This window comes from Malania oleifera, chromosome 1 (genome assembly GCF_029873635.1).
Source record: "Malania oleifera isolate guangnan ecotype guangnan chromosome 1, ASM2987363v1, whole genome shotgun sequence".
NCBI classification, from domain to species: domain Eukaryota; kingdom Viridiplantae; phylum Streptophyta; class Magnoliopsida; order Santalales; family Ximeniaceae; genus Malania; species Malania oleifera.
This window is the reverse complement of record NC_080417.1, coordinates 100,194,903-100,266,991: the sequence shown is the minus strand read 5'-3', so window position 1 is coordinate 100,266,991 and position 72,089 is coordinate 100,194,903. Positions and strand designations below refer to the sequence as shown.

At 34.6% G+C, this 72,089-nt stretch overlaps 1 protein-coding gene across 4 annotated transcripts; it reads right to left on the bottom strand.

The window, feature by feature from the left end:
* Positions 1–33,151: 33,151 nt before the first annotated feature.
* LOC131157514 (phosphatidylinositol 3,4,5-trisphosphate 3-phosphatase and protein-tyrosine-phosphatase PTEN1) lies at positions 33,152–51,855 on the bottom strand. 4 transcript variants are annotated; one of them, XM_058111751.1, is made up of 9 exons: positions 51,309–51,798; positions 49,885–50,211; positions 49,580–49,756; positions 48,631–48,744; positions 47,542–47,730; positions 36,508–36,738; positions 35,974–36,075; positions 35,785–35,895; positions 33,619–33,738 (listed from the first exon to the last, which is right to left on the bottom strand). In XM_058111751.1, the coding sequence occupies exons 2-8, from the start codon at positions 50,170–50,172 to the stop codon at positions 35,800–35,802; spliced, it is 1,197 nt and encodes a 398-aa protein (XP_057967734.1). In that variant the 5' UTR covers positions 50,173–50,211; positions 51,309–51,798; the 3' UTR covers positions 33,619–33,738; positions 35,785–35,799. The 4 variants fall into 4 exon arrangements, with proteins under 4 accessions (XP_057967717.1, XP_057967726.1, XP_057967742.1 ...); XM_058111734.1 differs by lacking the exon at positions 35,785–35,895 and having other exon boundaries at positions 33,152–33,738; positions 51,309–51,855; XM_058111743.1 differs by having other exon boundaries at positions 33,152–35,895.
* Between the last annotated feature and the right edge of the window lie 20,234 nt (positions 51,856–72,089).

Below are 72,089 nucleotides of genomic sequence, written 5' to 3'. Positions count from 1 at the left end.
GGCGGTGCGGCGAGTGTTGATCTTTTCCGTACACTCCAAATTGAAGAAAATATGGTGAAATCTGTTATGTTGGATTTAATTTTCGGAATGAACTAAAATTTTGAATTCTAGGAAAACGATGTAGCCAGTTTCGAACTATGCTTGCTCTTTGATGCTAATCTGAAATAGTTTTCATTAATGTTTGTTTGAGTTATTTTGTGCCTAATGCTTTTAATTAACTGGCCATTAATTAAATGATTTTAGTCTTGTGATTTGCTACCGAAAGGGGGGATTATAGGATAGATCTTGGATAATTCAGCGTAGGTAAATATAGAGATCGAAAGACTTGTATGAACCTACGTAGCATTAAAAATCAAGGGTCTTACTGTGTTCTTACGTTATTAATTTGTATACTCTTATGTTAAATAATAAACAAGAATAGGTTCCGATTGACTATCGAAAGAGGCTTTTGGAAAAATTGACGATTTGCTAACAAACAGAGAAAACGAAGTTAAATTAGCTAAATGAGTAAAGCATAGTGAGAAACTAGGTGAAATCGGTTTCCTAGAAGTTTTCACCATCATCAATTTGACACGCGGTATTCAGTTTTAAATTCTCCTGAATAGTTTATTTAAAGTAGCTTTGTTTAAATTTTGCAGTCTAAAATTGTTAATTTTTCTAAATAAAATCAAGGTTAGTAAAATTTCGGTATTTGGTAAAATTAAGACATCAATCCCTGAGGACAATACTCTACACATCATTATATTATAAAACTACGATACTGTGCACTTGCAGTTTGCACCGGTCAACGACATATGATAGAAAATGTAGGTTTGAGTATAAAAGCAGTCTAACTAATTCATATGAATTTCATATATGATCCATGAACCAGTTATACAACACCCTTAAAAAAAATTTAAAAACAATATAATTTCATGATATAAAATTTCAATACAATACAAGCATAATCATGAAAAACATTCAAGCACACAAGAAAAATATAAAAATATTTTATATAAGTTCAATTCTTGCTTTTATAAATGTGTGTGTGTGTGTGTGTGTGTGTGTATCCCCTTATGATTTTCGAATAAAGACGGGGGGTGATGCTTACTGAAAAAAAAAACTTTGACATGAAATTTCAAGCAAACGATGTTTTCCTGGTTTAGCATTTAAGAGCATTCCAAGGTATAACAAGAAAAACAAACCACATAGATCCAAAAAGAAATATAAACAATTAGATCCCAGATTATATGGCAAAACCTAAGACACATATGGCTAGACAACATGACTCAATCTTAGATCTTCAATAAAACTATCATATTTTGGTACATAAGCCACGGAAAATATTAAAGTAGATCTAAGCCAAAACTGTTGGTGAGCATAACATAATAGAAAATCATTTTTAGATGCTCCCCCTATTAATTTGAATATGTGCTTAGAAATTGTAAATTACTTATACTGATATTAATTGTAAAACAATTATTTAGAGAGAAAATAGTATAAGTACTATTTTTTGATTCTTAAACAAATTTTACTGGATAAAAGTTAAACCATTTGATTTCACTAGTAAAACCATTTCTAAAACACACATGCACTAGAAGTCTAAAATTTAAGTCATGTGTAGTATTTATGCGTACCAGGAACAATCCATATCAAAGATAATTCAATAAAGATAGGATATGATGTTCAGGGTACTAAAAATTTAGGACTCAAAAAGTAGAAACATTTGTAATAATGTGAGTCCACAGGGAAGGTACATTTAATCCTTTTCCCAAGGATGGGACTTATGATCCCCGGTATAGTCTTAAGCACACATAAGTGCATTTACGTTCAAGGATGAATTTTATTTAAGCACATTCAACATCTGTTCATCCTTCATAATAAAACTTGGAATGTAAGAGATTATAGACATTAAGCACTTTAATCATTTTTACTAAGAGTGGGGTTTAAACTCTCCTTGTATATTTGCATGCATACATACTTGTATTAAGTTTAAGAATGATAGTCATTTAAAACCATTCCTTATATATTCATCCTATCAACGGATTTCAGTACGCAGCAAATAATAAGCATTTAGCACATGGCATGAAATATTGCATTTCGATTTAACACACTATAGCCAATCAAGACTATACTCAAAGGTAATGCAATAGGGGTTCAAAAACAAGGATAACACAACTCAAAATATTCAATGAGTGTGAGACAAAATGAAAGACTCCCCCTAAATCATGCAATTTCCCTAGTCACATGGACTTGAAATTTATGAGATGATGATCATCCATTCAGGTCCAGAGTGAAAGTACATACCCCAAGGATTTGGACCAAATGGTATTCATGAACTAGTTCATCCTAAGACACAAAACAAATGTGTACATGTTTTTCAAATTTTATAGCATTTTAGATTTAACATGTACTAACCTATTCAATTACTCTACATCCTAGGAAGGGAAATGTATTCCTTATACTAATCTAGAATTAATTTCACTATGTATACCAAACAGTGTAAGCACTCCTTTTAACGTAATTACACTATTTATCTATTAAAGCATTTTATCATATGACTAGTGCAGTCTTCCCTATATGTTCTTGTGCATGCATTTTCAACTAAGGATGAATAGTTAATATTCTTTTATAATTCATTCATCCTTTTTAAAAATATTTTAGCATGCATCAAATTATTATTATAATACATGGTTTTTTTTTTTTGGAAAAAATTCTACCAAAATTTCGACAACATTTTGTTCGTAAATTAAACATTTTCCCGTTTCCCATGCACTTGAAACCTGATAGATTCAAACAAGCAATAAATAATGATCTACATCATGCAAATACTATTTAGTTCAAGCATGCGAGAACCTATAACCACTACCAGCATGCAATTCAGATCACTGCATCAACCATGCAAAAGGCATTCTAGATAACGCATGCAATCCAGTAGTTCAGGCAACAGTTCAAATCAAATATTGACTATCCATCAAAAGATGTGATCATTTTGTGAGTAATGGACAGTGGCATTCAATAGTTCAATCAATATATCAAATAGAATATAGACTATCCATACGAAGATATAATCACTCAGTACAATATAGATAGTACGCGTTCAGTGCAAATTTGATGATATAATCCATCCATAATATAATCATTTAGCAAAGATGGATATTTAGCAATCAGTTTTCAAGTCATCCAATATAAATGAATTAATAAAATATTTTCTAGATTTAGCACAGTACGATTAATTGCACATTGGATGCATTTAAAGAACTCCCCCTCAGTTTAACAATCTAAGCATTATTCTCTTATGCTCTTAATTTTCATCATTTTACGCTTAGCTCTAATCTATAATATCTAATAGAGGATGAGCTGCAGATGCATTTGAAAATGTTTAAACATTTAAGTTTCATGTTGAGTTTTGAATCATATGATATACAAGATATGATTAGTTCCCTAAAGCTCAATTTCAACATGATGGACAAAAGTATGCTATATTTAAAATATTTTAATTTTATGCACATATAGCAATATTTCACAATTTAAAAATCATTGCCCATTTGAAAGGGATTTTCAACCCAAATCATTCTACAGCCAATATTGTTATATAATAGTCAATCATAATGATATTTATTTACATTAAGCATAAATTGAACATAACACTTTAATTTTCATATTGGCTTGTCTTTCCTATGGTTCTTAGGATGAAAATAGTGTATATAAAAATTTAGAATTTTAATCACACATGCCATTTAAGCATTTAAAGTCATGTACCCCTTTTTGAAAAAAAAAAATCCTAATATCTTATGAGTATTAACAAGGATCTATTTTGAGCATCTTATAAGATAGCATGCAGTCATAATTAAATTCACATGATTCATAAAAATAAAAAAATGTAATACAAAACAAACAGTATGAATCATTGCATGAAATTTTCAAAAAAAAAAAAAAATAGAAGGAGAATAGATATACCTTTTCGATTTACTCCTTAGTCGTTTAAGCTCATAATGGCTTACGTCTCTCTCCCAATTTTACTATATTTTTTAGATATTCCCGAAAGTCTTAGCACTAGAATAAGATATGAACTTTTCAAGAACATTAGTAGCTAAGGCAAAGTAAAAATATGCATGGCACACAAATGATATGCATTAAAACACATGTCATGCAAATTCAATTCATTTTCATATTTTGGGAAACATGCATTTTGAAATAATTTTTAATGGGATATGATAAGCTTGACAAACACTTTCCAAATCCTCCAATCATTTGATTTTACAAAAGTATTTTCAAGTTTCATAGGGTAAAATCTTTTTAATAAAAGCAGTGGAGGATTTGCAAAGGGTTAACCCTCAAACAAGGATACACCGAAAAACGAGTCATTGCCATTTTTATGCAAATGCAGTTAAGCTTATTACAACCGGACTCTGATACCAATTGTTGGAAATGGTGTGATCCCAAGAGGAGGGGTGAATTGGGTTTTAAAATATTTTGGCTAAATTAAACGTTTACCCGATTCACCACATATCATATCTCATTTTAATTATGGTCGTGTATGTAAATGATTAAGCTATAAGTGTGAACATAAACGTGTAATGTATCTCATTTAACTTAAGTGTGAGTATACAAATAGTTATAACTATAAATGAATGGGCATACACATATGGAAACTAAAGTGCATAATATAAATGAGATAAAGGAGAGAGACACACATGATATTTATTATCGAGACTCGGTCAAATCAGCCTACGTCCCCGCCTTGGGCATACCCCGAAGGATTACACTATCCCTGATCACTTAAATGGGTAGAGCAGAAGCCGTTACAACCTTTCCTTATGGGGAAAAGTAATTCCCAACTCAATTACAAGGTTGAGCCCAACTTGTCTCCCTTACGGGGTGGAGACTCCCCAGTTCAATTTATGGGTTGAATCCAATCGGTCCCACTTACGGGGTTGAGACCCACTAGCTTAATTTTGGGGTGAACCTAACTGATACATAAAAATATTTTTCATACATATGAAATGCTTCTAAAAATACAAGAAAAGATGTACACGTTTAGGCTTAAAATGCATTCTCTACTAATATGAATTTATGCTCAGTAAAGTAAGCGTGTTTTCTCAAAGCAATTGTAATACCCCAAACCTAAAACTAGGATCCGGAGTGTTATTTGAAATAAATCTCTAATACTGCCTCGTGATGACCCGAACCCGCCAAGTAGGGCCCGAGTGCCACATGTTCCATATATCTAAACCTAGCTCTATATCAGTTACGCAGCGAAAATAATAATAAATCTTCCATAATATTCTAGAGTTTCTACATCTATATACATGTCAAAAACAAAACCCAACATCCAGTATTCACAACCATTCACAACTTTGAAAACATAAAGATATTACAACCCCAAAATCTATAACCAAAGTTTATACCCTCACTTTCCTTCAAAAACGCTATACCAGCCCCAAGCTCTCTAAGCTCGATCACACGGAGGTCCTAAAAAAAATAAAATTCAACTATCAGGTGAGACACATCTCAATAAGGATAGAATATATTAAATCAGCATGTGACAATCATGAGGTTTAAGTATAACATATATGTATATTCATTATTTTCAAATGAAACCACAATTATGAAATCATTTTCAATTCCAACTCATACACATACAATGTATTTTACCAATGAGAGTTCCCAAAGATAGGGGTGATGACCCGCTCATACAAGTAGCAACCCTTTGCTTTGATACCTTAAGCAACCTACTGTCACAATTGAAGCATATCAGGGCACTCGCCTTCCTCAGCAAGCCCTCAAGCGGTTAGTTTATCTTGTACTCACACATTCACACAAAAGTTTACTGGCATAAGTTCCCTAGAATATGGAAGATTACCCACTCATACAACTAGCTTCCCTCTGCCTTAATATGTTATGCAACTCACAGCTACCTCTGATACCTATTAGGGCACTCGTCTTTCTCAGAAGCCTTCGGGCAAAGAGTATACCCCGTTCCAAATACATGTAATACTATTATATTTAATACTAATAATACTTTACTAAAATACTCTTTTACGTTGTTGTCTATGTGTCATTCATTACATTCACACTCATATTTATATTCATGTGTCACATATTCATCATCTTTTTTTATATTCATGTATGTTTACACATGTTTTGTTTTCATGTCATTTCCATCTACTTTTCTTATATCTGTTGCAGTATCTTCAATTTCCCGATCGGCTGAATATTGGCCGAGAAGTTGAGGAGAGAGAGGAGGAGGTAAGAGAAGAGAGAGAGAGAGAGAGAGAGAGAGAGAGAGAGAGAGAGAGAGAGAGAACGGCATGAGACAGAGAGGGGGGGTGGTTCTAAGAGTGAAATTGGATTTCAATCCAATTTTGACCTTGATTGCTTACAAAGGAAGTATTCCCCACCCCCCACCCTCAGTAACTTTATTATATTTATTATATACATATATATATATATATCTACTTTAACTTATATTATATAATAAATGTACACACACACACACACACACACACACACACACACACATATATATATATATATATATATTTGTTAGCCCTGACAGCTACACTATCTTGATTTATATGTTTTGATGATATTAACCTATTTGTTGTTCTTAGTATTTTCCATCCTTGCATATCTTAACTAGTACAAGTACAAAGTGTCAGATACACGGAGGTACCAAATCAGAAGCAAAGATTGGACTGAGTAGACATCAAATAGGAAAGATCGGAAGGATGCTGACTCCAAAGCACCAAAGCACATCCTGAAGTTTTTATTATGTATAAATTAATTGTAATAAGGGTTGTGTGAGTGCATATTGTAACTCTTACGGTGTGTGTCTTGCATGTTTTCATAGTAAGAGTTGAGCCTTTACATAAGCATACTAGGACACATGAGCATATAGGATTGCACTAAAGACATAAACACAAACTCACATTTCATGGCTTTCAAAGTTAAACTTAAAGAGTTTGTTAAATGAATCCTAAACTCAAATATGTTTTCTAAAGAGATAAGTTTTCAAACATCTTAGCATTTGGAACATCTTTATACTTAGTCTCGGTTTTATCAAAATGAGTCTTGTGTCCTAAAGGTTCAAAGAAAGTCAAGTATATTTATAAAAGGACATACTAAGCATATAAGATATCAAAATGGGTTTTCAAACGTGTTTTATTAATCAAGATATCTTATATTCAAAATAAAACTCATTTGGATAAGTTTTAATCTTCATTAGACTTAATACATTTCATATACTTTTGTCCAAGAATGTTTTAAGTCATTAAAACGCTTTTTGATAAGGAAAAACAAAGCAATAGTCACTACCGTAGTGCAGCCTTGAGTCTTGAATATGTTTTGGTATTTTGAGCATAACGTTTGCTATAAAAGTCCAAATGGGACGATCTTGGTATCTCTAGAAAGCTAAGACAAAATTTCACAACTTTCATGTTGATGACATTTTCTGATTTAGGTACCTCATTGACTAAAACAAGAGATTCTTCGATGAGGTGCAGTATACGATTAATCGACGAGTCCAACGGGCAGAATGACGCTAACGGGCAGAAAACGGCTAGTTTGCCAAATAAAATATTTTTTCTTCCCCCCAACGGCTAGTTAACAGTTCCTAAGGCTCTTGGGCTATAAATACAAGCTATTAGACTTGTATTAACATGGTTTTGAAGGTCTTTGATCATTGTTAGTAAAAAACATCATTTTATACAAAACCTAGCACATTGCATATTAGTTCTTCATTACATGTGCTCATTCTATCTTACTCACTTATTGTGTTTGATTCAATTCTTGAGAGATTAGTGAGAGTTTTGAGTTGTAAATCATATTTGCTCATTGTAAGGAGCATTCTTTGTAATCTTCCATCTTCGTGTGAAAGGTTCTTTGTGAACCATGTTGTAAGGTTCTTTGTGAACCGAATCGGTAAAGGCTCTTTGTGAGCAGTAGGGATTTGATCCCAAGTTTGTAAGTCTTGCTCCGTTGCGGAAGGAACGAATATAGTGGATTGTGGAATCATTGACTTGGTGCTAAGGCGTGGACGTAGGCTTGATGCCGAACCACGTAAAAATACCGGTGTTGTTCTTTCTCTTCCTTACACTCTTTATTTTATATCTTGTGCATGATTTATATTTATATTGCGATATAATTTCTTGTATCTTGCCAAAAGTTTTTATTTTATAGAAAAATATGTATTCAGCGAAAAGAGTCTATTCACCTCCCCCCCTCTAGACTATATACTCTCAGGCTGGGACAACCAACATATATATATATATATATATATATATATATATATATTCAGCGAAAAGAGTCTATTCACCTCCCCCCCTCTAGACTATATACTCTCAGGCTGGGACAACCAACATATATATATATATATATATATATATATATATATATATATATATCTTTATTTCAATTATTTTCCACACTATTTCTTTTATTTTTTTTATTTCATTAATTAATTTAATAATATTTAATTAATTAATGATATTTTTTTATTTTTTTATTTTTTTTTGGTTACTACATTCTTCCCTCCTTAAAAGAATTTCGTCCTCAAAATTTTTGCTAATCATTCATTTTTATATATCTTACTATTGTTTACTCACTATATCCCATACAATTCAATATATACCATCATCTGAAATTCTATATTAAATACAATCAAATAAAACCTTCATTATTGTAAACGTAAACTCATACCTGCCCCCTTAGCTTTATTTGCCTCGTCCAAGATTGTAACAACCTGGAAAATTTAATTAATAAAAATAATAAAAGAAAATAAATGGAAAAAGGAAAAAGGAAAAGGGAAAAAAAAAATGAATTTTTAAAAGGAGTGTCAACGAGGCCTCGTCGACAAGCGTTCTTCCTTGGCCTGTCAACGAGGGCACATGTCTCGTCGATGAGGAGTTACCGAGAGGGTTTGAGATATTCTAAAAATCGTCGATGAACTCACAGTCTCGTCGACGAGTGTTCTTCATGGGATCGTCGAAGAATCCACGTGTCTCGTTGACGAGTCCCTGGCTATAAATATAGTTTGCTTCATTTTTCAGCGAGAAAACTTGAGGTTTTTCATTTTCTCTCTCTAAGAAAAAGTCTCTATGCCTTCTCTCTTCGATTTCGGGCTAGATTTGATCCGGTTTGATGATCCAGAACCACCACAAGGTTCGAAGGATTGTTCTTTGTAAGGCTCCTAGAGCAGATCATTGATTTGGAGTTTTGGGGCACCATCCCAAAATCAGGGTAAGTGAGTTACTTTGGAGTTTTCTTGTTAAATATAATTATTTGGAGCCTAGGAAGCATTAAATGAGCATTTTTCTAAGATTTGAGTGAGTTGAGAATTTTGGATTATAGGGTCTCATTTTCCATTCGGTTTAGGCGAGACCTTGAGGAGCGGCTAAGGGGAAATACTTTATAACAGCTTTTTATTAATTTTAAACCGGCTAAATTTGGGTATAAAATTCTATATATGTATTTTGCTATAATTTTCTGAACGATGTAGGTATTGAAAATATTGTTTTTGATTATATATTATATTGAGAAAAATCATGTGGCATGAAAACAATTTTGATAATTAATAGTTGCGAGTACTGTGAAATTATGATTTATTGTGTGATTGTAAATATTGCTTGGGTTGCGAATTCTGCTTGGTTGAAAATACTGGTTGGTTGTGGATACTGTCTGATTGTGTATAATGTGGTAGATGCGTAATGTGCTTGAGTGGCTGGTTTTGTTATTGATTTGTGCTATGGTTCATGTAAATTGTGATATTACGTTGGTAGTGATATGAGGAGATTGTTATATCGTACCTGATATAACTGTCATATAACGTTGGCAGTGGTATGAGAAGGTTGAAAGTGGAATAGTGTTCCCAAGAGGGAGGTGAATTGGGTTATTTAAAAATTTGAAGTTCCTTTTAAATCTTTGTTTAGTTCTCATAGTAAAACTTAAGTTAATCAATCAATTCTTAATCAACAACTAAAAACCACAATTAGTTGAAAAATTAAACAATCCAATCAACCACATAATGATTTAAGATAACCAACACAAACACTTAAACAATCAAGATTTTGCAACTCTCTGAAAGCTTTCAGCTTTTGATGACTGCCCTGTAATTTGTATGCAAACCCTGTTTTGGATTGATTTTTATTGCGTTCTCTTAATTAAGATTTCCGTAAATTAACCAACGCACTCCCTTGTGGGTTTTCGCAAACAGTTAATTGAAACGTACTTTCTATAGACTAAGAGTCTTCTTTAAATTTAGTGTTTAAGCCCTGCAACCTGCACTTAGCATACACAAGAATATAAATAGTGTAGAAATTAAAAGAATAGGGTTGAGAAGGACACCAAGTTTTTTACGAGGTTGGGCTTATCCCAAGCCTACGTCCTTGCCTTTGGCCAATATCACCAAATGGTTCCACTAAATCAGTTCCTTCCTGGGGCAGAACAACATCGTTACAATCCCTCCTTCAATTTGGCTAGAGTGTGCCTCTCCAAATGATAACCCTCACTTGGTCCAACAATGATTCAAGGACCTAAACCATTAATCAATCTACAAGAAAATATTCAAGAGAATTTGTACAAGAGATGCTCTCAAAAGAGCTGATTAGTACAATTTCAAACTATATACTCCAAAGTAATTTAATATGAAATTTAAATTGAAGCTCAAGGGAGTGTATCACCGATTAAGTATTTCAATGATTGAAAGATTCAGAGTTGAGGCACAAGATCAGTGTTAAGAGTCGGCAACACTTTAGTAGAATTCGTGCATAATAAGTGAGCAAGAGAGCCTTTGAATACTTGAGAGCAATTGAGATTATGAATGCTGAATTTGATGCTTGTGATTTAATTCAATGATCTTGAGGCTTATTTATAGATTTATAAAAGCATTTAACTTGATCCCCAAGTTTACTTGGAGTAGTTTCCAAGTTTAAAATAAGCTTGAGCCCCAAGCAATCAAAATTTTAAAAAAACTTTCCATTAAAATTTTGAAATTTGTCACGTGACAGTAGCCTGTCAAGATTTGGTAAAGCGCTTGTCACTGAATTACACAGTTAAAAAAAAAAAAAGTCAGTAGGGTGGCAGTCGCCTGGCAGAACCCACTCAGGCATCTCAAATTACCTCGTTAGACGCCTGTCAAGGTCTAGCCAATAGTCTAATGACCTTTTGTTTGTGCATTTTAAAATCATTTAATTTGGAAGCCTACTGACGATTCCAGTCAGGCTCCTATCAAGACAAAATGCTGATTTTAAATTTATTTTTGTAAGAACTCTCTTTGCTTCTCAATTCTTGGAAATTTCAATTTGTTTTCTAGAAAAATATGTTCCAAGATTTAAGTTTTAGGTCTCTAGGTCTCTTGTTCCTAATGAGCTTAAAAAATAATTTCATATTTGAATATACTTGAAGTACTTACAAAGCTTGTCCTATTGACTCATTTATCTCTTCAATTCTTGAACTCCTTGAAATCTTGAGTTTATTGCTTTGAGTTCTTTTAATTCTAAGCCTCATTGTTCTTCAAGCTTTCAATCTTGATCACCAATATTGATGTGAGCTTTCAAAACTGTTCCTTGTGATCATATGAAGTATGCTAAGCTCCAATATCTATTTTTCCTTAAACATCATAGCTTTGAAACAAATTAAATAACCTTACTTTGTTACAATCAAAATTAAGAGTCGTAGGCCTTATTTAGGCCAACAATCTCCCCCTTTTTGATGATGACAAATAAGGAGCAAAAAATAGAGTGAACCTTAAAAGGCTCCCCCTTACAATAAGCATAAAACTAAACTTCAAAGTTTCATTATAGCAAAATTTCATATACTCCATGATTTCATTTATCATGCTCATCATCATTTCATAAATCATATCATACTCATCAAAAATGACATAAACATTACGCTCATTATATGACATAAACATTATGCTCATCATACATTCATCAAGTAAGTAACCATCTTTTGCTCGTAAACATACTCCCCCTTTTGACATCATTCAAAAAGGAGAAATACAACCACATAATATACATACAAAAGAAATGTGCTCCATACATCCATCAAAAGTGAGCAAATAGTCATATTCTTAAAGTTTACAAAACAACATGAAATATCAAAATCAGTCATCAAATCCAGTAGTATCATCTCCGGCATCTTCTTCTTCTTCGGAGTCTTCCTTAGAAGCTTCATCTTATTTCTCAGTGTCTTCACAATCCTCTTCAGATTTTTCCTTGGAAGCATCATCACTCTCTGCTTTTTCTTCTAATTCTCTATCTGATTCAGTATCACTAGGAGGTGCTGAACTGATATCCATAGGGGCTACACCCCAGGAGGAACCGGTGAGATGTTGTTCTAACTTTTCAAGGTGTTGATCAAGTGAGGAGTACTGAGTTTCCATATTGGTGACTTTGTCTTGAAGGGAAGTGAGTCCTACCCTCATGTCAATTCTAAAACTAAAGTAGTGTTAATAGAAATGGGTAACTATGCAGGCATATCCTGTGTCGCTCTAATTCAGGTTAGATCTTTTGGTCGAGTTGAGATGGCTGTTCCTCATACAGCCTCTTGTGTGAATTTCTTATAACCCATCAATTTGAGAGTGGTGGAGGAAAATAAATCATAATGGGTTCTTTTGATAAATTTTGAAGATGGTGTGATGACCTGGTAGTAAGCAAAGAGTAAGGATAGGATTCCACCGTAAATAAGAACAACTCAGGGTGCTTCCATTTTTATAACCATCCACTTATGCATTAAGCTAACCAAATCCATTTTTTTCCCGTTGAGCAAGCACCACATGACAAAATAGTTTAAGAATGAAACGTGGTCATATGATCCGACTCTTGGTAGGATATTGAAAGCAATGAGCTTGTGTAGGATTAAGGCTTGTAGAGAGTTGTTTGTAGAGTGGAGGATTGACAAAGTATACAGGTGGATCATTCATTACAAGAGGCAAGAATTCTTGTGGGGTGAAACCTTGCTCCATAATCCATTGTTTTTTTATGGGATTGCTCTCAAATTCACCTCTTTTGATGTGAAGCAATTTTCCTAATGATTATGGTGTGAGTGATTGATTGTCCTAGGAGGTCAATTGAAACACCTACTTCCTTTTTCACCAAATTTAAGTAGAAAATTTTGGTCAAGTCGGGATAGTATCCCTTGGCTTCATTTTGAATGAACTTATTCCAACCGATATCTTTGAATAAAGCTAGGATTTCAAGAAAATCATATTCAAAGAAGGGGATATCTAGAACTTTACCAAATTTTGAATCGATGGTCAAAATGTGGTTTCGATACAATGATCTTGCGTGCGAGGAGGTTAGCCATTTCTCAATTTCATCATTGCTTGCTTGGCGAGAGGAGGAAGCCTTGTACTTGTGTCTGGTTGTTTTCGTTCGCGGAATAGTGAAAAGTTGTTTGGAATCTAAAACCCTAGTTTGATAAGGTTTAGGGTTTGATTAGGTGAAGTGGAGATTAAGTAAGGAAAGGATTTGAGGAGGAAGAAAGAGAAGTAAGGAAGAAAGAAAGAGTTTGGGAGAGAAGAGTAGACAAGCGGCTGTTGGTTTAAAATGAGGTGTTTTTGTGTGTTTAGAAGATGAACCGCAGCTCGTCAAGCGCCTATCATTCGAAAGGTCAGGCACCTGATGACTTAAATTTCACCAAGCATTAGCCTCTCAAGCGCCTGCCTCTCAGCTGGTAGTCGCCTGCCATGCAGGCTACATGCAAATTCTTCTGATTCCTCTTCTAGTTTACTTCACGAATGTGTAGCATTTCTAATTCTCGTCTAATAACTACAAATCAATCTTCTGAAAGTCGTTTGTAAATATATCTGCCAATTGATCATTTTTATTTACGAACTCTAAAATTATTTCTTCTTTTTGTACGTGATCTCTCAAGATGTGATGTCCAATGTCAATATGCTTTGTTCTTGAGTGAGATACTAGATTTTTTGAAATATTTATGCACTTGTGAATTGTCAACCTTCATTAGAATTGTTTTTGAGTTCAAGATTGAAGTCTTTTAACTATTGTTTCATATATAGTGTTTGTGCACAACAACTCCCAGCCTACATATCCAGCCTCAACAGTTGACAAGGCCACAAAGTTTTGTTTCTTTGAAAACCAAGATACTAATGATTCATTATGTGCTTAATTGTGTAATTAGGCGTTTTAATCCGAGCATTAGGGCTTATATTTTTAATGAAATGTCTAATTACTCTCAATATTTTAACACGGTGTCTTATTTATAGTATTTGGGTTTTATTGAGTTATTTATGAATTTTTGGCATTTTTTTATCGCAGAAAAATTTTCGAGAGCTAGAATCAGCATCAGCTCGTAATTCGAGCATATTTTTCTGTCCAAGCTCTGATCGAAATGATTTGAAATCCTAAAAAAAATGAGAAGATTATCTACAACTTCCGTGTTTTGAGCTTCGAGAGAAACAAACTCTAAGAAAGTCAAAACGGGGATCAAATAAAAAAAAGAAGAATATATATATATATACACACACACACACACACACACACACAATAGAGCTGATGTGACCCAGCCATGCAGTCGGGTCGGGTATTCTTGTCTTGCCAGGTCATAGGGCTCTCACTCCCCCTCCCCTTATATTTCTTCTTCTAGCCGCGCACCCAGGCAGCACCCTTCTTCCTTTTCTTTCCTTTTTTTTCTTAAGCTCTCCTCCCCTTTCATCCCTTCTCTCCCTCTCCCTTCTTGGCCTCCATCTCTTTTTTGCTCTCTCTCCTTCTCCCTCTTCTTTCCTACAACACTAAACTCTCCTCTCTCAACTCTCCCTCTCTCTTGCCCTCCCTCAGCTTTCTCTTTCTTAGCTGCTGCATCACCTTGTTGCTGGAGCCCACTACTGCCAGAACTAGCCCCAGAACACTCGAAGAGGTCCTCTGCTACTCCCCCTCTCCTCTCAAAAACTTCCTGCGACAACCAGCCAGTCTCCCTGCTGCTGTTCCGACTAGTCACCCCGTAAGAACCTCCAGCTCCAGCCACAGAATAGCCGAGCCACCACCAATTGCTGCCGTGAGCCAGCCAACAGTAGCACCTGAGACCTCCAGCACCAGCTACCAACTCCAGCTCCAAACACCTGAGGACTCTCTCTCTCTCTCTCTCTCTCTCTCTCTCTCTCTCTCTCTCTCTCTCTCTCTCTCTCTCTCTCTCTCTCTTCTTTTTCTTTTTTTTTATTAAGTTGAATATTGTCATTTTTTTTTATTAATGTTATTTGAAAAGTTTGGATTTTGAATGTTATTTAAAGTGTTTTATTATTATTGTAGTATTTATTTATTTATTTTCTCAAGTAATTTTAGTGGTAGATTTAATTAGCAGTTCAATATTTAATTACTTCCGTTAAGTCTGATTTGGTTCTAAAAAAAAAAGAATAAAAGAATAAAATACAAAAAGAAAAAAAAATTTTGATTTTAGCAAATTAAATTAGTTGCCCTTTTAAAATTTAATTTCTTTATTGAAACTCGATTAGTTTAGGGTTAGCCTTATTAAAGTTTCCATTTTTATCGTGTTCTGTTATCATTTGAGTTGTTTAAGCATTAAATTTTTGTTGTGTTCGTATTTGCGTTTAAGTTTGGTCTTGATTCAATTTCTTAATTTTATTAAAGATTCGATTTTTATTGTGCACATTTGTGTTTGTGTGAGTTTCATTATTGCATATTTTAATTACGTGTTAAGTTACCATCTTTTCTATTCCAAGTTTAACGCGTGTTTCGATGTCTGCATGATTAGACGTGGGGTTTTCATTCTTGTTATTTAATTCAGTGCATGTTTGGATTAGGGTTTAATTTGCGTGTTCGCTTAATTTGTCAAAAGAAATCTCAGCTAATCCTGAAACCCCGAATCTAAACTGAGTTTAGTAACTTTTTAATTTTGATTGGAAAAACGTAAAATTTGAGATTAAACTGCATTCTATGAAGAGACGATCTAGCCTTTGGGCTGAATATTACACGACAGAACTTCTATACTTGGGATAGCTTCCTACTTGCTCATTTTTTGAGTGAGTCAATGATTTTCCTAAGAAAATACATGTGTCACTTGTGCTCTTCCTATTAATTTTGCATTTGGTATAATCTGCATCTGAATAGCTAATCATTTCAAAGCCGATGTCTTTTGGATGTCATAGACCTAGTTCAATTGGGCCTAATAAGTATCTTAGAATTCTTTTGACAGCAACTTGATGAGATTTTCTTAAGTGCTTATTGAAATCTAGCACACATGCACACAATAAACATAATATCAGGTCTACTAGCTATTAAATACAATAAGCTCCCTATCATTCCTCGATAATGTTTTGTGTCAACTGGTTTTCCTTTTTTATCCTTATCAAGGCTTGTAGAGGTGCTCATAGGAGTTCCTATAGGTTTACTTCCTTGCATACCAAACTTTTTCAGCATATCTCTAATATATTTGGTTTGATTTATGAATGTTCCATTTTTAATTTGCTTGATTTGTAATCCTAGGAAGTAATTTAGCTCTCCCATCATACTCATTTCAAACTCTTTTTGCATGCATTTTGCAAATTCTTTACATAGATCTTCATTTGTAGCGCCAAATATGATATCGTCCACATAGATTTGTATTATTAGCTTGTCTTTGTTTTTAGTCTTAATGAATAGAGTGTTATCTACTTTTCCTCTTGAAAACTCATTGTTAAGTAAGAATTTACTTAATCTTTCGTACCAAGCTCTAGGAGCTTGTTTTAAACCATACAAAGCTTTAGTTAACCTAAATACATGATCGGGATCTTTTATGTCTTCAAAACCAGAAGGTTGTTTTACATACACTTCTTCATTTATATACCCTTTTAAGAAAGCACTTTTTACATCCATTTAATATAACTTGAATTCCTTATGGTCTGCATAGGCTAGAAGCATTTGAATTGCTTCCATTCTTGCTACGGGGGCAAAGGTTTCATCATAATCAATACCTTCTTCTTGATTATATCCTTGAACTACTAGCCTAACTTTGTTTCTAACAACTATCCCATTTTCATCCTTCTTATTTCTAAAAACTCATTTAGTTCCTATGATTGAATGATCTTTTGGTTTGGGCACTAATTGCCATATTTGACTTCTTTCAAACTGATTTAGTTCTTCTTGCATAGCTATAATCCATAAATCATCATTTAACACTTCTTCGACATTTTTAGGCGCATCTTGAGATAGAAATACGTAATGATTGCATAGATTTTTCAAGGATGATCTAGTAGTTATACCTCTTGATGGTTATCCAATTATTTGATCTTTTGGGTGATTTCTAACGTATCTCCATTCTTTTGGTAATGGGTTTATCATTTGGAGTCTCTTCAATGATTTCTTCCTTTTATTTTACTTCTTTCGCTTCAACTATTTCTAAGTCTTCTGATTTTTGAGATGGGTTGTCCTTCTTCAGCTTTTGGTGTTTTGTTGAAAGGGTTTTCTTTATTGAAGGTTACATGTATTGATTCAACAATAGTAAGTGTCCTTTTATTGTATATCCTAAAGGCTTTACTTTTTAACGAATATCTTAAAAATATTCCTTCATCAGCTTTTGCATCGAATTTTCCTAACTCATCTTTATCGTTCAATACAAAGCATTTACACCCGAACACATGAAAATATGAAATATTTGGCCTTCTACCTTTCTACAGTTCATATGGTGTTTTATTTAGCTCTAATCTTATAGATACTCTATTAATTACAAAGTATGCGGTATTTACCGCTTCAGCCCAAATATATTTAGGTAGATTATGTTCATTTAAAATAGTTCTTGCTATTTCTTGTAGTGTGCGGTTCTTTCTTTCTACAACTCCATTTTGTTGTGGAGTTCTAGTTGCTGAAAAATTATTACTAATATTATCTTCATTACAAAATTTTTCAACATCCTTATTTTTGAATTCCCTACCTTAGTCACTCCTTATGTTTGATACATATATCCTTTTTCATTTTGGAGTTTCTTACATAGATTTATTAGTAAGTTACCAGCTTCATCTTTGGAGGCTAAAAATAATACCCAAGTGTACCTAGAATAGTCACCTATTATCAGGGCCGGCTCTTCATAATATGGGGCCCTAGGCGAATGATTTAATCAAGGACCATTAATATTTTGTTTATTTTTTTTTATTTAAAATTATTTTTTCTAGCTTTTTGAGATGCAAAATCACTAATTATGAGAATAAAGCATAATAAATAATGTTAATATTATTTAATTAAAAAAAATTTGGGACCCAAAAGCTATATTATTATATTAAGAAAAAGTATGAGGGCCCCAAAAATTTGGGGGCCCTAGGCGGGCGCCTCAACTTCCTATAGGTAGAGTTGGCCCTACCTACTATTACAAAGTCATATTGCTTACCTCCTAAGCTTTTGAGTTCTAGTAGGACCAAACAAGTCTAGATGAACGAGTTCTAAGGGTCTACTAGAAGATATATGTTTCTTCTTTTTAAAGCTCGTTTTAATTTGTTTCTTAGTTGACATGCATCACAAATTTTATCCTTTATAAAATTTGAATTAGGTAGTCCCTTGACCAAATTATTTTTAGATTATTTTGATAGTAAGTCCATGCTTGCATGTCCTAACCTTCTATGTCAAAGCCAACTGGCTTCATTTATGGTAGCCAAGCATGTTACACTTTGATCAACTGGATTATCAAGGTTTATGTAATACACATTATTAACCCTATAGGCTGTAAATAGGATTTCTTGTTTATTAGGATTTTGAACTAAACATTTATCTTACTTAAAGATTATGTCAAACCCTTTGTCACTAAGTTGACTTATACTTAAAAGATTGTGGTCATCTAATAACAACACATCATCAATAGTGAGTGAGGGTTCTTTGCCTATTTTACCGATTCCAATAATTTTTACCTTTAGCATTGTCGCCGAAGGTGACATATGCTCCATCTTTTTGTACTAATGTTGTAACGACCTCAAATTCCTTAATATAAAATGTAATATATTAAGTAGAAAATTCGACTCGAACTCATGGGTAATGGGGACGCTTGTCAATCACAGCGGAAACTTAAGCAGCAATAAATATAAAATCTAAATCATTCATCCATCAAGCATAATACCAGAATTTACTACAATATCATAATACTGTATTTATATACATCCTCCAAAACATCAAAATAACTCTAGGATCAAATACAAAATACTCCTGATCCTAGTACAAAATCTTACCCTCCTAACGGGGTAATATTACTGACTCAACAGCGGCGATGACCCGCTGGTTACTCAGGGTCTCCTGAAAAATTAAGTAATGTTGGGGGAGAGACACATCTCAGTAAGGGAAAATAAACTAAATACAGTTGTGTGGCAACATGAACATTTAATGTAATTATACATATACAGTACATTTCATATTTTCATAAACATTCATCATATCATACTGAATAATCGCATGCTTTCATATTTTCTAATAAAGTCATATCGTACATAAAACATTTATTATAATTGATAATATTGAAAACATACCCAGGATGAATAGCTAGCTAATGTCATGTATTACCCCCCATGACAGGTTGTGCAGCCCGAAGTGGGACCCAACAATGGCTGGTCGACCACTGCCGAGTCAAATATGTCTGTAAGTACAATGGGCCCGCCACACCCTAGTCTAGACTGCTAGGTGGAAGTCAACACTCTACTAAAAGCCACATCGACTATCCATCTCCCACCCCCTCGTGGAGTGGTTAGCACTAATCTAAACATAGATATATGATCTATATAGCTACGGTACCGAGCTCCTAAACTGAACTAAACTAACATCCGGGTTATGATAACATATAGTACATGATTATATAACATCTTTCATAATTACGGCCTTGTGCCGAACATTTCATAATTACAGCCTTGTGGCGAACATATCATAATTACGGCCTCGTGGCGAATATATCATAATTATGGCCCCATGTGAATATATCATAATTACGGCCTCACGCCGAACATATCATACATATCGTTCTGAAATTAAATCAATTACCATGCATTTCAAAATCATCGTAATATACTGTACTCTTTCATAATTTCACAAAACATATTTCATTCGTATCATCGTCGTATCATGATATTCTTCCATGGAAAATAATATTCATGCCACACATTTGCTGTATAAAACCATATATTATATTCTAAAAATCATAATTTCTGGCATCTCATACTAATATATACGTTTCATCACATTAGCAGTATTTTTCTCAAACATACATTTATTCCATAATATTCAAATATCGTAAATACTTTCAGGAAATCAAGTTACTCATAAATAATAATAATTTGCATGAAAAGTAACTGCTTTAGTTTTTTTCCTTACCTGACTACTGAGAAAGCCCCCTAAAATATCATAGCCTAACACCCGTAGGATTTCCTGATCAAAACCCCGAAAAAAAAACTCATAGCACTAAACTTCAGTATTTCTACGTGTACATCATTTCCTATAACTACCGTAAGATCAACTTTGGTTTAAAAAGTCTTACCTCAACTTAGGGATGATTTCCAACTTACTTTCACTAACAATCTGCTCTGATAGATTTGGAGAGAACTTCCCCAAGAGCGTCATGGTGACTTCGGATTGTCGATCCGGGTGACCCAAAATCAATAAAAGAGAGAGAGGACCGAAGGGGACAAAGAGAAAATGAAAGGTGGCTTAATTATGAAGTAAAATCTTGATTTTTCTATATTTATAGAACTAGATTCGTCGACGAGCCACTTCATTCGTCAACGAATCCTTTAATAATTTTGTCGACGAAATTCAGTCCTCGTCAATGAAATTTAGTTGGCTCAAAACCTCTCTCAGTATTTCTTCGTCGACGAAATTTAGTCTTCGTCGACGAATCCCTGATGATTCCCCTCGGTTATTCCTTCCAAAGTGTAATGTCGTCGATGAACGATCTATCTCTGGTCATATGTATTAAACACCCGCTGTCCAAGTACCACTTTTCCTTTGATGGTGTTGTTTTAAAGCATACCTACAATGAAGGATTCATGGTGTTACTTTTTGGAATCCAAACTTTCTTAATTTTATTTAAATCATATCTAGTTCCATTGTCTACTTTCCATTCATTTTTAACTTTAACATACTTCTTTTTAAAAGGACAATTAAACATGATGTGTCCTTTGTTTTTACACAAGTAGCACGTGGTATGTTCATGTATATTAGTTGAGGATGTGCTAGCATAGTGTTTTGTCTCTTTTACAAAATACCATATGAACAATATCTTCTTCTTTTTATTTGTGATTCCATTAAAACCAATTCCTTCTTTATTACCATTCATTCTTTGTTATCCAACCATCTTTTCAAAATTTTCTTTTCCTTTAGTGGATTTGTAAATAATCTTCTCTTTATCTTCAATTGTCTTTTTAAGATCAATTATTTCTAAATTTTTCTTGTTTTGATCATTTACTTATAGCTTAACTAATTCTTGTGACATATCATTTATTTTCTCCATTAGATTATCAATATGGGTTTCTTTTTCTTTTTCAATATATTTATATGATTCTAGTTAGCTTTTAATATTTTCATTTTGTTCCTTTAAGGCTATATTTCTTTTAGAGACTTTTATAAATCTATTGTAAAGGGAAAATAACTCAGCTTGAAGTTCCTTATAAGTTGGCATACTTTCACAAGAGTCATTGCATGATTTATTACTTGATTTTTCTGAGCAGTAGTAGGAATTTACCTCTTCGTTGTGTGCCATGAAGTACAGGTTTGCCATCTCTTGTCTGCTGGTTTCACTTTTTGATTCACTCGAGCTCGTGTCTTCCCATGTGGCTTTCATCACTATTTCTTCTTCTTCTCCTCCTTCTTGAGTTAAGGACAATTCGGCTTAATGTCTCCTACCTTTTTGCAGTGATAACATGTCGGTGGCTCATTTCTATTTTTGTTCACCTTTTTCAGCTTTTGCTCCTCTGAATTTTCTAGTGAACTTTTTGTTTCTTTTATAGAATTTTCTAAGTCTTTTAGTAATAAAGGCTAGTTCATCTTGATCTAAGTCACTTGATTCACTATCTTCATCATTTGAGCTTTATTTTGATGCTTTTAAAGCTGTGGATTTCTTATTCTTATTTTCAAGATTTCTTACTTTTAAAGTCATTTCATAAGTGAGTAGTGATCCTATAAGTTCATCTAGAGATGTGTTTTTAAGATTTCTTCCTTCAATCATGGTCATAGCCTTTGGTTCCCATATGGGTGGAAGACCTCTAAGAATCTTACGGATCATCTCATAGGTAGAGTATGTTTTCCCTAAAGCATTAAGAGAATTTATTATGTGGGTGAACCTAGTGTACATGCTAGTGATAGATTCATCGTGATTCATCTTAAAGGCCTCAAATTCACTAGTTAGCATGTTGATCCTATTATCTCTAACATCTTCGATGCCTTCATAGGTTACTTTCAACTTGTCCCAAATTTATTTAGTGATTTTGCAAGCCATGACTCTATTGAATTCATTAATATCTAAAGCATAATATAAAGCATTAATTGCACTTGAATTTACTTGTATCATTTTGTGATCGATTTCAATCATGTCTTTTTCTTCCTTAGGGACTTCTTTTCCATCAACTAATTTGGTAGGAATTAAGTCATCATCCATGACAACCTTCCATGCCTTCCAATCCATAGTTTGGAGGTAGATCCTCATACGTTGTTTCCAAAAGGTAGAATTCAACCCATAAAAGATAGGAGGTCGGGTTGAAGATTGACCCTCTCCGAAGGGAGCTATTCCTAGGTGTGCCATTCTGATCTTTATATAGCTTCTAGTTAAGATTTACTATAACTTGGCTCAGATACCAATTGAAAGTGGAATAGTGTTCCCAAGAAGGGGGTGAATTGGGTTACTTAAAAATTTTAAGTTCCTTTTAAATTCTTTGTTTAGTTCTCGCAGCAAAACTTAAGTTAATCAATCAATTCTTAATCAACAACTAAAAACCACAATTAGTTGAAAAACTAAACAATCCAATCAACCACACAATGATTTAAGATAACCAATATGAACACTTAAACAATCAAGATTTTGCAGCTCTTTGAAAGCTTTCAGCTTTTGATGACAGCCCTGAAATTTGTATGCAAGCCCTGTTTTGGATTGATTTTTATTGCATTCTCTTAATTAAGATTTCTGAAAATTAACCAACGAACTCCCTTGTAGGTTTCCGCAAACAGTTAATTGAAACGTACTTTCTATAGATTAAGAGTCTTCTTTGAATTCAATGTTTAAGCCCTCAACCTGCACTTAGCATATAGAAGAATATATATATAGTATAGAAATTAAAAGAGTATGGTTGAGAAGAATACCAAGTTTTTTATGAGGTTCGGCTTATCCCCAGCCTACGTCCTCACCTTTGGCCAATATTACCAAAGGGTTCCACTAAATTAGTTCCTTTTTGGGCAGAACAACACCATTACAATCCCTCCTTCAATTAGGCTAGAGTGTGCCTCTCCAAACGATAACCCTCGCTTGGTCAAACAACGATTCAAGGACCTGAACCATCAATCAATCTACAAGAAAAGATTAAAGAGAATTTGTACAAGAGATCCTCTCAAAAGAGTTGATTAGTACAATTTCAAACTATATACTCCAAAGTAATTCAATATGAAATTTAAATTGATGCTCAAGGGAGTGTATCACCGATTAAGTTTTTCAATGATTGAAAGATTCATAATCGAGGCACAAAATCAATGTTAAGAGCAGCAAAGCTTTAGTGGAATTCATGCACAATGAGTGAGCAAGAGAGCCTCTAAATATTTGAGAGCAATTGAGAGTACGAATGCTGAATTTGATGCTTGGTGGTTTAATTCAATGATCTTGAGGCTTATTTATAGATTTAGAAAAGCATTTAACTTGATCCCCAAGTTTACTTGGAGTAGTGTCCAAGTTTTAAATAAGCTTAACCCCCAAGCAATAAAATTTTTAAAAAACTTTCCGTTAAAAATTTGAAATCTTCCACGTGGCAGTAGCCTATCAAGATTTGGTCAGGCGCCAGGCGCCTGTCACTGAATTACACAATTCAAAAAAAAATTAGTAGGATGGCAGTCGCTAGGTACTCACTCAGGCTTCTCAGATTACCTCGTCAGGCGCCTATCAGGGTCCAGGCAATAGCCTGACGACCTTCTGTCTATGCATTTTAAAACCATTTAATTTGGCAGCCTACTGACAATTCCAGTCAGGCTTTTGTCAAGACAAAATGTTGATTTTAAAATTATTTTTGTAAGAACTCTCTTTGCTTCTCAATTCCTGGAGATTTCAATTTGTTTTCTAGAAAAATATGTTCCAAGATTTAAGTTTTAGGTCTCTAGGTCTCTTGTTCCTAATGAGCTTCAAAAATAATTTCATATTTGAATATACTTGAAGTACTTACAAAGCTTGTCCTATTGACTCATTTATCTCTTCAATTCTTGAACTCCTTGAAATCTTGAGTTTATTGCTTTGAGTTCTTTTAATTTTGAGCCTCATTATTCTTCAAGCTTTCAATATTGATCATCAATATTGATGTGAGCTTTCAAAATTGTTCCTTGTGATCATATGAAGCATGCTAAGCTCCAATATCTATTTTTCCTTAAACATAACAACTTTGAAACAAATTAAATAATCTTACTTTGTTATCATCAAAATTAAGAGTTGTAAGCCTTGTTTAGGCCAACAGAGGTCGTTATATGGGCATTTATATTGGGTGGTAAAATATTGGCAGTGGTATAAGAAGTTTGTTTTACCTATTTACCATGAATAGGGTGGTATGTGTTGTATCTGTGTGATGATTAGTCTTGTGTGGACTAGGTAACCTATGTGGTTGATAATCTTGCCAATCTTGTGTAGATATGTATTTTATATGGATTAGAGTTGTGTGTGGGCGTTGTATTCTGTGTGAATATGAACCATGTGTGGGTGTGAATGAAAATTGTACGAATTATCCTATGTGGATTGGTTGTGGTATGCGTATATGTGTGGAACTTTGTGAAATGACAGCATTGGATATGTGTAACTTTAATAACATAAGTATTTATGGTTAAGTCAAACTCTCCACCCGAGGGCTTGCTAAGGAAGGCGAGTGCTCTGGTAATTATTTGTGGATACCAGAGCAGAGGGAAGTCACTTGTATGGGCGAGTGACCTTCCCTATTCTCAGAGACTTTACCTAGATACATAACCCGAGGGCTTACTAAGAAAGGTGAGCGCCCTGGTTTTAGCACTAGAGTAGAGAGAATTTAATTGTATGAGTGGGTATACTTTCCTATTCTTGGGACTTATCAGTAAAAATTATTATATATGTGCGTATGTGATTGGGTGACAAAGAAGTCAAAAATGATGTGATTAAAAATGCATTTTCTTAGCTAATATTGATAGTGAAATACAACTGCATGTATATTTTATAATTATATATTAAACACTTCAATCACACACTGTTGTAACTTATTTCTTCCTTACTGAGAGGTGTCTCACCCCGGCGAATATTTAATCTTTTCAGGTCTTCCGGGTGATTGAGCCTAGATAGCTCCAAGGCAGGGTTAGTTTTTGTGAGTTGATACCTAAAAGGTTATGTGTATGGTTTTATGTTTTAATATTTTATCCTAGTTATGTAATATGAAGAATGGGATGTACCTTTGTATGGGTTTGCGTATGTAATTATAGTATTCTGGTATTTTGTTTGAGGTTATTTAATTAATTCTACTGCTTGAATGGTAGCAGAGACGCATGATTGGTAACATAACACTCCGGGGTCAACGTGGCAGGTCCAGGGCATTGCAAGGATCATAGTATACACACGTGCTGGACCGCCTCCACCATGGGGTACTTGCTGATTTCCCCTTATCTGGTTTGGTGCAGGTGCAGTAGGCAATAGTTCATGACCATTCCTTCTAATTTTCCCCAGTTTACCACACCTATAACAGTTAGGACCCCAACTCGACATTCACTCCTATGTTTCTTAGTACATTTCTAACATAAAGAGTAAGATAGATTATCCTAATAACCCGAATAACCTCGACTTGTCATTTCCTGCCTCAGACCCACTGTATCCTTCTCTCTTTTCCATGATCATTGACTACTCTCAACCTGAAAAATGGAAGATGCGGGCCTCTTCCTCTATTTTGTCGACTCTGTACGACTATGAATACTCTTATCCAGTACCGAAGCCTTATCTACCAAGTCAGAAAAATTGTGGACCTGGAACCCCACTACAAGCTCATAAAGCCTTCGTCGCAGGCCTTTTTCAAACTTCTTGGCCTTCCTCGCCTCGTTCAGAATTAGGAACGGAACAAAAAGTGACAGTTCAGCAAACTTAGCCACATATTCTCCCATAGTTACGTTCCCCTATGTCAGATTAGTGAATTCCTCAATCTTTTCCTCTCTAATAAATAAGGGGAAATACCTATCGAAGAATAGCTCCATCCCACATCAGAGCTATCTTTACTAAGCTATGTTCTTCTAGCAGCTTCACATAAAATCACCAGCGTTTCACCCCTGCCATCTTAAATGCGGCATAATGGACCTTCTACTTGTCTGTGCAGTCAAGTAGTTCCAGTATTTCCTCAATTTACTAAACCTGATTTTCTGCAACCACTAGATCAGTTCCTCCCTCAAAAGTAGGAGGATTCAACCTCATAAACTCCTTAATGCTACAGCCCTGATCTACCACTAGATAATTTTGCCCTCTAACATCTTTCCTCATTTCTGTCCTAACCTGTTAGGCTATTCCCCGCAGCATCATGGCGGTATCAATATCCTCTTCACTAGAAGTCTTCGAATCATCCATTCCTTCGGCTTCTACATCCTCATCCCAAAGATCCATCCTAAAAATAGAACAGAAAATGGATAAAAATTCCATTATCATAATCCTATCAACACAATCATTAATCTAAATCCCAATATACACCCAACTTTTCAATTTAAGACCAATCTCACAATTTAGAAACGAAATCATCTAAGGTTTACCGTGGCTTTTCTTAGGCTATCAACTGCTTCAGAAAAATCATAGGAAATCATCGACGTATTTTCGCCTCCAGGCTACAAAACAAAATCTTATACTTCTCCATACCTAACCTACCCATTTCCTATCCTCATTATCACCTATTCCTATACTCTAGTATTAATCATCCTTGAGTCTGCAGAATCCCAAAACCTAATGCTATAATGCCAAAAATGTAACACCCCGAACCTAAAACTAGGGTTTGGAGTGTTATTTGAAATAAATCTCTGATACCGCCTCGTGTCGCCCCGAACCCGCCAAGTAGGGCCTAGGTGCCACGTGTTCCATATACCTAAACATGACTCTATATCAGTTATGCAGCGGAAATGATAATAAATCTTCCATAATATACCATAGTTTCTACATCTATATATATCTCAAAAACAAAACCCAACATCTAGTATTCACAACCATTCACAACTCTGAAAACATAAATATATTACAACCCCAAAATCTATAACCAAATTTTATACTCTCACTTTCCTTCAAAAACACTATACCAGCCCTGAGCTCTCTAAGCTCGATCACGAGAAGGTCTTGAAAATGATAAAATTCAACTATCGAGTGAGACACATCTCAGTAAGGATAGAATATATTAAAGTAATGTGTGGCAATCATGAGTTTTAAGTACAACATATATGTATATTCATTATTTTCAAATGAAATCACAATTATGAAATCATTTTTTGTTCCTACTCATACACATACAAGGTATTTTACCAACGATAGTTCCCAAGTATAGGAGTGATTACCCGCCCATACAAGTAGCACCCCTCCGCTCTAATACCTTAAGCAACCTACTGTCACAACTGAAGCAGATCAGGGCACTTACCTTCCTTAGTAAGCCCTCGGGTGGTTAGTTTATCTCGTACTCACACATTCACACAAAAGTTTACTGGCAAAAGTTCTCGAGAATAGGAAAGATTAACAACTCATACAAGTAACTTCCCTCTACCCTAATATGTTATGTAGCTCACAACTCTATTTGATACCTATCAGGGTACTCGCCTTTCTTAGCAAGCTCTCTGGTGAAGAGTATACCCTGCCCCAAATACATGCAATACTACTATATTTAATACTAATAATACTTTACTACAATACTCTTTCATGCTATTATCTTTATGTCATTCATTACATTCACATTCATATTTATATTCATGTGTCACATATTCATCATCTCTTTCTAAATTTTTGTAACGCCCCAACTTGGGTCTGCCAGTGAGCACTACATCTCTCCTCCTCCACCTGAACCAGACAACAGGGGGTGGGCCTTATCGGACTAATGATTGGCCCCACAGACCAACACGTGTCCTTTTCAGTGTATTTTTTCCTCACTCACACACTTCCTAAGAAAACTTCCTAGAAGGTCACCCATCCTAAGATTACTCCAAATCAAGCATGCTTAACTATGGAGTTCTTATGGGAAGGCTCCCGAAAATAAAGGTGCACCTTGTAAATATGGGTAGTAACATCTAATCCTTTTAAACTTTTCTTCCACACGGTATCACATTCTCCCCCACTTACAAAATGCAACGTCCTTATTGCAAACCTACATTTCCAAACCCAAGCGATGTGAATCTCATCACACTTCCAGTTGGGTAATTGCTCTGATACCATTTTGTAATGCCCTAACCTAGGTTTGCCAGAGAGCGCTGCATCTCTCCTCTTCCACCTAGATCAGACAACAGGGGGCAGGCCTTATTGGACTAATGATTAGCCCCACATACCAACACGTGTCCTTTTTAGTGTATTTTGTCCTCACTCACACACTTCTTGAGAAAACTTCCCAAAAGGTTACCCATCCCAAGATTACTCCAAGCCAAGCACACTTAATCGTAGAGTTCTTATGAGAAAACTCCCGAAAAGAAAGGTGCACCTTGTTAATATGGGTAGTAACATCTAATCTTTTTAAACCTTTCTTCCACAGGGTATCACAACAATATTTTCAATCTTTGAGAATATGATGTGTATGACAAAATACTCAAAGATATGGTCCTACTAAAATTTTCTCCCAAAAATATATTTCAATAAAAATATAGGAGAACCTAGGGTTTTCCTTTTCAAATAAATTTTGCACAAATAATATATATGACTATATATAAATGATAAATATGTTCTTCAAAAAAGATTTTTGTAAAATAAAAATGTTTGGAGAATCTAAGATTTAAGCTTACAAATATTTGTACAATAGAAAAATTTTCCCAAGAATATTTATGAAGAAAATAATCAGGAAAAACTTTAATCCAACTCTCAAAAATAATTTTATGAAGAACAAAGCTTATGTAAGAGTGGATGATCCAAAGTAAATGCCCCCACAAAAATTTCTCTTTCAAAATTGATTTTGCAAAAGTAATAAGTGAAAGAGATTATGAGAGAGTAAAAATAAATTTGCCCCAAAGAAAAGATTTTTCAATAAAAATGTTGTTGGGGGAACTTTGATTAACAAAATATTTTGAAAAGATTTGGAGGTTAATCAAAGTTTCTAATCTGAGGTTATGAGGGGGTATATATAAACTTTGTGAAAAATATGACCGTTGAGTATACGCTCGTAATTTTAAAAAAGATTAAGTAAAAAATTAATGATGATTAGTAGATAAAAAATAAGTCAACCCGAGAGGTTTGGTCGACCAAGGAAAAGGTTCAGTCGACTACTTTTATAAGTTCAATCGATCGAGGCAGTTTTAAACTACATGTTTGGTCAACTATCTTAGGGCAATTCTGAACCCTTCATAGGTTCAGTCGACCATGGCTTAGGTTCGGTTGACCATTTTGAGGTTCGGTCGACCAAGGCTATTTTGAACTACAAGGTTTGGTCGACCAAGTAATTGGGGCGTCAGACACTTTATGGTTTGGTCGACTAAGGACGGTGCATTCAATAATGGGTCAGTCAACCGAGACAAGTCAAATATTTGACTTTCACCTGTTCAGTCGACCAAAGCATTTATAACGCAAATTAGTTGGTCGACTGAGCTAATTTGTGCATCGTGGGTTCGGTCAACCGAGGCTTCACAGCATATGCCTCACATGGCAAGTTTGATCGACTGAGTCATTTAGTGCATAAGGGTTTGGTCGATCGAGACTCTTTAACTAAGCCAAAAATCCAATATCGGTCGACCGAAGTCTTTTTTTTTTGCCCCGATTTTGACCCTAACCAATTTAAACCTTTTTGTATGATTTAGTTATTAAGAAAAAGGTTGTGAAGTATGTTGGTTCTTAGGGTCTATCTACTATCATTCTGAGCTTTCATTCATATCATGCAAATGCATGCATTATTATGGACCAAATAATAAAAATTAAATGCAATACAACTAAAATCAAAATGTCTTCTTCTTTTGCTTTTCACTCCATGGAATGCGCCAGTTGAGGTAAGTTTTAAGTCTTCTAGCTTCCATTTTCCCCTTTTCCTTATGTGTGTGTTGAATAGTAAACATGTTCCAACACTTAAAAACACACATAGATAACTTGTATTTTGTCAACATCAAATAAGGATCAGACTCAAAAGCCAACAGTCCTAGGTAGAGCAGTGAATTATGCTTCCATATTTCTCCTAAGAGGTGAATATTCACCAAGGTGGAGATTGTTGGAGATGTGCCTCATATTTGAGCGAAACGCATGTGTTGGGAAAGCATAATGATGCAAAGAACAAGGAGGCTAGTTGTAGGATTAAACTGTCAATGGTTTGGTCGACGATATGAGCTACGGTTTGCTTTCAAAATCAAACCATTGACAGTTTCAAGGAAACCGTTGATGATTTCAGTCTGCAGCAGGAACAACTCTCGATATTTAACCATTGACGGTTTCGTTTGGCATAGGTTACGAATTTTTGAATTTGATGATTAGTAGATTGGGGGATTTAGAAGTTTTTCCTCTGGAATTTGCTGCCGAAGTGTTTTAAATGTATTCTAAGTCTTCTATGCGCATAGGGTTAGAATTATAAACCAGATTTTGTAATCCTTAATGCAAGCTTTACAATCTGATAGTGAAAATCAGTCGTTTGCTCTCATGGACGTAGGCACATTGCCGAACCATGCAATTTTCTTATGTCATTGATTTTATTGCTTTTCATTATTCTCATTATGATTGTTTGTTTAGTATATTCATCGTTGATACTTGCAATATCTATTTGGATTCCGATTTGTGTGTGCTTCCACTGTGCATTCGAATCAACAAAAACAAATTTTCATGTAAGATATACCATTTAGTCCTTACCCTTTAAGTTAGATGAAAAAACAAAGGAAAAAAAAAGGAAAATTGGATATCACATCCCCCCCTCCTGGGCATCCATTAGGACATTGATTCATCTCCTAATGTTTTCAAGTCTATGGAATATAATGACCCAATGTTTGGGTCCAGTAGAATGAATGGAACTTGAATGAAATAGAATGAAAAATTATATGATAGACATGTAAAATTATAAAGATCAATTCCATTCTATTCTATTCTACTCTTGCACATTAAACAAATCATGAGTAATTAAGTAGGAAATATAAATGATAGAAAGAGTAGAGCTCGATTTATTTTGGCAAGGGGAAGACAACTTTTACTTGGGCTTAAAAGAGACAATTCATAGTAATCCTTCAAGCTAAGTATGCTACAAACACATCATGCATTTGCAATGCAATTCCACGGAGCAATTTACTAAATAGAGCTGAATTTAGTACGAGAGGAACCCCAGATAGATGTATACAAACACAAATTAGTAATAACACTGACAAGAATTCAACATGTTTTCATAACTGAAGCAACCATGTTGAAACAATATTTGATTTTCTTAGAGAATGCATTGCTAAGACAGGTGCAACTCAAGTTTGTAGAATCTCATGATCTAGCTGCAAGTATTCTCACCAAACCTCTCAATCATGGTTTTAAATTGGAACAACCTTATGCATATTAGCATACTTGCATGTTTTAAGATTTTATCCCTTCTTAGAAAGAGTTTTTGTGTATTTTGAATTTTTTTTAATTCAACTAAATTATTTGGCAAGGTCAACAAGTTTACATTTATTTTAAACCACCACTGATAGAAAAATTACGTGTGTGCACATATTTATATTTCTCATTGTTCTTATCGATGATAAATTCTTATGTGTTTAAATTATTTAATAAAACAAAATCCATTATACACTTCATTAATCTATTAGACACATAAGACTTAGGAATGATACAAATATAAAATAGATAGAAAAGAAAGAAGGTTAAAGTTTAGAAATATAGAACATAAATATCATATTACTAATATTATCAAAATAAAATATTTTCCTAACAAGTTAGTATTTTCAAATTGTTAATAAATGCATCTCTTGTGAATATTTAAAGAAATAGCAAATTTTGTATCATTGTCATCTTCATTATAATCTTTTTCCCCTTTTGCACATGATATATTAAGAATGATTTATGAAAGAGGAGAAAAAGGGGGGGGGGGGGGGTGGGGGAAAAAAAGTGAACTTTTTTTTTTTTTTTTTTTTGCGTAACAGTTACATAACAGCCATAACGGCCTTTACATAATGGTCACAGTCCGGAATAGCCGCTACAACCGTTATTTTTTCTTCCCACCAATTTCGTGATATGTAATTGTATCGATAACCCAAAAAAATTGTTACGTAACACCGTTAACGATTGCGGCCGTTATTTAAAACCATGCTCTCAATATGATGATTTTCATAGGATCTGGTCTCAAGTTTAAAGGGTGCGGTGAAAGCTAAACTTGTTTTAGTGAACTCGTATTTGTGATTAGATGAATATTTTATTCTGTTGAAGTGTCAATTTGTGTTTTTAGACAAAGGATCACATTGAACTTTATGGGTATAATTAATGAAGATAAAAGGATTCTTCTATATATATATGGACTCAAGAATTCAAAGCCAAGTGGAATCAATGCAGCAGAAATTCCCTAATCACAAAGGAAAAAACATATTAATAACCTTTTTTTTTTTGGGTTGGGGGGCTGGAGGACAAATTCAAGTTTTGCAGTGTCAAGTGTCAAAAAATACAGTTTCAACATGAGATGGGTCCTGGGAATGACACCATCAAGCCTTGGTATGTTACCACATCAAATTATTAAAGGGGCAACACAGTTATATCAAGATGCAATATATGGTTGAGCAAATAACTTTGCAAATAGCCTAAAACTTGGCCAACTCTTTAACAGATGGCAACAAGCTAAGACAGTTGCTTCAGCATTAGGATAATAGTTGCAACATTAGGACAGTTTATACAGGCAACAAGTTAACAGTGCTACAAGAATGTACAATGAGATATATTAGCAGTTGTTTTTGTGAGAAAGGGGAGAAAGAAGGGAAAGGCATCGACTCTGGCCGTTTAGAATTCTAATTACAAAACTTGTTCTCATTCCTAGTGTCTTCCACCATAAAAAAACAGGTGGTGAGACAACCAGCTCAATCAGAGGTAGAACTCTGTCATAACTTTAATAGGGTTTAGAAGAAATGTACCGTTTCTTGAGAAAATTACAGAGTTGTAATTGAACCATCAGATCTCACCATCTGCTTTTGCAAGCATGGAGTCCGACCTCGGATTGGATTTGTGTAGATTTGAATAATAAATGGTTTAAAAGTATATTGATTTTTTTCTAAATAGTTTAAATTATATTGAATTCTTTTTTTTTTTTAATCTACACAAATCCAAATTCAAGCCATGACATCCATGCGCCCAAATCTTAACAGATTTCAAAATACATCATCAGATAGAACTGGCTGTCGGTATTTTTCCATTAGCAGGACCAAATAGCAACTCCAAGCAGAAAGCAGGACCACATATGGATTTACCTTTGCTCCCCACTTTATCTAAATCCCACACAGAAAACTGCAAAGTTCCACAAAAAATAAATAAATAGAGATTAATCTCACATATAGCTTGAAACTATAATAAGAACATGCACGCAGATGTTCATGCATCAAACTCAAGTATAATAAAATTGATTTCAAGCCAAAAACATGAGAAATGAATGCAAGGATAACCCATATTTGAAAGAAAAGGAATTAAATCATCTCTATAATGTTTAGATGATTCATGTTTGAAGCTTCATCTCATTGCTGAAAAGCAACAGTGTGTGCACCAGTCTAAACATTAGTATTACCGAATAATTTTGGATTCCCAATCAAAATTCATCTTTGGCTGCCAAGTTAGGGCAGGACATTGTAAACTATCCAATGTGACGCTACAGAAATATGTCAACAATGCAGGGAGTGAGAAAAGCTAAGGGTTTGTAAGTTGTCAAAAAACCACTTTGTTTTCCAATTCTCTAGGGTCCATTTGGATTAAGAATTTTACTTAGGAAAAGAAAAGGAAAGGAAAATAAGAAGAAAACTCAATTTCCCTTATATTTTCCTTCTCTATTCAATATTATAAAAAATAAAAATTTATTTTAATATGACTAAAAATTGGAAAAAATTAAATATTAATGATGTAAAATCAAAAATTATGTTCATAATTTTGAATATTTTTTGTTTTCTTTCTCATTTTCCTTGATAACCAAACATTAAAATATCGATTCCTTAATTTTTTCTTTTTCTTTCCCTAATATTTTTTGAGTTTCAAATAAGGCTTCAAGAAATCTGGAAAACATTTTTTCACAAAAAAGGACATTTTCCAACTTTCTATTCAAATGCAGGAAAAATAAAAAATAAAAAAATAAAAAAGAAGACAGAATTTTTACATTTTTTAAGAAAATTAAGAAGGGGAAAGTAGAACTGCTTCCCCCTCATAGGCCCTAAATTACAAGTATTTATGAAATTTCCCTACTCCATAACATGAAAATATCCATTCTATCAGTGTCATAACACATCTACCACCATAATACAAAAGAGTACTGCCCTTGGCACCATTGGAGAGCTACCAAAATTTCTAGAGCAAATGATGCCACGTGAATCTCTAGAAACATGTGAAGTGTATGGCTAACCCAAGAACGAAATTTTCGTAAGTGGACTCGAGCGGGCTACCATGAGACAAAATATCTTCTTTCTAAAGAGATTGGATTCAAAACTATTAACAAGTGTATGCCCAAGGTCCAATATTGAAATAATTTCATAGGTTTTCCCTCAGTTTGTCCGTGTCAACAAACAATTCGAAATACCTCGAATTTTTTAGAATGGGGTTCGAGTCAAATAGCAATGACTCGAGGCACTTCTTTTTACACTATTTCAAAAACCCAAGCACTAATCATATGGATATTTAAAATACAAGATTTCTAATCCTAGCAAGAAAAGGATGGAAACGGATACTCAATTTAAAGTGAGTAAACAAAATTTCACACTCGATCTCATAGATATATATAGAATTATGTGGAAAGCCGTATTCGATGAAAGTCGTATGTACAGCTTGGAGGGAAATCTTTCATATCTTTCGAGATCCACCCTAAAATATGGGATCAAAAAATTCCATACCATAAGAGATATTTCCAATATGTGAATAATAAAATATTTTATCATTCACAAAAATCATCCATAACCAGAACACAAAATTTTCAACCAAGAGTCCCTCACTTCAACATTTTACCTAAAATGTTTTTCTAGCTTGTTCAAAGAGGGAAATTCATTTATGTACCATCAAGAGAGTGGTTATGCCCATCAGTCACCTAAGTTCAGCCTCTCCCATAATTCAAATCAACATGCCTCCAAATGGATTTTTTTCGTCCTACCAAACTCAGTTTTAATTTAGGAATTTTTCAGTTTTATTTATTAAATTTTATCAGAGTTGTGTCCTAGTGTCTACCGAATGTTTTGCAATGTTTGTCCTGCAAAGAATTCAAAATTAATGACTATTTAATTATTTTCTAATTTCAAGCTAATCATTATATTCCCGAATATTATTCCTAAAGGTCACCCATCGTTATATTTCCAAACAGAATACCCTGTTCCACTAGAGTTAGGACGTGGTTAAACTCATCATTTGGCGCCCCATTTGAAGGAGAGGTGCAGTTCCCACTAGAACACAGCTCTCCACCCTGTCGTCATGGTACATCTGAAGCATAGGCAAGAATCCCAATTTAAATAGCTGTAAAAGTATATTAAAAAGCTCTTATAAATAAAAATAAAATACCTGTAGCAAGCTGTTCTTGATGAAAGATGTATTGAAACAGGCATAGAAGAGTCGCCCTCCAATCATCTTTTGGTAGAATATGACACGCACATCTCCAGTGACCTGACCAACCAGATGCGGTAAGTCTTATGCCTATAGTACTGAACAATATATAGGAATGGATCTATACATGTATGCATTCTTGAAACGGAGTTCCCTGGAACTTCAACAAGCTCACTAGCTATACTATTTACATGAATTATCAAATCACATTAACTAATTGCCAAACACAATGAAATTGCCAAAAGAAAATACACACATTATTCATTTGTATTTAGACGGGGTGATCTACTCGGTTTAATGTTGAAATTTTAATAAGTTATATTCCTGAAATTCTTGCTGAATTTTGTAATAGCTGTTTGTTCCCTCAATGTATCGCAATCTTCTCAAATATAATTTGGAACATTGAAATTAATTAAATCCCCAGGTTGTCACAGTTAGTCGTACACAAATGACAAAGCTCCCAGAAAAGCGCATGAGCCATCAATTACTTACTTGTAAAGGTTTATCAAAATAATAGTCAAGGCAGGTCTTCTGGTAGAGCATAGGACTCTCCGTGTCCATTTGAACTACCAGACGTGGCATCTCTTGTTCATTCTCTTCTTCATCGCAATCGATAAAGGAAAAGTAGTACCGGGGGCTGCTAGGTCTCTGATATCCTTTTCTAATTTGTCTGCAGCAACTCTTAGAAACTTCTACGGGTGGACGGTACAATTGACCAGGAATCTGTTTAAACCAAGTACGAAAATCCTGTTAGATGACAAAGAAACCCAAGCACCCAGACCAAGGTTCAAAAGATATTCTGGATGAGCATAATGCTATATGAGCACTCCACTTGTCTATACCACTTAATAAAGGAAACTCCCTCATGGGTGGATGTTCAAGTGAATTAACAAAATATACCTTTCTCATCATAAAATTGCAATCATAATATGAGTCATTTTAGTAATTCACTGATGTAACCACTCACTTAACTTCCTTGATGATCAATTCCATGTCTCCTCTCAATAAGTTGTAGATTAAAATAACTTATAGCTTTTTATTAAAAGCTATCTTATGTCGATTCAAATTCTCTAATTACAATACTTCTATGACAAAAAAAAAAAAAACATGCAAAGACTCTGCACAAAGGGCAAAAGATACTCATCTACCCTGAAATTTTGCAAAAAGACAAAGGTCTCCCCTAAGGTTTCAAAAATGCCACAAACCTCCTCTGAGATTTCAAAAATGTCACAAACCTCCCCTAAAAAAACTTGTCTTTTTGAAAAATACAAAAAGAGGTTTATGTCTTTTTGACAGACCTAAAGGGATATCCCTAAAAATTTTAAAACCTCAAGGAAGGTCCCTAAAATTTTGAAAACAATAGGAGAGGTCATTGTCTTTTTGTCGAACCTTAGAAGAGGTTAATGTTTTTTCATTTTAAAAAATGGCTAAGAAAAACATAAACAACATGCATTTTGTACAATTTTAGAAACAACATGCATTTTGTACATTTTAAAAAAAATAATAATAATGCAAGAAAAGTTAACACGAAATTAAATGTTAATTCTAGCACTGTAGAATAAGTTACCAAAGACTTGACAGACAAGAAATTCTAGTTCCCCTCCAATATAAATTTTATAAAATTTTTACAAACTAGAAAACTTAGAACAAAATTAAGATGCATTATATTAAGTAAGATGGCGGAGCCAAAAGGAAAAAGAGAAAATAAAAAAGGAGTTTAAAAGCTAATTCTATCATAGATGGAGCTCCTAATAGGCATTAGAAATTTATGGGTTGTTTGGCATCACTGTAAAAAATTAAAGAAATAAAAACCAGAAACGAAAACAAAAAACAAGAAACAGAAACTTAAAACTAGTAACCAGCAACCTGTTTGGTTAATATTTATAAAACAAACACAAACTAAAAAATTAATTAAAAAATGCTCATTTTCATCTTTAAATCAAATAATATTATAAAAATATGATTAACATAATAAAATTACAAATAATACATGTTTAAAAAATAGTATAATAAAAATAAAATTTATTATAGTTATTTTACTTTAATTCTTCTACTTTCAAATTTTACTTTACAATAAAAAAATTTAATGAACATGCCAATTGAAAAATAGTGAAAGTATTTTGTAATTGGCTTTATTACAATTTTTTGAAATTTATGTACATTTTTCTTTTAATTGTAATTAAATTCATTTGATCATTTAATTTTCATTTTCATTTTCATTTAAAATTTTATAAAATGAATAATTTAATCCAAAAAAACTATTTCTGGATATTAAAATTTCTGGCAACAAATTGTCAAACCATTGAAAACCATAAAATCTTGATTTCAGATTTTTGGCAAACAGCTGAAAACCGACAACAAAAATAGAAAACTAACAACATAAACAAAAGTGTTTTTATAATTTGTTTCTTCACTGTGGAGAAACAGAAACAAAAAAAAGAAAACACAATGATGCCAAACAGACCCTTATATTCTGGAAGTTTTCAAATCCAAGTAGTGAAGCACAAACATCAGTCACAAGAAAATTGCAATACACTCATACCCGTCTTAGTGTAAAGAATAAAAAAGTATATTCTGAATTTCAGATTTCAGATAAAAACATTAAGCACAAACATCAGTCACAAGAAAATTGCAATGCACTCATACCTGTCTTAGTGAAAAGAATAAAGAAGTATATTCTGAATTTCAGATTTCAGATACGTTACAGTATTTCCCCCCCCCCCCCCCCCCCCCCCCCCCCGCCCGGGGCGGTGCCCAAAAAAAATAAAAAAAACTGGTCAAAAAAGTCTTACAAGTATGAAATAGCATCATGTCATTATTCTACCCAAACAAAGTTCAAGAAGTTGAAACTAAAACACACTTTAAAAATATGGATAAATTTATGACATGCAGCCAATAAATCCTTTATGGAAGTTTCTTTTTGTTTAGGTTTCTAAAACTCAAACTCCCCTAATTAAATTCATTGGCGACAGTCAAGCGTCTAACAGTGCCCCTCTCACTCTCGCTCTCGCTCTTTTCTTCTTTTTTCTGTTATTTCCCATGGATTTTATCCAAGTTTAAGAAGAAAATTTCCCTCAATTCCCCACAGACCAAAAGCACGTCTGGAAAAGATGAGGGAAGCTGGTTTTGTTCAATTGGAGGAGACATCCTGACATAGGAGCAGGTAGATTAGGATCACTATATTGGCTCCATGATGGGTGCACAATTGCTTGTCCAGAGTCTTCTTGAGATTGGAGGGTTTCACCTGATATAAGTAGAACGGCGAAATCCTGTATTGGGTGGAGATTAAGACGAACTAGAAAGGCAGTTTCCAAGGATGGGGGTTGCATCTGAATGCAAAAAGGTATTCTATTATTATACCAGGGGTTCTAATGGGGAGAGCTGACAAAGATATATTGAAGTTCTGGAGTCGGTGGTGTGTGCGGAGAAGGGTGGCAATTGCCCAAACATGATTTGAAGAAACCGTATTTAGGAGGATGTCATAGTGGGACATTTAGAACCAAATAATCAGACGGAGGGAGGTGCCTCAGTACCTGTGGAGGTGCAGCATCCTCAAGGAGTGATACAGATGACAGTCTAGCAAGCTTCAGGCAGCTAGGGTTTGTGAAACTACAAGGATTGGGCCTTGCAGATCCAAGCGGAATAGTGTAGGGTTAAAGTGGGTTGGGTTGGGTATCATTAATATTTCTTTGCATTGGGTAATAAAGGGTTAAATTCCATGAAGATCAACAGGAAGGCTGTTGCTCAAGTCAGCACATAACTTCTGAATCAGGAACATGCATCTCCTGCAATAGTAAGTAGGCTCATGGTCCAAAGAAACCTTTGTTTCAAGGTTTTGGGCTCGAACTTGGTTCCTCTAAGGAGGGTACTGTTCAGGGGTCGGGTTCATAATGGAGGAGGTTCTCACATCCCCTTTTTTTATCTTTAATCAGCAACGAAGCAATTTATTGAAAAGGAAATCAAGGATTACAAAGAAGTTCTTCCCAAACTTCTCACTGCACCAACTAGAAATCATGGCTAACCAATGATCTTTCACAACCTGAAGATAGGAATAAGTTCCATCAAAAGCTCTTCCATTCCTCTCCCTCTAGACATCCCAGAAAACAGCAAGGGGGATTAAGGAAAGGGACTTCCCTTCTGACCTTATTTGCTTGCATCCTAGCCCAAGCCCATAAATTACCCTCCACTGAAGCTGCAACAACCCACTTCTGCTTGACCATGGAGATGGTTAAGCTCCAAAGGTTTCTGGCCCAAGGACACTGCAGAACTATGTGGGTCAACCGATTCATCTTGTTCAAGACAAAGAAAGCACCTATCCACAAGCAGGGTAAGCCCTTTTAAGGATCTTGCCAAGAGTTGCCTCCCATACAAGGAAGGCAACCTTAGAGGATGTCACGGCCCCACATCAGATGTGTACTAGGGAGATCTTGGGCTTATAAAGAGGGTTTGGGCTCCAACTAAGTGAGACACCTTTTATAAGACAAATCCATGAGGCCAGTGGGCCAAAGTGGACAATACCTCACCGGAGTTTAGCCTAGGACAGTTACATTTGGTATCAAAGCCTCCCTGGGGATACTATCATGTGAATGGATTTGCCCAGGGGGTACTATCATGTGAGTGGATCTACCTTGAGCATACTATCATGTGAGTGGATCCTGCATAGATGTGTAAGCCACTGTGACGAGGGCGTCAAAGATCGTACGAAAGGGCCTGTCGCGGTCTCACATTGGATGTGTACTAGGGAGATCACCCTGACGAGAACGTTAGAAATCAGACGGGAGAGCCCGTTATAGAGGGGGCTGGAGTTTTCCAAATGGAAACCCAAGGGAATTTAGAGCTTTGATTTGCCAAGGTCAAGGAGCTTAGGTGATTTAAGTAAGAAGTGACAATACAAATGCCCTCTTCACTCAAGGTCACGAGGGCTTATTGGTAGTGCCTTGGAGCTGAAATTTATAAAGGTAGCTGAAAAAATAGGCACCGGAGCTGAAATTTATAAAGGTAGCTGAAAAAATTATGACAGAAGAGCCATCTCCCAGTCAAAAGCACTTCTAGTCAAAGTAATGTTCCAGGTCGAACCTTGACCAGAGAACCCCAAGGGCTGGCTGATAAGGGCATCTTTGTTGCAGGCAAGCCTAAAGATAAAGGGGAATTTAGTGCTGAGCTGGGAATCTCCACATTAGATATCATGCCAAAAGTACACATCCTCCCCATTTCCCATCTAAAAGAAAATGAGAGAAAAAGTTACTATATCCTTTCCTGATGAATCTCCAAACACCTGTGCCATGGGGAAGATTCACCTTCTTTGAGACCCAGCTGTTGTGATGGAGGCCGAATTTATGTGCAATGATTTCTCTCCAAAAATGGTCCTACTCGATCAAGGATCTCCACATCCACTTACCCAAAATAGACTTGTTAAAGGTGAGAAGGGGTCTGAGGCCTAAACATCCTTTATGCATCAGCTGTTTGACAACCCCCCCCCCCCCCCCAATCTAACCAAATGATATTTGAGCTTTTGAAGTCCTTGCCTGTGTTCCCCCAAAGGAATGTTCTTTGAATGATTTCGAATATTTTTGCTGTGAATTAGGGATAAGAAAAAGGGACATGAAGAAAACAAGAAGATTGGGGAGGGTGCTCTTAATGAGTGTGTTTACCACCCCCCCCCCCCCCCCCCCCCCTCTCTTTGAAAAAAGGTTTTTTCCCAACCAGCCAACTTCCTTTGGAATCTGCCAATGACGGGGTCCCAAATTCATCTTTGAATTTGGCTCCTAGTGGGAGACCGAGGCAAAATATGGGGAAAGCTCCAAGCTTGCAGCCTAGAAGACTTGCTAAAAAAGGCCCATCACCACCATACCTAATTGGAGTGATTTCACGTTTGCCCAAGTTCACTTTCAGGCATGAGACTGCTTCAAACCATACGAGGATGCATCTAAGATTTGAGATTTTTCTCAGCATCATCTTCACAGAAATGATAGTCAACCGCAAAATGAAGATGAGAAAGAACAATAGTATCATTATTCCTTCCAATGCTAAGCCCTCTAAGCAGATCCTCTTCAATGACTTTTAACAGCATAAGGCTCAAAACTTCCATCACCAAGATGAACAGAAGAAGGGAGAAGGGGTCTCCTTGCCTCAAACCTCAGGATGACCTGAAGGAATCTATAGGGCAGCCGCTGACACACACTGAGAAAGAGGGAGTTGAGTTACCATCAGATTCCCCAAGACCCATTCTCATGAGAAGATACAGCAAAAAATCCCAGTACACATGAACAAACACCTTCTCCATATCCAGCTTGCACCCCGCTCCTCTTTTGCTACCCTTAAGGTAGTCAACCACCACCTAGTTCGCAATCAAAGAGGCATCCATGATTTGCCTACCTTGAACAGAGGCATTCCAGTGTTTTCCAAAGACTTCTGAAATTGCAGATTTGCAAGTTTGAGCATAGCTGCAAGAACTTTGGAGAGGAGTCTATAAAGGCTGCCTAAAAGGCTGAATGGTGGGAAGTACCTAATGTTGGAAACTCTTTTCTTTTTTAGGGATCAAGTAGACAAAGGTAGAATTGATGCTAGTCATAAATTTATCAGACCTGTGGAAGCCCGCGAAAACACCAACTGTGACGTGCTTAAGGATGTCCTAGTACTTTTGGAAGAAAGCCATGTTGAAACCATCTAAGCCAGGAGCTTTGTCCCCATTACAGCTACTAAGGGCTTGAAGAATTTTGTCCTCCTTAAAATGTCGCTCGAGAGCCCAAGCAATGGAGGAGATTAGATTTCTAAAGTGATGCCATCAACCTTTAATCCCCAATACCCTTGCTCCGAATACAGATTATTGTTAAAATTGCAAAGTTCCCTTTTGACGTCCCTTTCCTCCTCTAGAATTTCTCCTTCCATTTCAATTCTTGTGAGCATGTTGAATCTACAATGCACATTTGCAACTCAATGAAACAAACATGTGTTCTTCAACCAAAGGGACCTGGACTTTTGTCTCCAAGCAATTTTCTCCAAAAGTACTAACATCAGTGAGATCTTTTTTGAGAGCGAACCTTCTGAATCTATTCCCAGCGCGAAGGCCCTTTCTCGGCTCCTAATTGTCTAACTCCTTAATGTCACTGAGAATCTCTTTCTTCCTAACTGTGATGCTGTCAAAACTATTCCTATTCCACCACTGCAATTTCACTTTTAGCATTTTAAGTTTAGAAGCAAACACACAGTTTTCCTTCCCTTCCACTTGTAACTGAAGCCACTAATTTTTGACTAAATCATCAAACCCTTCATGATTGAGCCACATGATCTCAAAACACAAAAAGGTTGGCCCCCTTTTGATTCCTCCTATGTCAAGCAACATAGGGAAATGATTCGAAATGGATCAAGGTAGAAGAGATTGGGTAGTTCTTGGGTAGTGTTCCTCCCAATCAGAGTAATTAAGGAATCTATCAATCCTCCTCAAATTTGACCAAGTGAAGGAACCGTCTATGAGAGGGAGATCCATGAGAGCATAACTGTTCACAAAATCACAGAACTCCTGCATGCTAGAAGGCTCTGAGGTAGTGCTGCTTCTTTCATGAGGATAGAGGACGAGATTGAAATCCCGCCTAATGACTGACAGGGCATCCCATTTCTCTCTAACCTCCACGAGTTTGTTCCACAAGAGGTGTCTGGAAGTGCCTTCACCTGGCCTCTAAACCCTAGTGAAAATCCACAAAAGATTGCCCTCCAAAAAGGTCCTGAACAGGCAGGAAACCGAGAAGGTGTTGATGGAGTGATCCATGATTTCCACCACAAGATTATTCCACATAATAAGGATGCCTCCTGCAGAACCTGCCGCATCCAAGGCAATCCAACTCCCCCATAAGCTGTTTACTCACTAGTTATCTAAAGACTCAGCCTTGGTTTCCTAAAGGCAAATTATATCCCCTCACCACTCTTTGAGAAACAATTTTAGAACTAGCATTTTGGTTTTAGTTTCCCTAACAAAGATGAAATCACTAATCCTGTTGCTTCCAGCCTCTCTCATATCTGAACAGCATCCCAATTTATCATAGTAAACTGAACATTCCAACCTCTTTAGCTCTCCGCTTGCACCAGTTCTCATGCTATTGCCTTGGGGTTTTTTTATCTGAGGTTCTAATTTCCCCTCTTCTTTTCCTCTCAGTTTCCTCAAAGAAGGACAATGCTCTTCATTCAAAACCTTCAGAAGACAATCCAATACACTTGCTAACCGGGTTCATTTTGCACAAGAGCCAGTCTGAAACTTGCATTTTAAAGTTTCCACTATTAAAGTCCATTCTGTTAAGCTCATTTAGGGACAGAAAAAAAAGGGGGGAGACTTCTACAGTTGACAAGCCTTGAGAAGAAGCAGGGATTAACACTAAATTATCCTCCACACATCAAAGACTTTGAAGAGTCCTTACGGGGATGATCCTCAGTCATGCGACAAACAGCTAGATCACTGGGAATATGCTGCAGATAAGGTGTAGAAGCAGGAGCAGGTTCCTGAAAACCGAACCAGACCTGAGAATCTGCACAAAGAGCAGGGCCTGGGTAAGAAGAGAGCTGTGTAAATGCGACAGGATTACCAAGCAAAAGAACAGAGGAGGCCCAAGAGACAGAGCCTACACGAGAAAGAGCTGGGTTTAGAGGGGCTTGCAGCCAGGAAGGCTACCAATTCTCGGAAGCTGGAAAAGGGACAGGGCCCAAGAGGGCGAGGCCTAGAAGGTTTGAAAATGAGATGTGGGAAGGCAGCGAGGTCAGCCCTCTTCATGAACTACACACGCAAAGGAGCACAAGCCGACATTCGAAAGCACCTTCGACTGGAGCTTCTCAAAGGAGAAGGAGATGCTGCCACCACAATGAGGGCAAGTGTAGTCCCCTTTAGGGCAAGGAGACTGCAAAGTGATGAAAGGCTGGAGTTGCTGCTGATGGGGTTGGCAAGGAGACCGCGAAACGACAAAGGGCTCCAATGAAGGCTTTGACTTTGAAGAGGAAGGCTGCATGAACACTCTCCTTCCCAGCTCTGAAATGGCATAGAAGATTTTAGACCAACCTTTCAAAGCCCTCTGAAAAAGCAATTGTCCTCCAAACACCCTTGTTAATCTCCATTTAAGGCAAGAAACCTGCCGAACTTGTTCTCCCAAAGTTGCAGCAACAGTGACTTCTCCTTCATCCTCAAACGAATCAAACATGAGGAGGATATATGCTTGTTTATTAGATTTCCAAAGAAATCAAAGCTTGCTGGACTTCACATCAAGGCTCAAAGACAAGTGGAAATTCAAGTCACCCCACTAAATTTGTTTTGCAGTAGGAAAAGGAGAAATTGGCTGCACCTTCACAGGCAAGGAGTAATTCAGACAATTCTAGGAATTCAGTTTATGCTTCTATGTCCTCGGTGGGTGAGAGTTATCGGCGTGATGAGAGTTAGCCCAAAAAGCATCCTCCAATGACTCTTGTTGGGGAGCTTACTAAGAATCAGGAAATATGTTGAGGCAATCTTCATGGTAAGATTAAGGCTAGATGGGGAAAGTTCTATTGAGAAGGGAACTAGTTCTGACAAGGCCAGGGGAAGCAGGGTTTATTTTTGTCAAACATAAATACAGGAGGTTGTTGGAGGCGGAAATCCCTTGGCGTACTTCTGTGATTTTCTGATTCATTCGAAAGTTTCTGAAAACCACGGTAAATCCATCGACGGTGATGTTTCTTAACCGTGAGACTGGTCCTTATATGGAGAATTTGGATGTGCATTGGATTTAAAGTATATAATTGTGTTGTTGAGATTATAGTGTGAGATATGGTAAATTGTAGAATTATGAGAATGAAAGACTGGATAACAAATTTTGAGGACGAAATTTCTTAAGGAGGTGAGAATGTAAAGACCCGAAAAATTAAAATAATTGAAAAAATAAAAAAAAAATAGATAAAATAGCAAATAAATAAATAAAAGGAATGGCGTGAAAAAAAGAAGAAAAAAAAATTAAAATTAAAGAAATTAAATGAAATTAAGATTAATTAAATAATTAAATAATTAGTTATTAAATTAAACATTTTTACATTGGTTTTGAAAAAAAAAAAAACTAACTGAAATAAGAGAATATATATATATATATATATATAGTAAGTTATTATATATATATAAGATAAGTATAAGATAAAGTTTAATATATATATATTTATATATGTAAAGTTAACTGAAAAGTAAAGAAGAAAGAAGAAGAAGGATTGCAGAGGCACACAACCCCCCCCCCCCTCTGAATATTTTTATTCTTTTGCGCGTCCGTCTTCGTCTCTCTCTCTCTCAATTTCTCGGCGAGTTTGTGACAGATCAGGAAGCGGAAGGTGCCATTAGAATCCTGGTTCCATTGCCGACATTTTTACTGGAGCAGATTTTTCATGAGAACGGCTTAGACACTGCTCCTAGGGAAAGGTAATTTTTTCCCATTTTCTCAATTTCGCTGTTAATATGCGGTTAAATCGACGATCGGACACCACCACGTGGTCCTAGTCGTCATCATCGTCATTTTGACGTAGGTAATTTTTCAATTGGGATTTTCTAGGTCTTACTCCAAAATGAGAGTGGGATCTAGGAATTTAGCTAAATTTAAAGATATTATTATTTATTTAGGAATTATAGCCCTAAGAAATATTTAAATAATATTTTATTCAAGAATAATTTATTGGAATTAAGAATTTAATTTCAGAATCCGGGTAAGCGTTGCAGGCATCTTTTTGGGGTCCCTATTGGCGTAGTTCAAGAAACAAGGTAAGGGGAATAATATATATTAAATCAAAATTTTTATGAATTAAATGAAAAATAAATTGTGTTATATGTACTTGTATATGTTTCGGTGTGGGTAAAATGTCAGCCATTTAAATTATATTTTTTTTCAAGTTTAGGGTTGTTTATTAGATATGTATATACGAAAATGAACTGATGAAAGTGGAAAATATTTTTAAGATAATTATATAAGAAATGAAAGGTATTTTTAGTATATAAACGTTAAATGTTGGTTGGCTTATTTTTCAGGTAATGTATGATTTTTATTGCTAAATTGTGTGGCATGAGTAAATAGGAATGTTGAGTGGAAATATATGTTAAATGTATGAAATGCAAGCTAAGTAAGTAAAGTAATGAGAATAAAATATGATATGGACAATGTTACCTGTGTGTGTTAATGCAACCATGTAAACAGCTGAACGATACTGGGTAAAACAGCTGAAAGATGTTGGGTAAATGTACAGCAGCTAAAAGCAAAGGCTTGCGCAAATAAAAAAATTTGCAGCTCTCTATGAATTATGATGGAAAGGGTTTCAAAATCTGTTTTATAGGTTTTTTTATTTGTTTGTCTTTACGTTTGGTGGTTCTTTTCTTTTTTTGAGGATGGCTTATGCTCTCCTAGGCTGTATTCTCTTATTCTTCTTACTTAATACGCTTTCTTTTATTATCCCAAAAATAAAAAAAGTTCATTGGCCTCTCAAATTACCACAAACATCACCAACTGCTTACAACCAGTCATCTTAAAAGGGAGACAAACTTACCTGTTGTAACTCTGTGACCACACAAAAAACTGAGTCAGTGTTAACTGTGTCATAAAGCCTAATCCGCCGCAATTCTCTGTTACATGATTGGGGAAAATTCACATTTGGAGGTCCTTTACTAACTCCCCGGGGAAAAGAAAGAACATCTGCCCAGTACCCAACATAACGGCGTTGGCTTGGTATTGAGACCTGTGCAGTACATTAAATTAATAAGCTCACTATGTTATTTGCATTTTGCACCAACAAAAATCAAAGCTGATATAATGTATAAAATACTCTGCTTCAAACTATGTCAAATTAGTAAAATTATAATTAATATGAATGGAAGTTATTATTTGCATTAAATATTAAAAAAAATGAAAATAAGCATTCTTTGGAAGAAAAGTACCGAGGTATTTATTTAGTGTGTTAGCAACATGAGCAGCTAATGATTACTTTCTACCAGAATTCCTCTAGAGGGCATTTTCTTTCCTTTTTACCCTTAATACATTTTTTTAGAGATTTTTAGTCAATTTTTTTATTGAGCTACATGTAATAACATCAAAATACGAGAATTCCACTGCAGTATACTATTTGAGCGTGTTTATACCTCCCAACACATGAGAGGTGTTTTATTCTCTATACAAAGGCAAATATTAGGCAAAAAAGAAAAATATCAAGGAAAAAGAGATGGTTAATTAGTCAAATTATTAATTACTGTCAGAGCAGTAACTTCAAATTATTAGATTCATCTGACCCAATAAGCTCTAGATAACTCAATTGTTCAAGCAATTATTCACGAATATCTCAATATATGTTTAGTAAATTTGGATCAATTATTACCCAAAATTATTTTCATCACCATATGTTCTCTTTTTCTGACATGCATCATTCCCTTTTCCAACTCAATGCAAATTCATGAAAATTCCTAACCTACTTGCAATATTTTGTTTCCTAATCCCATTTACCAGCAGCAAATAATTCAATAACTATGAATGTGTTAATAATGAGGTAACACTGCACTTTATGCTAGTGAAGGCAAGACTTTCATATTGACAAGCTGCCTAAAATTGCATTTAGTCAACTCTTGACATGCCTAATATGACTTACTCCTTCATTATTGGTGGTACGTTTCTGTGCATATAACTGAAGAGCTGCCTCTGCTGTCATGCCACTGTAAACTAGGTATGCACATACCATTAAGCCAGTCCGACCTTTGCCTGCCTGCAAATTTAAAGCAAGAAACACCATTACTCCAGTCGGAAGATGACATAGAAAGATAAAGAAAATTAATTCATAAGAATAAATATGGCTGATGTTTCACAAAATATTACATAATTGTCAGCCCATAGGAACAAGTTAAAGCACAAAATTTTGACTCCTATTGGTGCAAAGTTCCACATTTCTCTGTTCCGTAGTCCACAATAAGAAAAACAACATGGAGAACCATTTCATTTATTGATCAAAGATGAGAGCACGTCAGTTACAAAATATCCCAGTCCTTTTTAGTGAACTCACACAAAGCCCCACGTCTACATGAAAGAAATATGCTATGATTGGTGAGTGCAGGAAGAAAAGAGGCTCATACAGAAATCAGCTCATAACTTAAAACACATTCTTGCAAAAAAAAATAATAATAATAAACTAATAACAATGGTGTTAGAAGCTATGCTAATTCAAACAACTACAGAAACAAACAAGTTAACTTGACATTTCAGTTCAGGTCATATGAATGACAGTCCATTTTGCCAAAAAGAAGCCAACAGGCATCATCTCTTATCCACCCATTGCAAAAACATGACTCAATAAAAATATGGTCACTTTTGAAAAAAAAAAAAAGAAAAAAGAAAAATATATACATCTTCGTTGGTTACAAATTAAGCATATGCTAATAATAATCATATTTTAAACCCAAGAGAATAAAGTTTTTTTTGTTTTTTTGATAGACTGAAAAGAAAATGAGCAATGGTGAATTGTAAAAGACTGATTCACATTAACCAGTAGCTAAACCTTCTTATAATTAACACGAAAATTAAGAGATAAATCAAGCAAATTATACCATGCAATGTATAACTGCAATATTTTTTGGGTCACGTGATAGCCATGAATCAACACTTTGACAGAAAAGTTTGATCATATGGAGGGGGGGAACATGGTTGTCATCAAATGGAAATGACTCCACACGGCCGTGAAAATGTGATGGATCATAAGTTTCTTCAATACACAAGTTATATACCTGCAAAATAGCAAAGGTAAATTAGATATTTTGAGAGAGAAGGAAAGGAAGTCTCAGAGTATTCATGGGTGCATCAGTCAGAACATGTCAAGAGAAAATAACAGGCTGCCAGAGTGCCAGAAGTTCACCTTGTAATGACCGGGATGTCTCGTGTCCAAAACAGACCTCACCTGCCACAGTGGATTACGATACATTGCTCGCATACGCTCTGCAGGGAATGACATTGCCAACACGCGTTCAGTGATATAAGTCATGTCAAGATCATAACCACCAATGAGCATCCGCCTTCGTTGCTTAGATACCAAGTTACGTATACGAAAACTTTTGGTGAGATAATTGATAAGATGATGTTGGGCATGGGCTAAAGTAAATTTTCCATCCTTCTCCAGCCCCTGCTTTGAAAATTTTAATCCCATTTGATTGATAGCACCAACCACTTGAAGATGGTAAGATACCTGCAAAAAAAATATGGTCAAACTGCACCTGTACATTAAGAACTGTAAATCCAAAATGTGCAAATTTAAAATTGTTTTCATCATTTCATCTGATCTTTACAGTGAAGTGCCCAGTGTTTCCTTAGCTCGTTTCTGAGCAACTGAATCACTTGCCAAGATGAACAATTGAGCACAGAAGGATATATCCATTCTCAAAGTTCTTCACAAAGCTTCTTTTTTTTTATTTTTCTGAAAATCCAAGGACTCCAACCACCATCGCATCACTTTGGACACTATGGTGCGGCACCAAACCCGGTAGGGTAAAAGCCGTATCGCACCACTTTGGACACTATGGTGCAGCACCAAATCCGAGGAGAGTGAAAGCCGCATCGCGGCCCTTTGGACACTATGGTACGGAACCAAACCCAGGGGGGTGAAAGCCGCCCGCCCAATGACGCACCCCTGGTAATTCACACGAGTAAACTCTCAAGGGTGAATCGAACCCATAGCCTCGGGATCATCAAAATCATAAGTCGCCCTTACCACTTTAGCCAGCCCGGCTGAGCTTCTTCACAAAGCTTATTGAAAGCATGAAATACTTATAGATAGCTTAAATAATGCAACCTAATTATTTTGTCTATAGAATTCAGACGAGGACCATCCCTATATTGGTGCTCCACACCACCTCCATTTTGTCGCCTTTATCTGGCAATTTTGATGTGCAGTGGAACAATGTGCCACAATAAAATGCAGAATTCACACAAAAATTCTGGTTCATTTTTTTCTTCTCCTTTTCAGCAACTCAATGTCAAAAAATTGGAACTTTTTTCATTCTAAATAGGTGACACTCGGCATCATATGGGAAACATAACGACAGAGATTACAGAAGAACAACTCGGCAGTTTCATGATTTTGTACACTGCACGTGTTTTACTGAACCAATTCAGCAAATTCAAGAATTTAACTGATTACAATATCTTCACAAACATCCAACGTCATAATTTCAACTGAAAACGCTGTTCTCAGACGCAATTTTCAAATTCGCAATAAAATAACAATGACCCAGAAAGCAGCTAGACATTATAAAGATCAAATAATAATAATAATAATGAATGTACCTAAAAAACTGAACATGAAGCTTCAACGTGGATACATTCAAAAAATCCCTGAATTCGCCTGTTGTGATTGCCACTGGATGCAATAAGCGACTTCTAGGGCACCAACTTGGTAACAAAACCAAACTGAGGAGATTTGAGACCAAATGTGAAACCCTAGAAATTGCTTGCAACCTCTGGGGGGGCAAGCTAAATGTGGGCGGGGCAGCAGAAGGGGGTTCAAGGGGGCCAGGAGGTGCTGAGACCCATGATTCGGTTGGGAGGAAGAGGGATTGATCTGTAAAATTGAAGTTCTGCTAAATTTGGAGGGAGTTTTCGCACCATTTCAGCCCCAAATTTGGAGGAAAAGGAGCCGAATTCGCCGGGTGACGCCCTCCGTTGGCTTGTTTTCGTCGAAAGCAAATTTACACGCAGTGCATCGACTGTCCTTCAGAAGGCGGCTCTCTGAACCTTTTCAGGACAGCTCGTGCCTGTTTGGCGGCTGAGAAACTTTCTCTTTCTTCTTTTTCTTTATTTTATTTATGTATCTATTTCGTTAATAAATTAGAAACCCCAGAGAGCATTGGATTGGGTAAATCCCACGGATTAGCCAAATAACCAAATTGATCAATAATCTATTTAATACAACAATTGAAATTATGTTTAAATTTATAATTTGATAAATTATAAAACATTTGATAACTAATAGTAAAAGTGAAAAACATTTCTAATTATTTAATAATTTTTTTAGTGATATGGCTATGAATAGAAAAGAATGAAAGATAGATACTTTAATTTTAGCTTTATGATTTCTACTTTCTAACTTGCTTTCTCCATTTAGGCTTCAAAGAATTTTAAATGTTAATTTATCAAATAAGTTGTATTTCAATCTAATGACCAACTAATATTTCAAGCTTTGGATATAATATTCGAAAACTCTAAACCTTTATATTTCATGATTGATTTATGTGGTTTGATCCGGCCTTTACATATTTGCTAATTGAGTTTGGGAGTTGGGAGTTGAGCCAGGTAAAGGAGATAATTTATATAAATCTTTTATTAATAAATTAGGCAAATATTCAACAAATTTAACTAACTTGACCTACTTAATAATGGAAAATATATTTTTAGATTAAGTCTTACGGATCGTTTAGAACCACTTATAAAGAAGCATTTTTCGTAAAAAAGTGTTGAGTTTGATAAGTATTCATACTAAGCACTGAATTAAAAAAATGCTAAAAGTTATAAGTAATATTTGATTGTATTTAAAATAAATGGTATTTAGATACTTACATTTATTATATGATATTATATGATTATTTTTTGAATTAAAACTATTAATATTTTTAATTAATAATTATTTATAATTAAAATTTAAATATTTTCTATTAGAAAAATAATATTAGATTATTATTTTAATTAATAATAACCTTGTTATTAAATTATATTTATAACATATTACTATCATGTTAAATTTTGATCAAGATAATAAAACTCATTAAATTCCAAACTTTAATTTATTTAATGTTAATTTAAATTAATAAATAATTATTGTTCAATCTAGAATTGATTTATAATAATTAAAATGCCATAATACATAGTAAAATAATATATATAGTTATTTTAAAATATTTTTCAAAAAAAATATTAATATTTTTATAATTTAAAATTTCCATGATAATTATACTAATTTAAAATTAAAATTTAAATATTTTATATTAACTAAAATAATATAATATTATTTATTAATTAACAATAATCTTGTTACTAATGTGTACTTATAACATTTGATTATTACATTAATTTAAGTTAAAAATAGTATTAATAACCAAATTAAAAATTTTGGTTTATTTAATGTTGATTTAAATTTATAGATGGTTCTTTTTATTCATTCCATAGTTTAATTATATTTCATTAATAATTAATAGGTTATAACGCAAAATAATATATGATTAATTTTCAATTAACAATTTGAATAATAATTATGTTAAATTATTATTTTTAATAAATATTTAAATATTTTTATTAATTAAAAATAATATAATATTCTTTTTTGATTAACAATAATTTTATTCTTAATTTATATTTATAACATATGATTATCATATTATTTTACGTTAAAATAACATTAGTAATTAAATTAATATTTTAAATTTTTAATATTAATTTAAATTAATATATAATTCTTCTTCTTCATTCCAGAATTGAATTATTTTTAATTATTAATTAAAATATTATAATACATAATAAAATAGTATATGATTATCTTCTAATGTACTTCTTAAAATTATAAAATAGCCTCTAAGTTTTTTAATATTTACAAAATTGATCCCACCTAAGAATAATGTCACTTGTAAACAGTCAAAAAGTTATCTTAGATTGTTTTTTAAAATTTACTTAAATAGTTCTTAAAAAAAATAATTTTAGAAAAGCACCTTTTGCAATAAGTGTTTGTTGCAACATAAGACAAACACCACTTTTTTTTTTAAGTACTTATTTTAAGTAATAAATGCTATAAGCACTTATTTTTTAAGCGCTCTCAAGTGGGGGCTTACTGATTTAATAAACCAATTAGGTTTGAATAGGTTTAGACAAATCGAATTTAGTTCCAATTAACATATTTTTATCCTTTTCTTTAGATATTTATGCAATTCACAAAAACAAAAAAAAAATACTAAAAGCAAAATATTGGGTTCTTATTTTTCATTTCATGATAAGTGAAGATAAAAAAGGAGTCAACTAATAATAATCATGACATTAGATTTGTAAAATTATTTTTCATAATAAAAGTTATTCTTAGTAGTTGAGAAACTCAAGTATATACTTCAAAAAAAAAATTTGTTAATTATTTAGTTTCATTGAAGCATGATGCACGCTTTGCAACTTTCTAGATTTGAAATTATAATTAAGAGACATCAAGTTAAGGATTAATTTGATATTACACAACATTAGACCAAATTAAAATAAAATTAAGTAGCACTTAATTTATGTAGTGACCCAGAAATTATAATGATTAAATAATAGAGAGAAGGAAAAATTCAAAAGGGTTAAAACAGGGTTCGTCGACGAATGCCCTAGTTTCGTTGACGAACTCCCTGTAGGATTCATAGACGAGTCTTAGTGTTCGTCGACAAAGAGATACCGAGAGAATGTATTTCAGACTCATTAGTTCGTCAACGAGTTTTTTGACTTTGGTGTATTCCCAAGAAAAGCATGAATTGGGTATCCAAATCAGCAGTATTATGCAACTTAGGGTCTATCTATGCAATTATAAACTTAATCAACAAATGTACTGCATATAATGAATCAAACATACAACATACATATGTTGGAAATAAAAGTGTAGAAAATAAATTTGCAAAAATATAAAGAACATGCACGATATGTTATCGGGGTTCGGTCAATTATGCCTATGTCCCCGCCTCTAACTCACAAGCCCAAAGATTCCACTAAAACTTACTTAACGAGTGGAACGACACCAGTTACAAACAGGTCAATTCACGGGGCTAACCTCAACCTACACCTAACTAGGATGGTACACCTAACTTATCTAACCGGTTTTAATTCAATCGAAGACTATTTACCAGGGCTAGTCCCCCTCTTCAGACCCATGTCTTGAATACAATAAATTTAATATAAATTGCGAACAAGTAAAGTGTTTCTTACTCTAAGCAAATTTGCACCAATATGCTCTACCAAATAATGCACTCACATATTATATGAATTAAAGCTCAATGTGAGTATGGTGATTTTCTCAAACTAATCTTTGAATAAAGATATTTATGATAAGTGCACTTCAAATATTAACCCTAATAATTTTTTCTCCAAAAACTATATTTCAATAAAAAGGTGTAGGATAACCTAGGGTTTTTCCCTTCAAATGATCTTTGCCAAAAATAATGATATATGATCTTCGATCTAAAACAAAGTATGTAATAAATATGTTCAAAGATCTTGAACCCTTAAAAATCTTCCCAACAATGATATTCAAACATTCTAACTCAAGGGAAGCTAGGGTTATAGTTAAAAATAATTTTTGCAATGAAGCACAATGAGCTTTTGGAAATTTTTGCAATATATGTGCAGAGATCCACAAGCTAGCTATAGGTTTTCTCCAAAGATATTTATCAATGAAATATATGGAGAAAAACTTTGAATTTACTTTCAAGATAATGATTTTTTTTTAAAAAAAATGCGATATGAGAGTATAAGCAATATGATTTGTAAAAGATAAAATGCTCAAGATAAAGAATACTCTTGAAAAAGATTTTTTCGAATAAATAACAAAGAGAGGATGAAAAAATAAGCTTAGGAAGATGGAAAATAATATCAAAATTTGAGAGGATTTTCTAACTAATCATATTTCTAATTTTCAGTTATGAGGGGGTATATATAGATTTAGAAAATCTAACTGTTAGGGATATATTAGGGATTTTTGTAAAAGTTTTAAATGAGGTTAATAAAGATAACAACGTTTTTAACCTTGGTAAAATTCGCCAACCCGAGAGTACCGGTTGACCAAACTTAAGGTTCGGTTGACCCGAGAGACAAAGTTCGGTCGATCGTACAAAAAATGAACTAAGAGTTTGGTTGACCAGACTGAGGGTCTTAAAGGCGATTTTCCCAAATCTGCGTGGTTTAGTCGACCAGTCTATTTTGAACTATGAACTTTGGTCGATCGGACGGTTGGAATCTCCCACGCGGGGATTCAGTCGACCAGAGCGTTGCCCGTATAAATCTGGTCGGTCAACCAAGGAGTCAAAACGTTGACCCGATGGGAGTTTAGTCGACCAAGTTGTATGAACTTGGCAAGGTACAGTCGACCGTGCTATGGCCAAAATGCTGACCTCTGATCGATTCGGTTGACCCAATGTTTTTATACATTCCGGTTCGATCGACCGAACATGCATTTGTAATGCATTTCGGTTCTAATCCCTTATATAATGACCCTATTCATATAAGCATATTTGTTTATGCATGCATGTGGGTCCTAAGGTTATTCTAGGTCTTTTTTAGAACACCGAAAAAATTTGGCGTTGGTCGACCAGGTGATCCCTAAGGTCCTGTGGCTCCCTATGGTCAGTCTATGGTCATGTTGAGCTTTATTCATATCATGCAAGCAGATGTAAATATTACATACCAAATAAAAAAATTAAATGCAATACAAGTGAAATTTAAATGTCTTTATTCTTCTTTACTCTTGTGACTTCCTTGGAATACGCCAGCTAATGTACATGTCCTTCGAGTTTCTTCTGGTTTCATTTTCAGTCTCCTTATGTGTGTGCTAACATATCAAATCTATTCAAACACTAGATACACACATGAGAAACTTGCGGTTTGTTATTATCAAAACAGGAATTGGACTCAAAAAGTCAATAATCTCTCCATTTTTTATGATGACAAACGCACGAGAGTAAAATGAGGTTTAGCCTAAAAAGACTCCCCCTAAGAATATGCATAAATTAAATTTAAGCAATATGACTCAAGCATAAATACCAAAGAAGACATTTCAACTTATATGCATTCAGTTTTTAGCAATAAGGCGCAAATATGTACATGCGTGCAGCTCAGATACTTACCCCATTTAAAATATTGTCCCTAAAAAAATTTCCTATTTAGTTCAACATTTTGCTCATATAAAAAGTTCTCTCCACCTTTTGACATCAGCAAAAAGAGTCAAGTATAAAGATTTGTCATTTAAAGCAAACTTAGCAAAAGAGAACTCCCCCTGTTTGAAAAATTTTTACCCCCTTTTTAACGTTTAAGCACAAAACATTCTTTCCTTTTTATTATATAGTATTTGGGCATATAAAACAATTTTAAAAATATAGCATTTAGGCATAAAAGCCTGAAAATAAGATATGTATCATTTAAAATCATATCATGCCATAAATAAATATATATATATATATATATATATATATATAAGTAAATGGATTATACATGCATCAAAAAAGATATATTAAGGCATGATTTTGTGTTCATGACCCAAGAACATTTCATATCATATCATAGAACATCAAGTGCAGGATTTAATGTTCAAGAATATCAGAAGAGTCTCAACATTCAAAAAGCGAAATGATGCATATAAGTCATTTATGCGCTTCCTATAAGGATGAATTTTAGTCTTTCTAAATCTTTGATGAAGTATATATATAAACTTTTACTCATCCTTTCAAAAAGATTTTAACATTTATTTTATCATAATCACCTATGTTCTATAAATCAGACAGTTTCCCATAAAACTTGTGACGCGACGTCTTGGAGCACGAGAGCCCCGGGGTGGCGAAATGAAAAATGTGGTTTAAATTTTCAGGAAAAATAGTGTAAGGAGTCGCCACTAACCTTTTAGTATGGTTAGAACACTTAATTACTATCCAGTTAAGGGTAGAATTGGTCTGTTACCAAAGTCGGAATCAAGAGTTCGATTAAGCAAGGGAAAGGTATGAGCGCCCCCCACGTGTCCGTTCTTATGAACGGTACCTAATTAATTATGAAAATATTCCAAAGTTAATTTAAAAAGTCTTTTAGGTTACTTCTTTTGTGAATTTACAAACACACATGCAAAATAAATAAATAAATCATACAAAAATATACGTAATATATATTCCCTCAAGTTCGGGGCACATGAAGCTTAAAAAGCTTGTACCTTTTTTATTGCAATCATAGGAACAAAAAATTGAAAATAATCGTAAAAATAAATAATAATATGCAATAATAATAATAATAATAATAATAATAATAATAATAATGAAAAAAAATACAATAATAACATTAATAATGATGATAATATTAATGAATAATAATAATAGTAATAATAATGCTAATATTAATAGTGATAGTAAATAATACAATAATGATAATAATGATAATAATAATAAGTGGTAATAATAATAATAATAATATTAATAGTAATAATAATAGATACCATAATGATAACAATAATAATAATAATAATAATAATAATAATAATAATAATAAATAACAATAACAGTAATAATAATCATGATAATAATAATAAATATTGTTAACTAATAATAAAGATAATATACAAATTTTAATAATATGATATTTACCTTAATATTAACACACTATTAAAGATATGCACAAGACAGACATATGTAAATTAATTAAAGAAACAAACCGAAGTTAGGATTAAAATATGAAAACCAATGAAAAGGGCAAGAAGATAATGAACTTATGGAAACAATTTATTTCTAAAAATAGTATACATTTATACACATCCCTAAACATATTAATGTTAAACATATGTTAAATATTGTATCCTAATATGTATTCATTATTTAGCATGCATACTAAATACCCTAAAAAAATAAAAACCTAAATAAATAATATTACAGAAAATGGATAAACCCTACAATAAAAACAAATTGACGTCAGATATATATCTATATACATACATATATATATATATATATATACGTAACCCGAATAAATATCGTCACTACAAGAAGGAAAATAAATAAATAAAAAAAACCTACAACAAGAAGAACACCAAATATAAAAGTTAAGCAACAATAAAACTTTTTTTTTAAACATGAATATTAATAAAAAAGAAACCTACAACTAACAATTTCAATATATCACAAGAATAAACAAAGAAAAATTCAAACTTTACATAAGGTGTGTGTGTTGCTGGGTGCGTGAGTGTGTGTGTTTGGAGGTAGGGAACTCACGTGGGCTGCGTGTGGTGGCTGTGGTAGTGCAACTGGTCTACTGCTGTGGGTGGCTGGTAGCAAGATGGCCGAAGATGGAGGCTTGGTCGTGGCCAGCCTTCATGGGTAGTGGTTGTAAACTGGTGCGAAGGGCTTTGAGTTCTGGCTGCTGGTAGGGTGGCTAGAACTGACGGAGAAATGCTGAGGGAGTTGGCAAGAGAGGTGGCTGGAGCTCTCGTCTATGGTGGCCGGAGACTTTTGGCTTGTCGGATTGCTGGAGTGGAGGTCTACCTGTGGTGCAGGTCTACTGGTGGTCTGTGGAAGGTTGCATGGGGAGGCTTGTGGCTGGAGTTACAGGCAAGGACGACGGCAGTAGCTGTTGCTACGAGTGGCTCAGGGTGGCTCGTGCTCTGGTCTGCTGGTCGGTGGATTTGCAGAAGGGAGAGTAACCGAGAGGAAGAGATAGAGGGAGAGAGTGAAGGAGGAGGCTGCGAAGGGCTGCCGGAGTTGATGGGGGGTGCGGTTATGTGGTGTTGAGGCTGAGAGATGAGTGAGAGAGAGAGAGAGAGAGAGAGAGAGAGAGAGAGAGAGAGAGAGAGAGAGAGAGAGAGAGAGAGAAAATGAGAGGCTTTTTTTGTTTTTGTGAATGTCTCTGGATGCCCCTCTTTGTGCGAGCTCCTGCCTTTATAAAATTTTTCAAACCCTAAACTCTTCTTTTCGTTTTTCTCTTTTTTTTTTATGCTTTTATGATAATAATAAATATTGTAATAATAATAATAATAATAATAATAATAATAATAATAATAATAATAATAATAATAATAATATAGTAACCCCTTTGTTATATTTGGCTCGGGCAAAAATAGGGTGTCCACAGCTGCCCCTCTTTATAGGCTTTGTTGCTTCAATGTAATGATTGGAACTTTCCTACTTTTTTTGTAGCAACAAACCTGCAAAGATAAACAACACCAATTTTAGTCAGACCATACAACTCCCTATGACTTTCAGGTTAATCAAGTGTTGTCCGTTTTCTGCCAACTGGAGATGATTTGCATTGAATGTAAGAATTCAGGAGAAAGTACATAGCGAGGTACTGCACTGAATATAAGAATCTAGGTTAAGGTACACAGGGATGGTTTGCTTCGAATGTAAGAATCCAAACCGTAGCGGACACGATGATCCGAGCCATAAGACAACAATGATGGCTTGTTGCGAATGTAAGAATCTGAGTCGTAACAAATATGATGATCTGAGTCATAGGACACAATGATGGCTTATTGCGAATGTAAGAATCCGAGCCGTAGCAGATACAATGATCCGAGCCACAAGACACAATGATGGCTTGCTTCGAATGTAAGAACCTGAGCCGTAGCAGATACAACGATCCGAGCCATGATGGCTTGTTTCAAATGTAAGAATCCGAGTGGTAGCGGATACGATGATCCGAGTCACAAGACATAATGATGGCTTGTTGCGAATGTAAGAATCTGAACCATAGCAAATATGATGATCCGAGCCACAAGACACAATGATGACTTGTTTTAAATGTAAGAATCTGAGTCGTAGTGGATACGATGATCCGAGCCAAGGGACACAATGATGGCTTACCGCAAATGTAAGAATCCGAGCAGTAGCAAATACTATGATCCAAGCCATAGGACACAATGATGGCTTGCTGCGAATGTAAGAATTCGAGTCATAGCAGATACAATGATCCAAGCCATAAGAGACAATGATGGCTTACTTCGAATGTAAGAATCTGAGTCATAGCGGATATGACGATCCTAGCCATGATGGCTTGCTTTGAATGTAAGAATCCGAGTCGTAGTGGATACGATGATCCGAGCCACAAGACTCAATGATGGCTTGCTCGAATGTAAGAATCCGAACCGTAGTGGATACAATGATCTGAGCCACAAGACACAATAATGGCTTGCTTCGAATGTAAGAATATGAGCCGTAGCGGATACGACAAGCCGAGCCATAAGACACAATGATGGCTTACTTCGAATGTAAGAATCCGAGTCATAGTGGATATGATGATCGAAGCCACAAGTCACAATGATGACTTGCTGCAAATGTAAGAATCTGAGTCGTAGTGGATACAATGATCCGAGCCAGAAGACACAATGATGACTTGTTTTGAATGTAAGAATCTGAACCGTAGCGGATACGATGATCCGAGTCATGGGACACAATGATGGCTTGCCACGAATGTAAGAATCCGAGCCATAGCGGATACGATGATTTGAGCCATAGGACACAATGATGGATTGCTACGATTGTAAGAATTTGAGCCATAACGGATACGATGATCTGAGCCATAGGACACATTGATGGCTTGCTACGAATGTAAGAATTCGAGCCATAACGGATACGATGATCCGAGCCATAGAACACATTGATGGCTTGCTGCGAATGTAAGAATCTGAGTCATAAAGGATACGATGATCCGAGCTATAGGATATAATGATGGCTAACTGCGAATGTAAGAATTCGAGTCGTAGTGGATACGATGATCCAAACCACAAGACATAATGATAGCTTGCTGCCAATGTAAGAATCCGAGCCGTAGTAGATACGATGATCCGAGCCACAAGACACAATAATGGCTTGTTTCGAATGTAAGAATCTGAGCTGTAGCGGATACGATGATCCGAACCATGGGACAAAATGATGACTTGCCGCAAATGTAAGAATCCAAGTCGTAGCAAATACGATGATCCGAGCCACCAGACACAATGATGACTTGCTGCGCATGTAAGAATTCGAACCGTAGCAGATATGATGATCCTAACCACTTCAAGCAATAATAAGGATTGAAATCAAATTTTGGAAAATGGTTACTCTATTGGGGAAATGCACTTGGGTGTAGGGTCTTGATTTCAATAAATGAATCTACTTGTCCTTGGAATCTACTGTCCTAGTTTCAAAATAAATCAATGTGTGTTTGGGGTTGGCTGCCCCAGTTTCTAGGTAAATCAATGTATGTTTGGGGTCAGCTGCCCCAGTTTCAAATATTAGCACAACAGGAATTGCTCAGTTAAGGATGTCAAATGATCATGCAAAATCTTATTCAACAAGACAAGTATGAAGGGTGCTCTATTACTGCTTGTGATGCCAGAATGCAGTGATGTGTTGCTATATGTATGCATGTTGCTAACTTATGATGCTAGAATGCAGTGATATGTTGCTATATGTTGCTAAATTTTGATACTAGAGTGCAGTGATATGTTGCTATATGCATGCATGTTGCTGACTTGTAATGCTAGAATGTAGTGATATGTTGCTATATGTTGCTAACTTGTGATGCTTAAGTGCAGTGGTATGTTGCTATATGTATGCATTCATTATGCAATGCATGAAATATATGGTAATGCATGAAATGTGTGGCAATGCATGAAATGCATGGCAATGCATAAATCCTTTTTCCTAGCGCGCCTATGATTAATAACCTCATCTTTTATCTTGGCCACATTTTCGAATTTCTGCATGAAACTTGCTGCACTTGAATTGATCTTGGCTTAATTTTCTTGATTCATCCGGTCATAGAGGTGATTGATTTGGATTAAATGAAGAGCACAAAATCTACCCCAGTTGAAGGGATCTATAGTTGATCTTGAGCCTGTTTTCATATTCTAATCTGATAAGAAGGTGTTTGAATGGGTCCCACTGAAATTCAACTCGAAATTTGTCCCAATTAAATTTATTTGCCACTGATCTTGATCCTGTTGTTGGATTCTTCTTAAATAAGAAGATCTCTACGACCTGACATAACATTTGTCTCAGTTAGACTGCTATTTCTCTATAGGAAACCACCTTTGACTATCCATCCTCCTTTAAAGCTTAGAAGAGCAAGGAGTTTTTTTTTTTTTTAGAAATGATGAATGATTATGAAATTATGACATCGACTTGCTAAATCAAAAGGTCACCTATATAAAGTAAATATTTTACCATGTTTCAATGCTATCACAAGGAAAATTCATACTAGTATTCCAAAGTCATATGACATTGATGTTGATTTTCCAAACTAGACGACTGTCTTTCTCTTCAACTGCCCCAGTTTAATCAAGGGTCACTCATCCTTTTTTTTTTTTTTTCCTTTTGTCTTATTTTGTTATGAAACCACTGGAAATCTCTCATTTAACTGTTGCCTTTAGTTTAATCAAGTTCAATCCATGTTTTGATCTCAAGATGGTCTTTAAGACTCAGGACAAAACGTAGGCTTAGGGATATAGACTTTCAGAATAAAAGGAAAACTATGGCTCAAAAATCCCATCCCATAATGATGTTTTATGCCCCCAGTTAGAGTTGAGGTGCTTTGCAAGATATTGATCGAACTTGTTATTTAAACAAGCTACCTACGTACCTTTTCAAGATCAGATCATTACGTAGTTCAGACTCAACATTGAGTCTGACAAATCATTTGAGACAACAATGTACACCAATCTGGTCAGGACTTTTATTTGGACCGTAATATAGGCTAAGGGTATGGGTTAAAGAAGAAAAGAGTTAAACAAGGCTCAAAATCATCGATCTTATCAAGGATAATTTGGTCAAAGATCACATATGTAGTATGTCCCTTATTTCTTTCTTTCCTTTTTTCTTTTTATCTTTTTTTTTCTACATCTTTTCATCTTTTTTTTCTTCTTTTATCGCAACTTTCACCTTTCCTTTTATGAAGGAATCTTAACTTCATTTTCATTTGAACTTCGTTTGGAACTGATCTTTTTAAAATTGTCCCAGTGTGAGGTGTGATCCTTTGACAGGTTAATCAATAAATGAATTTTTCAGTCTAAAAAAGGGCTTGCAAGGGATTTCTTATTTAACTTTATTTTGGGTAGTAGAAAAATGGTCTGCCATCCTTTTGGTAATTATTATTGTCTCAAATGACTTGCCAAACGTTAGGAGACCCAAACCCAAGTTAAATTTCTGGTGAACTGACTTTTAAGAAAAAGTTGGTTTAACATTCAGATTCAACTTGGTTAACAAATGGTAAATCAATATTGGGTTCTTTTCAGGGATAATTGGTCGGCCAAAGATGTCCATCTATCATTTGATCAAAACATGAGTAATGAACTGACATGAAATTGTCGGAACAACCAGGTACTTCAGTGAATCCCTTCGAGAGTACACTATTTCTTCATAACAATCTGAATTCATAGGGCGAAGACAATATTTTATCTTCCTCCACTTGCGCCTCCTAGGTTAAATTTTCAAAATTAACATCTATTTTTGGTTCATGAATACTGGCAATATTACTTTTCCTATTCCTGCATGAAATATAAACAAACAAAATTTGGCAACTGAACTCATGATGTAAGTGATATAATGAAATACATAATTCATTTTATTGATGAAAGAAAAATCTTCCGAGACAAAGGCGTCAACGGATTAAAAAAGGAAAATAACAATATGGAAAACAAAAGAACATCATATGAAAAGGATTGGATAATCAAAAGCTTCCTAATCCTCTGTTTTGATTAGGAGCCATGAACTGGGGCCTCATGCCCGTATGCACCATTTGATTTACCGCAGGTTCAAAAAGAAAGTTTCTCTTTGGCCATTGGCTCCCACCTCTTGTGTACTAATTATTTCAATTAAACTACCCCTGTATCATTTGTGCCTCTTCCTCTTTTTTCCTATTGGTCCACTTTTTGCCCGGACTAATTTCTGTGCATCCATCCTTGACTAGGCTTGCCTTGATGTCGACTTTAATTCTCCCTCCTGCAGCCACAATATCCATGAAATCATGGAGAATTGCTCTCCAAAGATGCGTGCGGTAGGGGTCTTTTAGTGTACTTACGAACAAAGAAATGGCCTCTCAGTCACTCACCAGGGGGTCCACCTGGATCGACATATCCCTCCACCTATAAGCATATTCTCTAAACGTTTCAGTGGATTTCTTCTCCATTTCTTACAAAGTCATTCGGTCAGGTGTCATCTCTGTCACATAGCGGTAGTGAGTGACAAAGGCATTGGCCAAGTCCTTCCAAGTGCGGACCCGAGCCTTATCTTGTTGAATATACCAACGGATAGCAAACCTGGTCAAACTACTTTGAAAGCAGTGCATCATGCAAACCTGGTCAAACTACTTTGAAAGCAGTGCATCATTAGCTTTTTGTCATCTGAGTAAGCTGCCATCGCTTAGCAATACATCACCAAGTGGGTTCAAGGACACCGGGTTCCGTCGAACTTTTCAAAGTCCGGCATCTTAAATTTTGGTGGTAGAGTGACCTTTGGCACCAGACAAAGGTCATTAGGATTAACGGAGTCGAAAGTATTAGACCCTTCCATTACTTTCAAGCGCTCTTCCAGTATGTCACAACAATGCTCGACCTTAGATTTGTTTATCCCTATATCATAAGCTACTAACAAGGAAGTTCCTGCCACTGGGAACCCCTGTGTTGGCATAGTAGGAATGAATGGAGGTATATTTGGCATTGGACCCCCCATGACACCAGGTGGTGAGGCTGATGTTTGTCCATGATCTGGGGTGAATCCTAGAGGATGAGTGGGGTCCGCATTTGTTTCGGGATCAACCTGTACTACCTTTCCTTTGTTCATCAACAGCTCTAGAACCTTACTTATTTTATCGTTTATTTCTTCTTGTCCCTCTTCCAGACCCGGGACTTTATTTTCTAGTTGCTCGCTCATTTTTCTTGCCTTTCTCCTGGTATTGTACAGATGTGTAATGGTCTCAATTATTGCTTTATGTCACTCAAGAGACTTCTTTGGTTAGGAGCTGAAAACCAAAAATTTCCTTTTTTAGAATCATGAATGCATAATCATGTACTGTATGAGTGAATTAATTTTTGATGCATGATCATGTGAGGCAATAGGTGTTTATGCAAGGATGTAACTAGTGCAATCATACATACAAACAAAGATATGATCATGCATGCAGCCTATCGTGCATGGCTATGCATGAAATTATGCATGAAGTGTATGAATGCAATGCTACCTAGATAACCACTTTGTCAGAATTCTTGAAAAAAAATTCCACTAATGAAAGATTTCATGATTAAGACGACCATTGATGGGCCACAATTTCAATTCAATTCAATTCTTCCTTCAACCATTGCTTTCCTTGATGATGGTATATGTACCTTAGATCCTATGAAGAGTCAGATTATGATCTGAGTTTGGGGTTGACCTAGGCTAATCAATCCATTGGATTTGTTCAATGTAGGCTTGTAGACTTTAATGTGCACTTAGACCTCGAGTATTTTAAAATATAAGTTTCAAGCTATTTTATGATGGGATCAGACCCCAGTTTAAAAGGATTTGGGCTGGATTGCTTAGAAAATGTTGGCCTAGATTTTTATGTAATAGGGCAGAGGCCCACTTTTGAAATCTGGGTTTGACCCTTTTGAAAATCAGGTCTGGGCTGAGTTTTTGCTTAGAAAAAGGTCGGGCCTAGGTTTGTTTTTTTAAAAAATTGGGCCCGAGTTAACTAAAAAGGGTTGGGCTGACCCATATTTTAAAATGCTTTGGCCAAGTACTTTATTTTTTGGAAGAATGGGTCATGGTCTTATTATTGGACTTTTCCAGAATAATGGCTAAGTATTATGCATGTCTCAAATGGATGAAAAATGCAAGATATATTACAAAGTATCTAAAAACATATATACAAAAGACTATATGAGGAGGATGTGACTCCTGTCCCAACCCAGGGTACGTTTGTATATACGGGGTTCTTCAGGGCTTTATCTTAGTTAGGGGAAAACTATAGACAAGTACGTGTTGGTAGGCTCTAAAAATAGAAATAAAGATTCCCAGCTTGTCCCCTATCCTCATCCAATGAGTTTGGACAAAGTTTAAACTAAGCAGAGTGGTTCACGCGCCCCCAAAGACCTTGTCCCATGAGGACTAACTGCACTGTGTTCCTTTCTAATCTTAAAGGGTGAAGCCCGACTAGAAGACTAGTGAAAGTGTGTAGCTTAGCCTAATCTCTCTATCCCCACATGCATGTCACATGCTCATTTATGATTAATTACATGCTTATCTAAACATCCATGGAAATAAAGCATTTACAATCAATCATATGCTTATTCAAAATATGAAAACAAGATATTTACAATTAACACACTTAATCTAAAAAGTTGGAAGTAAAATAATTACAATTAATATTCTTATCTAAAAAAATTTGGAAAGAAGATATTTACAATTAGTATTCTTATCTAAAAAAAAATTTGGAAAGAAAATATTTACAATTAATATTCTTATCTAAAAAAATTTGGAAAGAAAATATTTACAATTAATATTCTTCTCTAAAAAATTTGGAAATAAAATATTCACAATTAATATTCTTATCTAAAAATTTGGAAAGAAAATATTTACAATTAATATTAAAAATTTGGAAAGAAAATATTTATAATTTATGTTCTTATCTCTAAAAAATTGGAAAGAAAATATTTATAATTAATATTAAACATTTGGAAAGAAAATATTTACAATTAATATTCTTATCTCTAAAAAATTGGAAAGAAAATATTTAAAATTAATATTTACAAAATGAAGAGCAACTAAAAGATTTATTAAATTTGAGTTCGAGATAATTTATAATTAATTACTGACTCGACTCTCTATGGTCCCCAGCGGAGTCACCAAGATGTCGCAACGTCTCGAAGCGCGGGAGCCCCGGGGTGGCGAAATGAAAAATATGGTTTAAATTTTCAAGAAAAATGGTGTAAGGAGTCGCCATTAACCTTTTAGTGTGATTAGAACACTTAATTACTACTCAATTAAGGGTAGAATTGGTCTGGGTTATCAAAGTCGGGATCAAAAGTTCAGTTATGCAAGGGAAAGATACGAGCACCCCCTACGCGCCCGTTCTTATGAATGGTACCTAATTATTTATTAAATTATCCCAAAGTTAATTTAAAAAGTCTTTTAGGTTACTCTTTTTGTGAATTTACACACACACATGAAAAATAAATAAATAAACAAATAAATCATGCAAAAATATACGTAATATATATATATTCCCTCAGGTTCGAGGCACATGAAATTTAAAAAGCTTGTACCCTTTTTATTGCAATCATAGGGACAAAAAAATTAAAAATAATCATAAAAATAAATAATAATATACAATAATAATAATGATAGTAATGATAATATAATGAGAGTAATAATAATAATAATGAAAACAAATATAATAATAATAATAATAATAATAATAATAATAATAGATACCATAATGATAACAATAATAATAATAACAATCATAATAGTAATAACAATAATAAATAACAATAACAGTACTAATAATAATGATAATAATAATAAATATTGTTAACTAATAATAAAGATAATACACATATTTTAATAATACGATATTTACCTTAATATTAACACACTGTTAAAGATATACACAAGACACACATATGTAAACAATTAATTAAAGAAACAAACCAAACTTAGGATTAAAATATGGAAACCAATGAAAAGGGCAAGAAGATAATGAACTTATGGAAACGATTTATTTCTAAAAATAGTATACATCTATACACATTCCTAAACGTTTAAACATATATTAAATTGTGTATCCTAATGTGTATTCATTATTTAGCATGTATAGTAAATACCCTAAAAAAATAAAAATCTGAATAAATAATATTACAGAAAAAGGATAAACCCTACAATAAAAACAAATTGACGTAAGATATATATCTATATACATACACACACACACACATATATATATATATATATATATATATATAATAAATATTGTCACTACAAGAAGGAAAAAAAATAAAGAAAAACCTGCCGCAAAAGAATAAACCAATTAGTACTTACACCAAATATAAAAGTTAAGTAACAATAAAACTTTTTTTTTTAAACATGAATATTGACAAAAAAGAAACCTACAACTAACAATTTCAATATATCACAAGAATAATCAAAGAAAAATTCAAACTTTAAATAAGGTGGGTGTGTGTTTGGAGGCAGGGAACTCACGTGGGCTGCGTGTGGTGGCTGTGGTAGTGCAACTGGTCTGCTGCTGTGGGTGGCTGGTAGCAAGATGGCCGAAGATGGAGGCTTGGCCGTGGCCTGCCTTCATGGGTAGTGGCTGTAGACTGGTGCGGAGGGCTTCGAGTTCTGGCTGCTGGTAGGGTGGCTGGAACTGACGGAGAATTGCTGGGGGAGTTGGCAAGAGAGGTGGCTGGAGCTCTCGTCTATGGTGGCCGGAGACTTCTGGCTTGTCGGATTGCTGGAGTGGAGGTCTGCCTGTAGTGCAGGTCTACTGGAGGTCTGTGGAAGGTTGCACGGGGAGGCTCGTGGCCGGAGTTGCAGGCAAGGACGGCGGCAGCAGCTGTTGCTGCGAGTGGCTCGAGGTGGCTCGTGCTCGGGTCTGCTGGTCGTGGATTTGCAGAAGGGAGAGTAACCGAGAGGAAGAGAGTGAAGGAGGAGGCTGCGAGGGGCTGCCGGAGTTGTTTGGGGGGGGGGGGGGGGGGGGTGCGGTTATGTGGTGATGAGGCTGAGAGACCAGTGAGAGAGAGAGAAAAAGAGAGGCTTTTTTGTTTTTGTGAATGTCTCCGGATGCCCCTCCTCAGTTTGATCCTGCCTTTATAAAATTTTTATAACCCTAAACTCTTCTTTTCGTTTTTCTTTTTTCTTTTTCTTTTTTTTATGCTTTTATGGTAATAATAAATATGTTAAAAATAATAATACTGATATGGTAATAATAATAATAATAATATATTAATAATAATAATAGTAATGTAAAAATAATAATAAGGTTTGAAAATAATGATAATATTAATAAAAATAGAAATAGAAAAAATAATTATAATAAAGTAATAATAAAATAGAAATAATAAGAATGATAAAAGTAATAAAAATAATAATAGTAAAATAATAAAATAATAATAATCATAATAATAACGATAATAATAATAATAATAATAATAATAATAATAATAAAATAGTAATAATAATAATAATAATAATAATAATAACAACAACAACAACAACAACAACAACAACAATAATAATAATAATAATAATAATATAGTAACCGCTTTGTTATATTTGGTTCAGGCAAAAATAGGGTGTCTACAACCTACACCTAATAGGTTCAATCAAATAGTTTATAATTCAATTCAAGGTATACGAGAACTTATATCCACTACTAGGATGCAATTCACATCCATTGCATCCACTATGCAGGAGACATTCTAAATTAAGTATGCAATCAGGTAGTAATCAACAACTTAACAAAATATAATCCATTCATCAACGAATATAAATAGTAGAAAATAGAGGATAGATTTGAGTTCAACATAGGCTGTTATTCATTAAGGCATTTAAACATGTAGTATGATTATGAGAGCATCTAGTTAATATAACAATCAAAGAAAGATGCTCCCGCTGAGTTATGCACTCAACTCATTTAATGTCTTTTTCATTTTTAAGTTAAAAAACCAAGAGTTATAATGTTTTCAATGATTTTAGCTTGGCATTTTGATTATAGGCTTAATGGACCAAAAAGTCACAATGAATATCTTTTCTGTGTGTTAAGCCTATCTTGCCTTTTTTCTTATGAATCTCAATACGTGTGAGAGGCACAAGTTGGAGTGGCTTTTGATTTAAAAATGCACATGCATAGGTCTACTTGAATTTTATACATTCATCTAGATTGAGACCTAGACGATCATATTAGTCATTCAACTCATCTCTAAGTATATAGGTTCTAATGGGTTTGACTTAAAGCTTGAGAGCTTATGAAATGGAGAAGAATAAACACTCTTAACAATTAAATTATCATTTAGTTCACAAGAGTATTTAGGAGAGGTAGGACATTATTAAAAATAGTTTTATGATAGTGAATATGTCCAAACCATTTAGACAAAGAGCAACTATAAGTATATGAATTTTTGAACACTGCTCTTTGGTGATTGGAAAGTATCCTTCAGATATGATACTATAGAGGAGCAAGGATACAAACCAAGGAATGGGTGAAACCTTACCGAATATGATCATGGTTTGATAAGGATTTCTTGTGGATGAGATAAACCAAAATTAGAGGATTCATAATTTAAACTCAAAGGGAAAATTTTATGATATCTAAATGAAGACTTGTTTCCCTTAGTGGATGCCCCCTAATTTGTTTGAGAAAAGATGTCTTTTGAATGGCCACTTTGAAATATTTGGAATTTATGATCATTCGTGCTTAAATCTAGAGTAATGTCTAAGTTTTGATCTAGGCCTTTATGTTAAAAGATGGGTTTAGGAATAAAGGATATATAGTGAGACGAATCCCTAAACCTCAACTTTGTGAAATGGACAAAGTATGCTTAACTTAAGATGTTTATATTTAAGTATGGGTTAAGCATTTTGAATTATATATTGGACATAGTCGCCTTGTCCATTTGGAAGTGGATGTGTATACTAAGCTTCTACATTTTAAACTTAAGTCACTTCCCAAGCCTAATGTTATTACTAACCCCCTATAGCAAATCCTATGCACTAAGGAAGAATTTGATAATTATGTAATTTTAACATGAATCTGATCTTCCTTTGGTCCTAAGGGGTTTGCTTTCATAACAATCCACTTCATTTTTTTATCTATGCCTTTGACACCTCTAGATGTGTAGTTATATTGTATGTACCCTTTTCTTTCTTCTGATAAGCACGATTTGCATATATGTGAAGGGTTATGCTTATTTCTTCTGTCACTACTTGATGAGGCATAAAGATGCTTATGGGATTTAAAGCATGAACCCTTTTTGAAAATGTTTTTCTTTTTAACTCTTAAGGGTTTATTTGAACTATACTTCCCATCTTTGGATTTGGAAATCATTTCATAATTATCTACAATATTTCTTTCTAAGCAAATGATTTTCAAAATTCTTCCAACCTTTTTCTTCTCTAGAGTGGCATGAAATTCTTTTAATTCATTTGAATGCTTTGTCACTATTTCATTTTCATTTCTCAAAAATGTTTTCTTCTTTGATATCTCAACTAGAATCCTATGCATTTTAAATGAAGTCTTTTCTAGTTTTCCACATGAAGGCATCTCATCAAATGATTCATCACAAGGTTTATCAAACTGAATAACACATAAATCATCGCATGCAACATCCGCATAATAATCATAATTTTTGACAGAAGATTCAAT

Excerpts from the sequence above, each read along its gene's own strand:
- LOC131157514 (XM_058111734.1), bottom strand. The coding sequence starts at position 50,172 with ATGGGATTAAAATTTTCAAAGCAGGGGCTGGAGAAGGATGGAAAATTT. Across the intron at positions 49,757-49,884 it reads GACATCCCGGTCATTACAAG|GTATATAACTTGTGTATTGA; the intron begins GTGAACTTCTGG and ends GCTATTTTGCAG. Across the intron at positions 33,739-35,973 it reads TCAAGAACAGCTTGCTACAG|TTTTCTGTGTGGGATTTAGA; the intron begins GTATTTTATTTT and ends GGAACTTTGCAG.